Source organism: Engraulis encrasicolus, chromosome 14 (assembly GCF_034702125.1).
Source record: "Engraulis encrasicolus isolate BLACKSEA-1 chromosome 14, IST_EnEncr_1.0, whole genome shotgun sequence".
NCBI classification, from domain to species: domain Eukaryota; kingdom Metazoa; phylum Chordata; class Actinopteri; order Clupeiformes; family Engraulidae; genus Engraulis; species Engraulis encrasicolus.
The window spans coordinates 15187427-15259515 of record NC_085870.1 but is presented as its reverse complement, the minus strand read 5'-3'; the positions used below and the strand labels follow the sequence as shown (position 1 = coordinate 15259515).

Here is a 72089-nt window from a genome sequence, read left to right as displayed (position 1 = left end):
CGTGCCGCAGGAGGTACGGCATGCATTAAGGGGTTAAAAGCTGGTGAAACTAGGTAAGGCTGCAGTGAAGTGGATGATCTGCAGTTGTGCTGCCTGGGCAGGTTGAAGGGATCTGTCCTTGGTGCTGAAAGGTGATGGTCAGATGACTCTGTCCGTGGTACTGAAGGTGTTGACATGAGTCACTGGATGCACAGTAAAACTGCCAGTGTTAATATAACGCCTGAAGAGTTCAAACTAGCTCCATTCAGATAACACTAACATTAACACTGTAAAATGTATTGAGTACATAGTTTGAATTCACACATTTAAGGTTCTGACACACATCTAATGTATAGACAAATCATGAAATGTGCAATGACACAACCTTGATTTTGTGTTTGTGTCTTTACAGGGAGATAGTGGTCTACCTGGGAGATCTGGAACTATTGGAAGGAAAGGAGAACAGGTGGGGGCACAAACACACACACACACACACACACACACACACGCACGCACGCACACACGCACGCACGGACGCACGCACGCACACACACACACACACACACACACACACACACACACACACACACACACACACACACACACACACACACACACACACACACACACACAGCCCTAACAAATGTACATACTAAGAGACAAGTCTGGACATTACCTTACATTGTACATTACACACAGGACATACTGTAAGAACAGAAACACTCTCACAGACTTACACCCACCTCTGTTCTCTGTGTTCCTCCGCAGGGAGAAGTAGGCCCCCCAGGAGTAGCAGGAGCGTCAGGAAAAGAGGGAATCGTCGGCCCCAAGGTGAGGATTACATTACATTACTTTGCATTACATTGCTTTACATTACATTACTTTGCATTGCTTTACATTACTTTACCTCATATTACATTACACTAAACTACTACGTTGAACTAAATTCCATTACATTACACTGGATTACATTGCATTACACTCAATTCCATCATGCTACAGTATACTACATTATTTGACATTGCATTACAATACATTGCCCTATTTCTATTATGAATTGCATTACATTTCAACACATTTAAGTACTTTACAATTGGCAGACGGTGTTATCCACAGCGACTTCCTCAGCCCAACATACAAGTTTGTACATTATTTAAACAGGAAGTGGATGAGCACTATGATTTACATCCATTGTTTGTCTGTCTGTGTGCGTGTGTGTGTGTGTGTGTGTGTGTGTGTGTGTGTGTGTGTGTGTGTGTGTGTGTGTGTGCGCGTGTGTGTGCGCGTGTGTGTGTGTGTGCGTGTGCGTGTGCGTGTGTGTGTGTGTGTGTGTGACTGTGCCTGTGTGTGTCTGTGTCTGTGTCTGTGTCTGTGTCTGTGTCTGTGCGTTTCTTCACACTTAAGGGTGACAGAGGAATTGACGGTGTGTTGGGACCGAGGGGTGGCCAAGGAGATAAGGGAGAGAGGGTAAGTTGAACAAAACAATTGTGTGTGAAGCCTTCGACATCCGCAGACATCTGCGCCGGTGTGCGGGGTTGTATTGAAAACAGTGGAATCAACCGTTGGCAGAGCAGGGCGCCGCACTTTGGCGGAACCAGTGTGCGAACTGTGGAGGCCCTTAAACTCCATTCTTTTTGTATTATTCCTACTTATTATTCCTACTATTACAGGTAAATGGGTATGCCACTATTTTGGGGCTTAATACAGTTAAAATCGTTGGCTGGGGTTTATAAAGGTGGTAAAGTGTCTTATTTTTCATGTTAAGCGTTGTCTTGCTTTAAGACAAGTTAAAAGAGGGAATATGTCGCTAAGCTTGTGAAAGTCAATGTATCCGTGTAGCATGCTACAATGCTACATGGATCCATTGACTTTCACTAGCTTAGCGACATATTCCCTCTTTTAACTTGTCTTAAAGCAAGGCAACGGCTTACATGAAAAATAAGACACTTTACCACCTGTATAAACCCCAGTCAACGATTTTAACTGTATTAAGCCCCAAAATAGGGGCATACCCCTTTAATATTTACTTTTACACTTTTCACGTGACATTGTGTGGCATTTTAACATGGTACAGTTACTGTAGCACAGGTTCTACATAGCAGATTAGTGAATAATACCCCTCCTTCTCTGGTTGTTCCTCAGGGGACTCCTGGCATCCCGGGCCCCCCAGGCGGGAGAGGGGTGGACGGCCCTTCAGGACTTACTGGACCCGCGGGGGTCGCAGGAGAAAGGGGGGCAGAAGGATTACAAGGACAGAAGGTGTGTGTATATTCTGTGTGTGTGTTCTCTGTGTGTGTGTGTACTCTGTGTGTGTGTGTACTCTGTGTGTGTGTGTACTCTGTGTGTGTGTGTGTGTGTGTGTGTGTGTGTGTGTGTGTGTGTGTGTGTGTGTGTGTGTGTGTGTGTGTGTGTGTGTGTGTGTGTGTGTGTGTGTGTGTGTGTGTGTGTGTGTGTGTGTGTGTGCAACGCAGTCTCACCCCAAGTAGTCAATTTCTGACTACCTTGGACCAGACGGCAATTTTTGACGTCTTGGGTATTCCTTCCACGTCACATTTTGACTATGTGGCCTAACCCTAAACCTATTCCTAAACCTAATCTCAATGACGTTATGCTGCCACAAGGGTGCGCCTTTGAGGACATAGTCAAAATGTGACGTGGAAGGAATACCCAAGACGTCAAAAATTGCAGTCTGGTCAAAGGCACTCAGATATTGACTACTTGGGGTGAGACTGTGTAGGTGTGTGTGTGTGTGTGTGTGTGTGTGTGTGTGTGTGTGTGTGTGTGTGTGTGTGTGTGTGTGTGTGTGTGTGTGTGTGTGTGTGTGTGTGTGTGTGTGTACTCTGTGTGTGTGTGTGTGTGTGTGTGTGTTTGTGTCTGTGTGTCTGTGTGTACTCTGTGTGTTTACTCTGTGTGGGTGTGTGTACTCGTGTGTGTTTGTGTGTGTGCAGGGGTGATCCTGAAAAAATGCAGTTAACATGCAAGAACTTCTAATACCATTTTAATATTGTGTGTATGTGTGTGTCTGTGTCTGTGTATGTTTGCATGCGTGTGTGTGTGTGTGTGTGTGTGTGTGTGTGTGTGTGTGTGTGTGTGTGTGTGCCTGTGTGTGTGTGTGTAGGGTGAGCGAGGTCCCCCAGGTCCTTCCATGGTGGGCCCCAGGGGTACTCCAGGCATCCCAGGAGAGAGAGGATTGCAGGTAATGTCACACCTGTGGAGAACAAGACACAACACCAGGCCTCCCATGCATTCCACTTCTACTCTATATGCCACTATAGCAGTTCCCAGGCATCCTGGGGGAGCAGGGGCGTAGCAGCAAATTGTGCCCCCCCCCCCAGCCATATATCTACAGTGCACACAACAGTAGGAAGCTGAATTTCACCAAAAGAAACACTAGTGGACTGAGAGGACTGAGTTTGGTTCACTTAAAGAGGTCTAGGTGTGAAAATGCCCTTTAAGTGGACCAGAAAGTGAACCAACAGTAAAAGGACTCAGTTCTCTTTTTGTTCATATTGTGAGTGTATTACAAAAAGAATCTTTCTGGTCCTGTTAGGCTTTATGGTGTGTCAGTCCTCTTTGTGATCACACCTGGTCCTCTAGAGCCCTTGTCACAAGTGTAACGTGTCAGAACTCATAAGCGAACCGTACTGAGACCACGTCAATAAAAGGTCTCAGTACGGTTCACTTACACTTTGAACCATTCACATACACTTTGAACCACGGTTCACTTACACTTTGAACCATTCACATATAATGAAAAATACTGAGTCACAGGTCTGAGTTCACTTAAATGGCTGAAAGGGACCAGGTGTGAAAAGGTGTGCATTAGTTAAGAAACCAGACGTGTTTGTATTTCATGTGAACTCCTGGAGAGTTGGAGTCATCACGTCCACAACACCAGGGGTCCCATTCATTTCATTTTGAGTGCATGGGCCTACAACATTTGAGACTTGTGTCCTTGTGGCTTTCATCAAGCCCGAAATGCCAAAATAAACAAAAAAGAATCGATATTGGCCTGAAATGTCAAAATTGAAAAATAATTACTTCCTTTCTTGCTTTATTTTGGCTCACGCCTAGGCGTGTTTTGTTTGTTCCGCGGACCTGTGACCGCGGGCCTCACTAATAATAAAGAGTATTACATTTCATTATTTTATTATTATTGTTATTCATCTGTATGTGTTTATATCCTTTAGGGAGAGCATGGGCATACTGGACCCAAGGGAGACCAAGGAGAGCCGGGTTTAACGGTGAGTAGAATAGATGCATTAAATGAGAGCAGATAGACACACACACACACACACACACACACACACACACACACACACACACACACACACACACACACACACACACACACACACACACACACACACACACACACACACACACACACACACACACACACACATACACAGTAGAAATCATGGTTGTGCTTTCGTAACTGTAGGCCAGTTAGCAACTTGGGTAGTTGCCAATGGGAAATTGCATTGCAAACAACGAAGTAACTAACAAAGTTCTCACATCCTCTTCACAGGAGGATGAGATCCGTACTTATGTTCGCACTGAGATGAACCAGCACTGTGGTGAGTTAACTGGATGATATCTATAAATGTAAATTAATACAATAGTATTATATTACTAAGGTGTGATTGGTATGGGGGATGGAGGGATTGTCCCCCTTTTTGGTTTCGATATCTCCACTTCTTTTACAGGATTTGATTCTCAGTTTAATGTAATTTGGATATTGCCATTGATATTGCTCAAGAGTATTATCTGAGAAGTATTCACCCTTCTGTTATTTTTGGAAAATTGTACCTTACTTATTATTATATATGAGGACTTATTATTATATTATCAAATTAAATATGTGTAATAATAGCTAACCCTGATTGCACAAATGCCTCCGAACCATCAGTCTTTGAATGGTGTGCTGTTTAAAGTAAAATTCACAGATATTATACATGTAAAATGTACGGTATGTCTGTTATAAATATCTTATGCAAATGATAAAATCATCTAACAAATGTTATTTTTTATGTTGCTTATTGCTTTCCAGCTTGTGGAGGTAAGTGCTACTTTCCATCTCCTACTATGCAAGTTTTACTTTACATCAACACATTTGATTAAAGTACATAGAATTTGAATTAACACAACGTAAAGGACAATTCTGTTGTAAAATGTAGTTGGGGTCTTTTCAAGCATTATAACCTTTGATTGCCAATCTCGATTCATTAGTTAAAATCCATTGCCACATATTCCAAATGACCTAGTTTTACCTGTGCAATTCAGCTGGGTAATTGTCTAGTTGAATGGTCACCTGGTTGAAATGGACAGGTCCTAGGTCATTTGGAATATGTGGCACTGGATTCTAACTAGTGAATCCAGTTGTCGATCATTGATTATGATTATATCAAGCAATACAACTAGGCAAGTCACAGTGCATGCAGTGCTGCTCTGGTGGATTTAATGTAACCAAGTCCTTGGCATTCAGAATAAGACACTTGTGTTCTCAATGTCTGCTTTTGAATGTCAAGGCACTGAATTACATTACAAAATATGTCCAGAGCAACTTTAAGCTTTTGAATAGTTTAAAAGCACAAAGAAGCAGACATGCTATGATTGAAGTTACCCATGTCAGGGTGACTTCTCTCAAGGGGCTGACTGGGATTATGACTGCTCGCAGTGCTGTTAATTGTGGCACAATAAATGCTTTATAGACATAGCTATTTGCTCCATGACTCCATAATTTTACAACAAGGTTGTCCTTAAAATAACACAGCCAGTGCATCACTCAAGGAGTCTATGTAAATGTTTGGTCACAATGTATCTGAGACATTGTGTTGGTGTGACTTCCGAAGCTGCGTCTGCGCTGTCACACCACTGTGCATGCATGATACATGAAGATACACAGGGGAGTGATGTACAATGGTACCTGACCAGTCACATGGAAGCTGCCCACATGTAGTCCCAGGAACTTATTGAGTCTGCAAGTGCAAAATTCTAAGCTTTACAATGATCCCATTCACATCAAAATCTGGTAATATACTATGAAGAATGTGTGGCCTTTTCTTATGTTTCTTATGTAGAAAACACAGAATTCAACTCTGAATCTTTCTCTTGCCCAGAAAATACATAACGTTAGTAATTTCAAAGACAAACTTTATGTTTTCAGACAAAACCAATACCGTTTTCTGACCTCAACTTGCTCATTCTGCAAAATAAAATTAAAATCTCAAAAACTGAAAAATGTTCCCAGTTCCGCTGTGAGGGTCTTGCGGCCTGGTTTTTATGTGACTGGCACATTTTGTACGCTTGTACCCTCACCTGAGGTGTGTTACCCTTACTAATGACTAATGAATTTTCCCTATTAATGTCAAGGCTTTTTTTCCCTTGAGTTGATGTAATAGTGTACGCCGACTGCATGTTTGTTTGGTTTGAAGGGGGCACACAGTAAACAATAGGTGGCAATGTTTCAGTAAATGTATATAAAATCAGTGTGGAGTATTTACAGCACTGTAGGGAGTCAATTTACTCATAAGTCGGTGGAAAATTAAGCAGGTGGCCAGTGTAATCCCCACACTAAAGTTCATAATGTTGAATTAACTCCGACAATTTTACACTGACCAAAGATTAAACATTATAATTTTAGTCCAAATGTTATCTGACACTGAGTTCGTTTCAACTCTCTAAGAGTAATGAACTCTGGCATTTTTACTGTGTACGTGGGCATATGGGGTGTGGATTGGGATGGATGCTGTGTGTCACCATGATCATTTGTGAAGTGTAAGGGGTGTCTGTAAGGATGAGTGCTGTGTGTTTTTCAAGGCTCAAGCATACCCAACTATGTAGGTATTTCTGTGCATATATTTTAACTGTCAACACCTTCATACCTCCATCCATTTTTGAGGTGTGGCACGTTTCATCCCATTGTTGTCCCATCTGTTTCATATGTAACTGAAACTCCTCAATTTCATATACATTTGCACAAACACATTGGTTATCACTAAAACACTCCACTGTCCATAACCGTCTCATACGTTGGATATGAATGGGCCTTTAACAGAGTGTGAAGTTTAGGGTTGTCTACTGTGTGAGTACTCCAAAAGCAACCAGCTTGGGACATTAGAAAATATAAAACATTATTTTCGGTGAACCACGTCATTGCTCATTAGCTGCATAACTGACTTTTAACTTCTGAAATTCACTGTGGTCACACAGTTCGTCGACCCATAATGTACGCCGTTCCACCACCAATGGAACACTGTAATAATCGCTGAAAAGTTATCTTCTATAGCAGTGGTTCCCAGCCTTTTTCTTCAGGGACCCATATTTTTGCCATTGTAAGCTTTGGTGACCCAATCACGCGAGTGTCCGCACGAGAGGGAGTCACATGATACCCTCTGTTTCCTGCAAAAACTCATTTTTGTCATTTTATTCCTCAATTCGTCTTTGGTCAAATATAGAATAAATGTTTAATAGCACTAACATTTCGTTGCTTCTATGCATTATATTAGTTAAATGCTTTGTCATTTATTCAACATGGGTTATATATGATATTTAAAATTAAACCCCTTAAAATCAAGAGGGCTTCGCGACCCCCCCGTGGATCTTTGGCGACCCACAGGTTGGGTCCCGACCCATAGGTTGGGAACCACTGTTCTATAGTACTACACTACTCTGGCATAGCACAGCACCTTCAGTTACGCAATATGACTGGGCCATTGCCATTCTGGTAACAGCAAATTTATAACGCTGTGTCTTAACAAGTAAGTACTAGAGAAATAAGGACTTCTGACACTCTGGTTACTCTGGTCGCTTTTCGTGTACACACATACGGTAAGAGCTGGGTTGTGTTTAGGTTTACGTGAGTCGGATGTTGAGGCCAGTGTCCCTGGTCAGTATGAGGGCCGTGTCTATGAGGGCCGTGTCTATGAGGGCCGTCGTACTGTGCCAGCTGCGCCTTATCGTACCCGTCCCGGTGCGCAACGCTCCTCTTCGCAGTCGGGCACAGGGGGTGAGTTCTCGCCATGTTCCTCACCATGTTCCTCTTGTCTTCATTTTTATGTCTCCTTATCTCATATCGTAACACAACGGCTTATGTCACTCTTTGACTCCTTTCGTCAACATTTCATAACACCACGCCTTGTGTCGTAACTGTTAATGTCTCCTTCTCTCATGTCGTAACACAACGGCTTATTGCTATAACTCTTTGACTCCTTTTGTCAACATGTCATAACGCCACACCTCTCTTATGTCTCCTTATGTCATAAAGTCATAACATAACGCCGTATATGGTAACTTTTTATGTGTCCGTATGTCATATGTCATATGTCGTATGTGTTGTGACTCTTAATGTCTCCTTATATCATGTCGTAGCATGCCTGCCCCTGGTTATAACACCACCCGTTGCACACCTATATAATATTAATAGTTCTTGAACTGTTAACTATGTTAAGCTAAAACTGTAGGCCTACACATGCTACTACTTCTGTTGGACTGCCTTTAGAGAACATGGGAAGGATTCACACTTGTATATGTTCATGTAGCTTTATGCAATTTGATTGGATTTGTTTAGCCTGTGTTTGCTTGCATGTCTGTATTTGCGTTCCTGTATTATATATCTATGTATGTGTGTGCCTGCATTTGCGTGTGCGTTTGGGGGAAAGGTCGCGACCTGCGGGTAGTGATGAACTCTAACGATCCAGACTATGAGCACATCTACTCCTACGAGAGCTACGACGACCCCGATGCAGTGCCCCCAATTGTAGACCTACCACCTCTGGCCAATAAGAGCAAAGGTAGGCCACATATCAGCCAATCACAATGTCGGATTACTGGGCTAACCCAATCACAGCTTTCTTTTACTGTTCTAACCCAATCAAAATGTTGCTTTACTGACCTAACCCAATCACAATGTCCGATTACTGGATTAACCCAATCACATTGTTCTTTCACTGACGTAAACCAAACACTATATTCTTTATTTTCTATCCTCAATCATTCATAATGCGCTTTTACAGCCTAAAAACAGTGTGTTGTTTGCCAAGTTGATATCTAACCCTGTGTGTGTGTGTGTGTGTGTGTGTGTGTGTGTGTGTGTGTGTGTGTGTGTGTGTGTGTGTGTGTGTGTGTGTGTGTGTGTGTGTGTGTGTGTGTGTGTGTGTGTGTGTGTGTGTGTGTGTGTGTGTAGATGAAATAACAACTTCTGGTGCCTTGAAAGTTGAGAGACAAAAAAGAGATGCTGAAGGTGAATATTTCGGGTTTTCGGGTGATGCACACACACACACACACACACACACACACACACACACACACACACACACACACACACACACACACACACACACACACACACACACACACACACACACACACACACACACACACACACACACACACACACACACAAGCACAATGTTCACCTCTTTTACCTCTGATGATTTCCTTCATATTTAGAAGTTGATTCAGGAAAGTTGTATGTTCAAATCAGCTCGTTTTCAAACTCTTGCCATTCTTTTACTTTCAGGTGTGAGTGTTTGCTCTCATGTTTCTGTGTGCATGAGCGTGTGATGCATGTGAACATATGAATAATTTTGTGTGGACATAGGCCTACAATCGACTTAAATGACTTTGTGTGTGTGTGTGTGTCTGTGTGTGTGCGCATGTTTGTTCATGCATGTTTGTGTGTGTGCATGCGTGCGTGTCTGAATGCGAGTCTGAATGCGTGCTTGTGCACGCATCTGTGCGTACATACGGACATACTATGTTTGTATACAGTGGCGGCTGGTAGTCTGTCAAACAGGGGAGGCTGTTCAATTACAATATGTCCAGAACGCAAAATAAAGGGGGGGTGTCAATTTTGACACACATCTTACATTGGTCCAGAGCCACATATGGCCTCACACACTAAAGGACTCTCGTTGAAACAAATTTGTTAATCATTAATCATTATCCCCCTTGTAGGCTATAGGGAAATGTTTTATTATTATTATTATTATTATTATTATTATTATTATCATTAGGCCTACCTCCGCCACATAATGATGTGATTGAGTTTGCCTTCGTTGTCTTTTTTCATTACTGGGTGCACGGCTTAACTTACCACTAGAGGTCGCAAAATCTTTAATTATTTACCAGACATTGCCAACACAGTAGGAAACAAGGACTCGCCACTCACGGGACTTGGCAGTTAACCAGTTGATCAGACACCACGAAAGCTCAAAAGAAACGGTTGTTCTTCCCTACCTTTTTCACCAAGTCAATATTAGGCAGTGCTCTGCTCTGCTCCTTGATATTCATTTTCTCCTCATAAGCACGACTGGAATTCGCCAGAATTTAATCCACAATGCTTGGCATGTTGCATAGCTCTCTAGCTTTCTTGCAAGCTAGCCCTAAAGAAAAGTAGGCAACCTCAACTTTTGAATTGGGAGATTAAAAAGGATAAGGACAAGGACGTGCCACTATTAAGACTTTATTCGCAACACTAGGTTTACAAGAATATGTACACAAAACTGTAGTACACCGCAATGAATAGCTTCCCCACTGGTTACCACGACGAAACTTCTCAGTCAAATTAATAACATATCCGCATTTCGAAATGAAATCAACTACTGTACTGTACTGACACGGGGTTCACCCAATCACAAGTCGGAGCTCCAGTCTCCGGTCCCTCCCCCCTCCTCTCTCTTCTCCATTCACTCCCAGTGAGGCTCAGTCTCAAAATCAAAAACATTTCACGGCAATAGCCAATGACCGTTTAGCATTTTGCCATTGAAAAAGCGTAATATCCCACATGCCATTGAAGTCCATTGAGACTCGACTCGCTTGCGTTGTCATGAGCGGAAAAAAAACTCGTGCTAGCCACGGGATCTTATGACAGATCGGTTTCATCTCTAAGTTGAGCACATGCATTTTCTATGGAGCTGGGTCTGAAATAGCAATGTTATTAAGTCGTGTAAAGCATTAGTTTACATACTATTCTCCGTGATTTGGACAGGAGGCGGCGCCTCCCTTGTACTCAAAGAGGAATCGCCTCTGATGCGCACACTTGTGTGTGTGTGTGTGTGTGTGTGTGTGTGTGGTGTGTACGTGTGTGTCCATCTGTTTGTCTGTGTGTGTGCGTGTGTGTGTGTGTGTGTGTGTGTGTGTGTGTGTGTGTGTGTGTGTGTGTGTGTGAGTGTGCATGTCCATCCATTAATGTGTGTGTGTGTGTGCGCGCCACCACAGATCCCTGTCTGCTGCCGATGGAGGAGGGCAGCTGTTCCCGCTTCACGCTGCGCTGGTACTTCAACAGTGTGGCGCGCGCCTGCAGACCCTTCGTCTACAGCGGCTGCGAGGGCAACGCCAACCGCTTCACAGAGATGGAGGACTGCGAACAACACTGTCTCTGATGAGGTAAACACACACAAACACACACACACACACAAACACGCACACACACACACGTGCACGCGCACACACACACACACAAACACGCACACACACACACGCGTGCATGCACACACCACTTCACAGAGATGGAGGACTGTGAATAACACTGTATTTTATGAGGTAAACAGACACAAACACACACACGCACACACACACACACACACACACACACACACATAATTCACAAAGCTGGAGAACTGTAAACAACACTGTCTCTGATGAGGTAAACACACACAAACACACACACACACACACACACACACACGCACACGAGCATGCACACACCACTTCACACAGATGGAGGACTGCGAACAACACTGTCTCTGATGAGGTAAACAGACACAAACACACACACGCACACACACACACACACACACACACACACACACACACACACACACACACACACACACACACACACACGATTCACAAAGCTGGAGAACTGTAAACAACACCGTCTCTTATGAGGTAAACACGCACACACACACACACACACACACACACACACACACACACACACACACACACACACACACACACACACACACACACACACACACACACACACACACACACACACACACACACACACCAACCGCTTGACCGAGCTGTAGCACTGTGAACAGCACTGTCTCTTATGAGGTAAACACACACACACACACACACACACACACACACACACACACACACACACACACACACACACACACACACACACAGTAGCATCACACACACTTGAATTAATTAGAGCTTATTATGTCGGCCCTACCATGGCTCTAGCAATAAGGCACTGGGGCTGCTACGCCAGCGGTCCGGGTTTGGTTGCGGCCCGGGTCCTATGCTGATCCTTCCCCACATCTCTCTCCCCATTGGCTCGTAAATGTGCGTTACGCCCCTTTATGGGGGAAATCAAACCAAATGTCTCATTAACTTACATGCTACATTGGCTAGCCTAAAAATGAACACAGTCCATGCTTCAACCATGGCTGTTTGGCTGTATTATTTGAACAGCCGGTAACACAGCACGTTTTCGGCATGTTGAGCGTGGACAACGCTAGTCTACAGGTCCTTGTATTTCGTCTATTCTTTCCCAACACCACCAATTGACTTGCATTGGCTGTTTTCCCCCACAAAAGGGTGTGACGCACGTGGAAAACGTCACGCCGGACATGAGTATATCTTTCCACTAGAAAATCTCTAAGGCTATAGCTCTGCCCATGTAGTTTCACCCTATGGCCTGGAGGGGGCACAGGGGAGCGTCACACCTTGGTCAGATAAGGTCAGCCTACCATCAATATGGAATGTGCTGTGCTGTGCTGTGTTTTGATGTGATGTGATGTGTGACGTCAGTTAGTACCGTATTATTAATGTTTTATTACATGCGATATCAGATAATACTATATTATTTATTATGGTAATTTATGTACTGTACCTTTTATGATATTACATGCCGTTTAATGTAAGTAACTGTTGTATTCTGTATGTTCTCTTGCAGTTGTTACAAGCATCTGGATATGGCTGGCCGTGGGTTGTGTGTACATTGAGTGCTACATTCTAATATTGGTGCTATGGAGACTGAAGGAGTGTGCAAATTACAGCACTCAGAGAGTCCCCCAAGAACTTGTTTCGTTATTTATTTTTTTATGTCTTTTTTTTTTTTTTTTTTAAATAAAAATAAGCCGATCATCCAGAAAATGATGAATAAACGTAGAGGGTCATAAAGAGCGACACAGGTGTGGAAGGCCCCTAAATGTATGGGATCTGCAGAGTTTTAACTTGATAGTCAGTCCCCCTTCCCTGGTAGGCTACTGTGTATGGTTTTGCTGGGAATGAAACTGCCTACAGTGTTCCTAATCAGCCATATAGCCTGTTCAGAAGAGGACACGTGGAAGGGATAGAAGTGAAGTGAAGAGAGGTAAAATTCAGTGTTTCCATTCTGACAGCTCAACGGTCAAGTGGTTGTAGTCGTAGCGGCACATCAAATCGAAACATCAAAACATTTATGTTGTCTATTTGATTGGCCGCCACAGGCGAAATTCACTCCCCATTGGCATAATAGTAATCTTGGCTCAATATTTACGCTTCGTTTGCCTCTGTTTGCTTGCCTTCGCCCCACTTCACAGTCTCCTCATAGGAATGAATGGCAAATTTCACTTCGCTTTCCCAAATTCGCTTGCATGTGTCTCTAGTATTACAGATATTGAACCAAACCATGTGTCGAGTAAGCCAAAGCACATATGAAACAAAATACTTTTTATTTTTATTTGTGTGTATAGAGCTGATCTGTGTTGTACATAGTGATGATCCAAAGATATTTTCATGGTGTCTAGAAATATTTTGAAAGGAAAAAAGAGTAACAGGTGCATGTTGAAAAAGAAATGTAATAATGTTAAACCGCACAGTTTTGTTTTTGTCAGATGTTGTTGATGCTGAAATGTCTTATGGTCCAAATTCTTTGGCAGTTGTAACAAGATACAAATGTTGACTGGTGGTGTAGAAAACTTGTTGGGTGTGTGTGTTATTAGTGTAGGCTATCATTTCATTCCATTGTCCAAAATATATAAATATATGATGAGAGATTGTGCTGTATGTATTAATTGTCAGCTGTGGCAGCTGTGGGCCAATGACTGGACAGGATGATCTCAGGTGTGTCCCCGTACAGGTAGATAAGCTTGTGGGCGGAGGAGGGAATGGACTGGTTTACATGGGACATTTAATTCCACATTGACTCCATATTCTGAATAAAACTTAATTCTGCTTTGAAAATATCATGTAAACATTTCACAATTCCGAAAAAATTATTCAGAGTTTAACTTATCGTATTCTGAATAAAGTGGGTGGTTTATTCCTCTATATGTTGATTCCTCTTTAAAAACAATTCTGGTTGTTCCACGCACGCTCGCTGCTACACCCAAACCCAGTGCCAAAAACCCATCCAATCAAGATGCTTTGGTCCACAAACATTTATTCACAATTAAATGAAATTGCTTCATGTAAACTCAACGGAGAATAATTCTGGATTGTTTTATTCTGAATTATTAATTGGGAATTAAAAACATGTAAACGTGGCCAATAACCAGCACACTCCTGTGGCGAAGGGGACTAGATTTGCCCTGCTGGTATTCGAACTTGGGCATTTTGGGGTACCAAACTGGGACTGGGACCGCTACACAAAAGTTAGGCTTCGAATGATGACCGCTCCATCACACTCCTACACCCTCATCTATGGCTAAGGTGTCCTTGAGCACACCAAATAACCTCCCCATGGTGCCCCAAGGTTGACTGTCTACGTACCTAATAAAAGTCTCTCAGGATAACATGCAATGTCATATAATGTAATTTGTGCTGTATATCCGTTTTCAATCATCACATCTGCCCAATACAATTAACATTAAAAGTACTACAGGGATGATATTGAAGGCACTGCCTGGTTTAGTATCTAAGCTACAAAGGCTGTCAGTATATATACAGTACATTGCACATATGGTACGTTTCTGTATCTCACCGACATCAATGCAAAGTTGCGTGGATGAAATGAATAAATAAAAAATGGTGCTGAAATCTAAATGACATGTTCCTGTGTGAGTCATTATGAATTATATATAAGATATATCATTATTATATTATATAGTTATATACAGTACAGTATATTATGTATTTGTCCATGACAGTACTGCTACACTACACAGGAAAGTAATGGGAGAGAGCGGTGGGGTCAGGCTGGGAAGTGACAAAGTGTTTCTTTGGTGTATTCTTTTAACTAGATATGCATTTTTGGCCATGCAAAGTTGTGGGCCTATATTTACACATTGGGCACCTTTTAATTGTATTATCAAATTCTTGTATTTTTATTTATTTTAATCCTTTTTGTTTTTAGCTTAACACCAATTCCTGTCCAGGGACTGCAGATGAAAATTAGCCGTGTGGCTATAATCTGGCTCAATTGTATATTGTGCACTGTCCCTGCTAAATAAACAATAAATTAAATGACACAGGCCGGACTCGAACCCGGGTTCTCATGTACGTATATGGTTCAGGTGGTCCATGTCATGCACCCCTAAGGACGTTCTCTTTTGCACATGTCAGCTTTCAAGCCATTTGTTTCGACTTATCTTATTTTGTTCATTTGTTTTGACTAAGACTTATCTTAACCATTTACTGTGACATTTAGGCCTTTTAACACTGAACAGTCACTGCAAATATGAAGTATTGTTCTCGGTCCATTCTCTAGTAGTTGGAGCTATTTAGTAGCATCAGACAGAGTCTTCCTCAGACTTGGATGCAGACGTCCTCGAACCAGCAGTAATTGAAAAATACGAGACATTTATAGTATAACATAGTAAACCAAGTCTCTGGTATACGTTGCTACGTACCGGTATATTTCAATTTTCACTTCTAAGGCTGAGAAGAATACATGTGAGAAATGAAAACACCTCAACTTGTCAACTTGTAGCCAAATGAATTGAACATGAATTTTAATGGGTCACCACCACAATAAAATGCATCTGTTTCGTGCGTTTAAAAAAAAAAAAAAAAGTCAAATTTGGCTCTTCACAGTCTTTCACAGGACCTCTGATGCAGTGGTGTGGTATCTTCTGTGTGTTTATGGGGTGGGGTGGGGTTTGGGGGGGAGGGGGGGTGTTCAGTCCTCCTCCACCAGTCCATCCTTCAGTTCCTCCAGGGCATCATTTAAACTGGAACACAAAGTCACTCATGTCATGTAGGCGATCACTGATAGATTATAGATTATACATGATGGATTATACTGTGTCATAGATTCTAGATGGCACATATCGCTGCTGTACGTTGTCATGTAACATTTATGAAAGTGTGTATGTGTGTGTGTGTGTGTGTGTGTGTGTGTGTGTGTGTGTGTGTGTGTGTGTGTGTGTGTGTGTGTGTGTGTGTGTGTGTGTGTGTGTGTGTGTGTGTGTGTGTGTGTGTGTGTGTGTGTGTGTGTGTGTGTGTGTGTGTGTGTACCATTTATGAAAGTGTGTATGTGTGTGTGTTTCAATAATGTTCACTAGAAAACAAGCAGAAGAGCCTGAAAATAAGTAAAAGATAAAAGGATGTGAGCTTGGTTAGTGTGGTGACTTACTTGAACTTGGTCTTGGGCTGTTTAGGCTGGCTGGGAGGCTGCTGAGGCTGAGAGGGGTGCGATGGCTGATAGGGTGCGGTGCTCTCTCCCTCCAGCAGGCGGCGATATGTGCTGATCTCAGCCTCCAGCCTGAAACGCACACACATTGACATCCAGGTCAGTTCAGTTTATTGGGAGGTGAAAACGTATTAGCTTTTCAGAACAGTTTCATGTGGAGGAGGGCGGGCGGAATACATTCCATGCACACAGACTTATGCACACTCATGCACTCAAGTCCACTGAGAGCTTTGGCTGTGCCCAGGACAAAGTCATCTAAATACACACACACACACACACACTCACACACACACACACACACACACACACACACACACACACACACACACACACACACACACACACACACACACACACACACACAAACACGCCTACTGACCTGAGCTTCATGTTGAGAAGCGCGTCATACTCCTGGCCCTGCTGCGTGACCTTCATCCTCAGGTTGGTTAGCTCCGCCTCCAGCTGCCGGATGATGTCGTTGTACTTCTCCATCTCCATGTTGGTGCGCAGCTCCGTGTTGCGCAGCGTGTCGTCGAGCGACGCTTTCTACAGTTACACAACAGCCAGAAGGAGGGTCATATGATTACTCAGTGGCGGAGAAATTGTACATATGGGGGGCGCTGTGGCCCCTGACATTTGGCCCATGGGGACCCCGGTTCAAGTCCAGCCGGGGTCATTTCCCAAGCCTGCCGTCTCTATCTCCCAATCATCCCCCCCAAAAAAAATTGTACATACAGCCTGCCAAGGTCACTAGAGGCCCCCTCATTAATAAGAGAGGGAGGGCCCTGGGCCCAGGGGCAAATGCCCTGCATCACACCACCCTCGGACAGATTGTGAAACACACTTAAATCGTCCAGCAACGCTTCCTAGTTACGAAACAACAGAAACAACAAACATACGATCAGCATCTCACTAACTGATTCCGCAGAATGTCGTTACGTACCGAAATGCCGAATGACAGTTACTGTATGAAATACAGAATGACAATCATATGAGTAGTGTGATATGGACGGATGGCGGAATACACTTAAATTGCACTGTCAAATAAGTACAAAAGTCAGTCCCCAAATCTGACAAGAAAAAACATTTGAGTCCTTCACCCCACTGTAAGGCCATCTTCATTTGCCTTTTCTTGATAGCCGATATTCAGCATATACTATGCATAATGTGTGCTTCTTTTGCCTACTGTTCATAGAAATTCAAATACATTTTCCTCAACACTGTTGACAAATAAACAGTTAATTTTACACATCTTCTTTATGAAGTAGGCCTATTACTACTTCAAAAAAAAAACATAAAAAGTGGTAAGCCAGCCCATAGGCTCGAGCCAACAAAACATGTTACGTGACGTTATGCGTTCGTGCTGAAATTAATGGGATCATATTTCAGCTCTAGATTGAGAAATTACTCAATTACTAAGACCACACATTCAACAAACCAGTGTCATGTAACACATCTGACATATACAGTACTTTCTGCAAACCAAATAGGTAATCTTAGACCAAATCGTGGTGATCAAATTGCCATCATTGTGAATAGGTGTGTGTGTGTGTGTATGTGTGTGCGCGTGCGCATGCGTGCATGCTTGTGTGCGTGCGTCCGTGCATCCATGTGTGTGAGTGAGTGTGTGTGAGTGTGTGTGTGTGTGTGTGTGTGTGTGTGTGTGTGCGCGCGCGCATGCGCATGCGCATGCGCACACGCATGCGTGCTTGCTTGTGTGCGTGCGTCCGTGCATCCATGTGTGTGTGTGTGTGTGTGTGTGTATGTGCGTCCATGTGTGCGCATCCGTGTGTGTGTGAGAGAGAGAGATTGGGTGGGAACGCCTGTTGTTTGTTGTCCAGACCCAGGAGGGTTTTATTTCTCTCCCGATCCTCTTTTTGAGCAGTACCTTCCCTGTTCTATTGTTATGCCATACAGTGTATGCCAATCATAACCACTGGCACAAGAACAAGTGTGTGTGCATGTATAACAGACTGTGTGAACAAGCATGTGTGTGTGTATAAATGTGTGTCTTAGTGAGGGGATGAGTGCGTGTCAAGACCGAGTTTTTTAAGGGTTGAGTGCAAGTCGCGACCAAGTCCACTGATTTTCAAGTACAGTCAAGTCAAATTTAATGTCAGCAGGGCTCTAAATGAACGTCTTTCGTCAGTAGCCAAAATGGCTAGTAGATGTTACTCTTACTAGCCAATCACACACTCATTAATGGGTCAAAGTGGCAAGTAAGTTGGTCTTTTCTACATATCAGTCAAACTGAAATTTCACCAGCATTTGGCCAGTTGGCAGGTGTTGATTTGGAGTTCTGAATGTCACTGAAGTTAATAATCACCACAGGAGTGATGATTGTTAACAGACAAGACCGCAGCCTAATGGTTAGGGAGGTGGTCTTAAGATCAGAGGGTTGCAGCTTTGAAATCCCACCCTTAGCGCTCCCTACATCTCCATCCATGGCTGAAGTGGCCTTGAGCAAGGCACCTAACTCCACATTGCTCCAGGGACAGCAAACAAGACCTTGTAAATAAGTTGCCTGGGATAAAAGTGTCAGCTAGGCCTAAGTGTATTGTAATACAGTCCCAAGAAAAAGTTTGTACACCCTTTGAAATGTCTTACTTTTCAGTCAAAATAGATCATAAAACATGGTCTGATCTTCCCGGAAATCTCAATAAGGAACAATCAGAGTCTGCTTTAACTAATTCCACACAAACAATTACATGTTTTCATATTTTTATTGGCCATAAGGCTATAACATTCACAGGAGAGCAAGGCATAAGTAAGTACACCCTTGCATTAAATAGGTTTTAACCCTCAGTTAGTTGCAATATCTCAACCAGACTTGTCCTGTAGTTGCAGATCAGATTAACAAAACAATCTGGATGTATCTTGTCTCCCTCTTCTTTAGAGAACTGCCTCTCGTCATCAAGGTTTCTGGGATGTCTGGAGTGCATAGCTTTATTGACTTCATGCCATATAATCTCAATTGTTTTTAGTCAGGGCTTTGTCTGGGCTATTCCAGAATGTGTACTTCATTGTTATGAAGCCATTCTAATGTCGATTTGCTTCTTAAGTATGGGTTGTTGTCACATTTCAGCACCCATCCTCTTGTGTGCTTCAACTGTGTGACAGACTTCCTCACATTTTTTCTGTAAAATATCACAATAAACTTGAGTTCATTGCTCCACTGATAGTAGCAAACTTTCAAGGGCCTGAGGCAGCAAGGTAGCCGCATATAATGATGCTCCCGCCACCATACTCAGATGTGGAGATGTAACCAAGAAAAGCTAAAAATGGGGTTCATTCTGCCAATCTAAAATTATTGGGGTTTCTGTCCAAAAAAATATTGCTGCAACTTTGAGGTTTGCGAAAAAGCATTTATATGCTTCATAAAATTACTGCTAAATATTCAGTAGACCAACGTTGAAACTAAAGTTGAATTTTTCAGGGGAACACATAGTATCATGTTTGGAGGAGAACTGGAGAACCACACCTTCACCAAAACATCATCTCCACTTTTCAGTATGGTGGCGGCAGCATCATTATATGCGGCTACCTTGGTGCCTCAGGCCCTTGTCAGTTAGCTATTATCAGTGGAACAATGGACTCAGAAGTTTATTGAGATATTTTACAGAAAGAATGTGAGGTAGTCTGTCACACAGTTGAGGCACACAAGAGGATGGGTGCTGAAATGGGACAACTACCCATATTTTAGAGGCAATTGACATTTGAATTGCTTCATAAGAATGAAATACACATTCTGGAATAGCCCAGTCAAAGCTCTGACAAAAACATTTCAGATGATATGGCATGAAGTCAAGAAAGCTATTCACTAAAGATATCCCAGAAACCTTGCTGAAGAAGGGCAGTTTTCTAAAGAAGAGGGAGACAAGATACATCCAGATTGTTTTGTTAATCTGATCTGCAACTACAGGAAACATCTGGTTGAGGTTATTGCGACTAACTTAAGGTTAAAACCTATTGAATGCAAGGGTGTACTTACTTATGCCTTGCTGTCCTGTGAATGTTTACATCTTATGGCCAATGAAAATATGAAAACTTGTAAATGTTTGGGTTGAATTAGTTAAAGCAGACTCTGGTTGTTCCTTCTTGTGATTTCTGGAAAGATCAGACTATGTTTTATGACCAATTTTGACAGAAATGTAAGAAATGTCAAAGGGTGTACAAACTTTTTCCTGGGACTGTATACTGTAAAGACGGCACCTCTGACGACCCAGTCAAGACCATTTTCTTTCAGGGGTGAAATTCAAGATTCAGGACAGATTCAAGTGTGTGTGTGTGTGTGTGTGTGTGTGTGTGTGTGTGTGTGTGTGTGTGTGTGTGTGTGTGTGTGTGTGTGTGTGTGTGTGTGTGTGTGTGTGTGTGTGTGTGTGTGTCTGTGTGTGTCTGTGTGTGTGTGTGTGCGTACCAGGCTCTGTTGTGATGATAGTTCTATCTCTGTATCTGTCTGTGTGTCTGCGTGTGTGTGTATACCAGGCTCTGTTGTGATGCCAGTATCTGTGTGTGTGTGTGTGTGTGTGTGTGTGTGTGTGTGTGTGTGTGTGTGTGTGTGTGTGTGTGTGTGTGTGTGTGTGTGTGTGTGTGTGTGTGTGTGTGTGTGTGTGTGTGTGTGTGTGTGTGTGTGTGTGTGTGCACTGCGCACAGGTGCATACGTGCATGTGTGCGTGTATACCAGGCTCTGTTGTGATGCTAATTCTATCTCCAGCATCTGTATCTGTGTGTGTTTGTGCGTATGTGTATACCAGGCTCTGTTGCGATGCCAGTTCTATCTCCAGTGTCTGTATTTGTCTTCTCAGGTCGTTCTTCTCCACCTGGGCTCCCTGTAGCGCCTCTGTGTTCTGGGACACCTGCACCTGCACCTCCGACATCTGAGAAAAGACACACACACACACACACACACACACACACACACACACACACACACACACACACACACACACACACACACACACACACACACACACACACACACACACACACACAGTCTTGAGTACCACAAACACATCATGGACAGGTGAGGCAACACAAGAGAATGGGTTCACAGGCACAGAGGAACACCGCGCTGCTATTATCCATTGTTAAAACGAAATCAATCCAGTGCTGAAAAGACAGAGGGCGTGTGCGTGAGAAAGAGAGAGGGAGAGAGAGAGAGGGAGGGAGAGGAAGAGAGAGAGAGAGAGAGAGAGAGAGGGAGGGAGAGGAAGAGAGAGAGAGAGAGAGAGAGAGAGAGAGAGAGAGAGTCTGATTGTGTCTGTGTGTGTATGCGTGCATGTGTGTGTGTTTGTGTGTGTGAGTGTGTGAGTGTGTGTGTGTGTGTGTGTGTGTGTGTGTGTGTGTGTGTGTGTGTGTGTGTGTGTGTGTGTACATGCGTGTGTACATGCGTGTGTGTGTGTGTGTGTGTGTGTGTGTGTGTGTGTGTGTGTGTGTGTGTGTGTGTGTGTGTGTTGTATATACCTGGTTCTCGTGCCACATCTTGAGATCCTCTGCGTTCTTGACGGCCATCTTCTCGTAGTTGGCCCGTATGTCCTCCATGACCTGCGAGAGGTCCTGGCCCTTGGGCGCGTCTACGTCCACCTGCACCCCCGAGTGCGAGATCTGACGCATCAGGTCAGACACTTCCTGTATGGGGGTCAGACACACCAGAGAAGGTCTAAGCCAGGGCTATTCAAATAGAAATTCATCTGGGCCACATTTCGAAACCAAGAACTGCAGTCGGGCCGCACATTTTCAGACATCACGACCACTGAAATGACACTTAAAATCAGTAGTCCACAAACAAATTTTAAACATGTTCCTCTAACCCAGTGGTTCTTAACCTGGGGTGCGGGCACCCCCTGGGGGTGCGCCAGAGATTTCAGGGGGTGCACGGAATTGTGTTTGTGTTGAGGTTGTGACCAAAATTCTGTTAGCAAACATTATCATTAGGCCAAGTCAAACCCAAATTTAAACCGGTTTTGGTCCCCATGTCAAGTCATTAAGGTATTGATTAATGTCTCAAGCAAGAATCATTGTAATTAATCACTTAAATCATTTTTTAGTGCGTATACACGTGTAGAAGTTTGGGTTGGGGGTGCGTGGCTTGTCTTGGGCACAGGTAAGGGGGTGCGTTAAGAAAAAAAGGTTAAGAACCACTGGTCTAACCTAAAACTTAACCACATTGAATGTGAATGTATAAGACAAGCAGAAGATTCACAAGCAAATAATGTGTTGTACTGCAGTAACAAAACTGAAATGTATACTGCTTCAGTTGGGGGCCATGCATGGGCCGCACGTGGACTGCATCTGGGCCGCATGTGGCCCTCGGGCCTCCAATTGAATAGCCCTGGTCTAAGCAATGACCAGTACAAAAAGTTGAAGTCTGCACATTGTAGCTCCGCTTTGAAAATATATTCAGGTCATACAACATTTCAACTCAACAGGGTCTTCATCAGGCATGTTATGTAAGCAATGACCAGGGCAGAAGATTTCGACCTGCACTTGCTAGCATTCTGCTAATGTATGCATCCACCTGCAACCCCCACCTTTGTGAAAAACACCCACTATCGTCCAGGCTACACTGGTGTGTGACCCCAGCGCAATAGGTTAGACACACAGGAAATAGGAAGTCATGGAGCTGTTGTAATGACTGACATTTCCCTTCCTCCCTCCCTGAACCGAATCAACCTCTAACATTTAGTTGAACCATTGGTGTTCACTCTAAAGCTCCTTCACATAGTGTTGAAAGGACTAATCCCTGCAGAAATGCAATATGTCTCTATGCAGTTGGATATGTCTGCGCTGCTGCATGTGAAAATCTCCCCCTACCTCCATTGCCTGCATTAGACATCGACAGATAAAACATGCCGAAACGAACAAGCTAGAACGCCCTCACTACAACCTCAGTGTTGGGGTTTCAACGCACTGGATTTAAAGGTGCACAGTGTAGAATGGTGGCCAAAGTTAGTATTGCAACTATGCTACTCATTCGAACGGTGCTGCCAATTGTCAAATTTGATCTTTTCATTGATATTTACAAAGTAATAAACTAATATTTATTAGTATGACCAAAGTACAGTAACATTTTCAGCTAAAAATGTCTATTTCTGGAAATTCAAAATGGCGGACCATGGAGAAGATCCCCCTCCTCATGTATGAAAATTGGCATTTTCCCAGTCATAATGAATACCGGTAGCCCTACTTAGAATTTAATGGTCATGGTAAGTATTCATGAAAAAGGTAACATTTGTGAATGGGCAGCATACATTCTGGAAATAAACTACTGAAAATATTACACAGTGCATCTTTAACTATTGAGCTGAGGAGCAGATACAAGATTGAAAGCTAAAAGCAAGTCCTCCAATGACACTGCAGAGCGTCCTAATCAGATAAAGTCGCTCTGTAAGGCCCTAGTGACTCACATCCTCGTGGCTCTGCGGAAGGAAGGCCAGTTCCTCCATAATTAGTAACCAAAAATCCAAAAGGGACGTTTTGCATACCTTGCCTTCCACACACCAAGGCTTGTATAGGGTGGCAGCCATACTCATGTTAATATGCTTCTCCTGGAGACTCGCTTCCTGGTAGCTCACGTTCTCCTGGTTCTAGAGACTCACACTCTCAAGGTTCTAGAATGACTCACATTCTCATGGTTCTAGACCCAGATTCTCATTCTGTTGTCAAATTCTCTGTCATGAGGCATTCTTATTGTGACTCACATTATCATGATAGTGACTCACAATCTCAGGGTTACCCATGTTCTCATGACTCATGGTTCTCGAGACTCATGCTCTGAAGATTCTGTAATGACTCACATTCTCAAACTAGTTCTAGTAACTCATGCTCTCATGATGGTGAGTGACATGTTCTTGTGGTTCTAGAGACTTACGCAGGGCCGGACCAAGCCTTTATGGGGCCCTAAGCAAAATTTCATTCATCCCCCCCCCCCCCCCACCATGACAAAGAAATATATGACTACGGAAAATGGTGGACAGTTCATAAGCCATATGAGCCTAAGCCCTAAGGGCCCTAAGCCATTGCATAGATCGCTTATGCCTTGGGCCGACCCAGGACTTACGTTGTCGTGGTTCTTCTGAAGGAAGGCCAACTCCTCCCTCACGGACTCGATCTCGCTCTCGATGTTCATGCGGCCCATGTTGGTGTCGTCGATCACCCTCTTCAGGCCGGCGATGTCTCCCTCCACAGACTGGCGGATGCCCAGCTCTGACTCAAACCTGATGTGCACAGATGTTGGTATAATATGCTATAATAGGCCTACACAAAATATACACTGATATATAATATACGTACAGTATAGCACACAAAACACTTACTATGTCTCCCTGATATACATATAGCACACAATAGAGCCATGCAGTGCCTACATGTCCTGCTGGAACATGCGGTTCACACACAAGTATTATACATTACATGTGTGTGTGTAAGAGATATGTAAGTCTGTATTTTTGGAGGACAGTACTCAAAAAAGACACATCTTGTTATCATGACAGTTACGTCAGTGTGACATGAATTCAACACTACCATAGCTCAAAGACACATGACTTCATTTCATTTTAATAGAACTGGTTATGCAGGATATGGGGGCAGTGAGTGTCCATGCATGGTGTAGTAACTGATTGCATGGACATACAGAAAGGCAAAGCATGCAAATGATGAACATGACAAACTCACTTGACTCTGAAGTCGTCTGCAGCGAGTCTGGCATTGTCAATCTGCAGCACCAGCCGAGAATTATCCAGAGTCATGTCAAAAACCTGCAAACATTCATGAAATCTTTATATGAGCATCCAATACACAAATATATGATGAGCTCTTTTCCAGAATGCTAGAAAACCATGTAAATACAATTTTCGTGAATATTTTATAATATCTGATTTTATTGGAACCGGGGTTAATTATTAGATATTTCCATAACAAATTCAGACATTAAAACACTAATCTCAACAAATATTAACAGAGAAAGACAAAAACAACAGTTAATTTTTGAATAATTTTTGGGAATAAATATACTGTATATATGGTTTTGAAGAAGAGCTATTCATGTGTAAATATGAATAGGCCTACATATTTCTGCTGGTGTTACACTGAAATTTTACTTCTTCATAATTGTACTCAAAGATGAACTTAATTACATTTTCAAAAAATGATTCGTTTGTACACCTTGAGTATGCATATGTAGGCCTAGCTGTTCCAAATTACAGCTTCAGATTTGTTTTCCTGCATGTGTCTGCAAAAACAAAATTACTTTTTGGGAACGGAACGTCTGTAATTACCTCACATCATATTTGATTGATCTTGGTCTGGTATGACAAAACTACGAACACGGATATTCTGCAATTACATCCTTGATCTATTTGAAGTCCTCCCCTACAGCTGTAAGTCATCTCCAAAACCCACTCAAGAAGAGTTAACACATGCAGTAATAAATTGCATAAGTTCAGTATACGCCAAAAACTGTTTTCCTGACGTTCCTCTAAGAAGATCATATGACGATCCAAAGCTGTGTGTGTTTGTGTGTGCGTGCGTGTGTGTGTGTGCGCGTGTGTGTGTGTGCGTGCGCGCGCGCGCGCGCGTGTGTGTGTGTGTGTGTGTGTGTGTGTGTGTGTGTGTGTGTGTGTGTGTGTGTGTGTGTGTGTGTGTGTGTGTGTGTGTGTGTGTGTGTGTGTGCGTTTCACATCTGTTTGGCATTAGGCGTCTTCAGTCAGTACTTCTGCATTAAAACAGACCTGGCAACGACGCAAATGTTTGGAGGAGAAATTCAGGAACAACAACTGTGTCTATTTATCTTGGTCTCCATGGACACCCACACAAGAGAACCTGAGAGAACTGACCAATTTCCAACAAAAAAAGTGAAAAGAGGTAGCAGAGAGTTGAATGAAAAAGGAGAGAGAGAGAGAGAGAGAGAGAGAGAGAGAGAGAGAGAGAGAGAGAGAGAGAGAGAGAGAGAGAGAGAAAAGGGGGAGGAGTGCGAAAAGGGGGAAATGGACAAAGCATGAGCCATGCCCGCCACACCCTGCATTGAGCAGAGAGGAAATGTGATAGTTTGCTGCAACTTTGTCCTTTGGCCTCGGGGAAATAAAACATTTCATGCCATGCCAGTCTCATGAGACATGCACACTTTATTCTTCTCTCGGCCCAGAATCAACCAGACCTACATTCACCACCATAATTAACACTGAAGACTTTGTAAACAACTTGCAGACTGTACTCATTAAGTTTCAAACGGTCCTGTGCATAGGCTGTTGGGCAGACACTGTTTTTCAGGCATTTCAAAGAAATGTGATGAATTCCAGCTGCATGACTCTCTTTGGAACTATGTAAGTTGGGTGGTTTTTGGATATGTTAAAAGGAGAGTTGGTACTCTGTAGTAAACCATGGGCTTTTCCTCCCAATTCTGCTTGAGAGCTCTCTCCTCCCTCCTCATTCAGTAGACACTGGATATGAACAGGGAGTACTCAGATTGAAATTATGCACATTCACAATCCCATAAAATGTGAAGTGGTTATATTTTAACAGCGATATTTACATGTAAATACAGGACATTTATATGCAGGACAGAAATACAGACAGACAGACAGACAGACAGACAGACAGACAGACAGACAGACAGACAGACAGACAGACACACACACACACACACACACACACACACACACACACACACACACACACACACACACACACACACACACACACACACACACACACACACACACACACACACACACACAGAGATCCCCTACACACAAACAGACAGATTGAAAGACACATACACTCACCCACACCCACACCCACACCCACACCCACACACACACATGAACACACATCACCCCCAGCCCCCTCACCTGTTTCCTGAGGTCGTCCAGGATGGCGTTGTACTTGCTGTAGTCCCTCATCTCGGGCCCGCTCCTCTCCAGCGCCTCTCTGATCTGGGCCTCCAACTTGGCGTTGGCCTCCTCCAGGCTCCTCACCTTGTCCAGGTAGGACGCCAGGCGCTCGTTCAGGTTCTGCATCTGCCCCTTCTCGTTGCCCATGGTGTGCCCCCCGCCCATGCCCATGCCTCCAGCCTGGAAGGACGCCGCCGCTCCCGCTCCCCCACCTCCCATCGAGCTGCGCTGGGTGAAGGCCGAGGAGGCCTTGATGCCGCCACCGCCGCCGGGGGGCATGGAGCGCAGGCTGGAGGAGGACGAGGAAGAGATGCGGGCGCCGTACCCGCCCGCGCCCCCGTAGATGCTGGCCGCGCCGTAGGACGGGGTGGCACGCACGGACATGCTGGAAGGACCGGATCTAAAGTAGCTCATGCTGGCAGTGTGGTGTGGAGGAGGTGGTGAAGTCAAAGTTAGAGAGAGCAGAGAGGAGGGCAGAGGAGGTGGCTCTAAACTGGACGGCAGTCAGAGTAAAGAGCGCCACAGGACCAACACATGGGCTTTATACTGGAGCCTGCCCTCCCACAGCTGCACACATCATCACACACCACCCACTTCCCTTGCATTCTCTCTCAGTCTCGGCCTTTTCCTCAGTCTCCTCCCCTCTGGCTCTCTCTCTCCCTCCCTCTCTCTGTCCCCTATAAGTTTCCCTTTCTCTCTCTCTCTCTCTCTCTCTCTCTCTCTCTCTCTCTCTCTCTCTCTCTCTCTCTCTCTCTCTCTGTCTCTCTCTCCTCCTCCTCAAAATACATACAAACTGCCTGGTTGCTAAGAAACCGACTGCCTGCAGGCTCAGGGTTTTGGGGGGGTCTTTCCCTCCTCTCCTCTCCTCTCCTTGTTCCCATGTGAGGGTCGGGTCGGGGGCTCCTTAAATTTTTATCCCAGTCAGCCTTGGCTCGCCAGGACCCCCTGGAAGGGGCTACTGACTGTTGCGCAACTCTACACAGGGAAGACAACAGTTGGTGGGGACAAAGGGATCAGTGGTCCCGGGAGAGTGGAGGCCACAGAATCGGGTCCTCATTACATCTTATGTGTGAGTGGCGCGGCCCTTTCAGATGACTTTGTCCCGGGGCCCGGTCCAAGCTGTCAGCAGCCCTGACTCTTTGGCCAAACAGCTACAGCTAACTTACAGCTCAGAGACGTGACTATTCACCACTTTGGGAAAACAATGTCTGCTTCACAGCCATGAGAACAGAGGGGAACAGAAGAGACTCACAGTCTCTGCGTCAATTATGAATAAATTTAAAGTCCCTGCAACACATTAACCACTAGTGTGCTTTTCCTAAGGGGTGAGGCTTGTAAATAGTCTACAGAAGCTGCAGTAGTCTTGGTCGTGCCTTAGTTAGGTATAGCAGAAGAGAAATTCACCATTATTCACATTCACATTCATTATTCTCACATTATTATGTTTTTCTTGAATGCTACCACTTTTACAAGTGGTTTATAGAACTCAGCTTCTCTCTTTCTGTTTCCTTACTGAGCATGATTGTAACACCAAGGCTTGAGCTTAAAAGATTTGTTGATAATATAAGAGTATGTACTTTGTAAATGTGCCACCCTGACAAAGACAGTAAAGGTCAAAACGCATCGGTCAGTCCTCTTGTTGGCTTGAAAATAGTTAAAATAGTGAAACCGGAGAGCCACCGTTTCCTCCTTCTTTTCTGAAGTCTGTAGATGTATCATGGTGTCTGTGCATCAAGCCATCTGGAACATTTCTGGCACCGAGCCACTGTCCGTTTTTCCAGAGGGAGAATAGGGGCAGTTATTTGCTTATACTGTACACACACATGCAAAACAACCCCCACCCATTCACACACACACACACGCACACACACACACACACACACACACACACACACACACACACACACACACACACACACACACACACACACACACACACACACACACACACACACACACACACACACACACACACACTATGGTCCGTGTCTCTTGTGTATATATTTGTTCCCTTAGTGAAATCCACACTCCACACCATATCATAAAACCCCATTTAGGTCTCTCAAAGGCCAGGTAATTTTGCATGACACAGATAACTCACAAACAACATCAAACACACAGTTCATTGCGTGCACGCATGCGCGTACACACACACGCACACACACGCACACACACACACACTGTTTTCAAGTCAATAAAGCACCGCACATAGCACCTCATATCATTTCCTTCCCAAAATGCCAGTCTACACAATGATCTGTAAATGGACACCTACACACACACACACACACACACACGCACACGCACACGCACGCACGCACGCACACACACACACACACACACACACACACACACACACACACACACACACACACACACACACACACACACACACACACACACACACACACACATGCAACTTCCCTAACAACACCCACACACACACACATCACTAGCACACAAAGAAGCCCTCATCTAGGCCTCTCCTTATTTGCTTTTCATTGGAGAAATCATCTGCGGCTGTACGTGGCTTCCTGTGTCTCAGGCAGACCTCCACTGCTGTGTGTTATAAAGTGCTGTACAGAACCCACTGCTGTTGGACATTAATGTGCTGTACAGACTCTGTTCAGCAGAGGTGATTCTAGTGTCAATGGGGGCCCCAAGCAAAAAGCCAAAAGAATGAACATTCGAAACAAATTGACACTATTATAGTTTGAAGTTGAGCTGTTTTTCTACCATCTAGTGTGCTGGGGGCCCCAAGCGGCTGCCTGACTTGCCTGGTGACAAGATGCGCCTCTGCTGTTCAGGCAAGAGCGATGCATTTGGTAGGGAAAATCCCAAATCCCAGCTCATTCTAGAGTGGATGAATGGACATTATAGATAAAGTGTGCAGACATTGAGCGCCTTTACATGCATGGACTGGAATGATTTCAAACACAATATTCTCAGTATTTGGTTTAAAACCAATTTTGGATTGGACTATACATGTGTCTGAAGCAGCGTTCTGCAATCGGAATATTCCTGAAACACAGCCACATTGGAATTGGATAAAGTGTTTGGATGGCTCATGCACAATCTGCATATTGGAACCATTTCTAAATAGTCTTTGAAGTTAACTGCTCAATGTGTAGTCGTTTAGAACCAACTGTAAATGTAGCACTGCCAATCTGAGGTCTGAAAAATAGTCTGGATTCAGTTGTCAGGGCAACAAGCACATATCATGTTGTGTTTGTCTAGGTACAAAAGGTGGTCATAAGTAAATATTGGTTATATGAGATGTATTTGCCCCATGTGAGTTTGGTTTGCACAGGTTGCATGACTGCAATCTCCCCTTGTGGATCAATGAAGTAAATATTTCTGTCTGTCTGTCTGTCTGTCTGTCTGTCTGTCTGTCTGTCTGTCTGTCTGTCTGTCTGTCTGTCTGTCTGTCTGTCTGCAAATTGTGTCCTATACAACCACTAACATAGTCCAACATGCTGTGAACATCCTTTCTTATCAATTACATTATAAAATGAATAGTTTTCATACAACACCACAGATAGTTGAACAGAGGCGTAGTTTTTGAGTCCCAGAACTCCTCCCACATGTTTAACGACCTCAACATCCTGACTTTACCCCCTCCCACTGTCACCCACCACCCCCACCCCTTTGCCATGGCAACATAAAACAGTTATCTCCATATACAACAATCAGCTGGCTATGACAGAGCTGGCGGGGTAGTTGACCATATCGCAACTTTTACCAAAAATACATTTGTGCCCCTATAAGGACAATTGTACGAGCAGAGTGAAACACACAGCATTGTATGAGGTGGGCTAATAATGATATTATGCAATAAAAACTTGTGCCATTATTATTATTACAGCGTTCCACTTGGGTTTTTACACAGGGATATGCAGAACAAGACAGCACAAAAGACTGCTAAGAGGCCTGATAGGGGTTAGGAGAGAGAGAGAGAGAGAGAGAGAGAGAGAGAGAGAGAGAGAGGGAGAGAGAGACAGAGAGAGAGACAGAGAGAGACAGAGAGAGAGAGAGAGAGAGAGAGAGAGAGAGAGAGAGAGAGAGAGAGAGAGAACAGAACAGAGAGGGGAAACAGAGAGGACTGCATGGGCACAAAGAGTGATTTTTCCATCCACACCACAGGAATTCCAGCTTCCCTCCCCCACTTCAGCATCAGTGCATCAGCGTGACGACCAAGACTGATGTCAGCTGAAGAATTTGCCGTTACTTTGGGTCTCCCCTATCTTGAGAAGATATGTGTGATAGAACACTGATAAAGAGATTATATGGAAAACATACGCGATATACACGACACAACTGTCTTCATTCTTTGCAATAGTACAGGGCCAATTATGGGCAGCAGACTTTTTTTAGCGAGTAAGATACTGTTTAATGTGCGTGTTTTCACAAGACAGCAAGGTTAGAACAAGTTCATTATTCCCTGAGGAATTAATGCAGTGCAGTCAGTGGAATGACTTGCTGCATTTTCTATAAACTCATAAAGAGAGCCTTCATTGCTTTTTCCTATAGCTTTTGTGTTGTTCAAGTGTGAGTGTGAGACAAAACAATGGAACACAAATTAAGAACTGTCTTTAAAACTACACGGCCAAATCATGTGGGGTAATTTGGGGGTGTATGGTTAGATATTTCAGTTACAACTGGCCTCCTCTCAATGTCGTGTGTGCAAAGGATGAGAGGGGAAATTACCATAAAACTGAGAAAAAAAACTTGCTACATGAGTCACATCCCTTTTTGAGTTTTCCCTCCCTAGTCGTGAACATTCCTGTCGTTCAACTTGATGAGTCCCTTGTGACTACACAACATCTCCTGCAACCATGAGGAAAAAGAGGAAGAAAAGCTGACTGTTCTTCAAAGTTTGTCGTGCAGCTGGCGTTGTCAGTGTCACAGGGGTGAAGTTGAAAAGTGTGAAAGGGCCGACGTGAATTGCCTCCCTGATTTACTACAGTCAGGGACAGGGGATTTCATGGCATGGAGAGAGGGAGAGAGAGAGAGAGAGAGAGAGAGAGAGAGAGAGAGAGAGAGAGAGAGAGAGAGAGAGAGAGAGAGAGAGAGAGAGAGAGAAATGCACATGCCCACAGTCTTCATTTTGTAGTGTGACATATACACTTTTAGTGCTTATATCACAATGTCAAAAATAAGACAGGACCTGACTTTATGGCAAGGCTTTGTCAACTGAAGTGACCATGCGGGTGTGAGTGAATGACAAAACCAGGGTGTGGCTGCAGTAGCCTAGGGACAGGAAACAAGTGACAGTGCAGGAAAATGAGTTGAGAGCTGTCAGAGGACTTGCAAGGAGAAGAGTTTGAACACATAGGCCTAAGCCTTTATTTTTAAATTGCAGAAAAATCTTTTACCATTCGTTTTTGGCATTTCTTAGAAATGAATATGCATTTTTATGGACATGTTTGATATAGGCCTAGCCTGTTACATATTAAAATAGACCTTGCATAATGAAAATCAGCACATTATATTTCAACAATGTGCCAACTTGTGCAGTTATTACCCACTCCTGTAGGTGGCGCGTTACTTTAACAACCAGCAGTCAACCGGAAGTTTTTAATTTATGTTCCTGTGACGCAGGCTTGTCACGCTAGTTTACCAATTTAGCAAGCCGACAACGACCAAGCAAAAAGGTAAGTGCTTCAACATATTTGGTTCAGGTTATTCTTTCTTATCCCTTTTTTAAATATTTCAGGCGTTGCAAGTGGCGAATGTAACTTTCGAACAGTCGTCCTACGGATGTGGTTAGTAGGTTTATCTTAGCTGGCCTAGACGTTTACCGGTATCTTTAACTAGCATTGTTCAATGCGTACGAAAGTGGTTGGGTTATTATTCTGTTGTGTGATCAACACTGGTGTTTGTGACCTTAGTAAGCAATATGCATGTGCAATTGCTCATTTAAACATTTTATTTGTCAAGTAATCACAAATAAACGCCGTTGTTCGCTTGCATGCAGTCGGTGCTTTCGTTTTGTAAATGTTTAGCCGCCCAAGAGGAGCGACAACAATAGCCTAAAAATATGCATGTAGCTAACTGCACAGGTACCCACTGTTCCCAGGATGTAGCGAATGACTCTAGCAAGGGAGTTACGCTTGCTAAACTTTGTTTGCGTGTATGAAGATAAAAAATGCGCACTGTAATAAGTCAATTCGAGATGTCGCCTCAACACCAAGAACAGCAACCCAGCCCCCCTACCCCGTGTAGACAAATTGATGAATAATTTCGGTTGCTGCCATCTATTCTGCTTTTTCTACGGGTGGTGTTTATCTTGTCCATTCTGTGCAATGTTACTGAAGTAACCAGGGCCCTAAAGTAACGTTTTTTCATCACCAGCTAAAATGGCTGGTAGATGTTAATCTCACTACCCAAACACAAACTCTAGGCTAGTGACAACAAAATTGGTGTTTTCTACCAGCCAAGCTGAAATTTCACCAGCATTTGGCCGGTTGGCTGATGTTAATTTAGAGCCCTGAACATAACACATCGCTTGGATTAACTCCCTTCTGTCCCTTTCCAAGCATGGAGACAAAGGAGACTAAAGGAAACGCGCCTAAGAAGTTCAAGAACGCCTCTGGTGCTCCAGTCAAGGTAAGACCCAATTTGTTACACTTGCTCCATCAGCTCTCCCAGATATGGACTTTCGCATCCTAAATAAGACTTGGGTCGTCCTGTAGCTTACTGTAGCACAGGCATGCCTAATTTAACGATTGACCAATGCTAAAACACAGTTTTCTTTAACTGGTTTGAACATACTGTGGTGAGTGACACAGTAGCTTGTCACACAGACTGAAATTAATGTTCACCATTCTCCAGTGCACAGCTGTGAGATCTTTGATGTGTTGTAGTTGCAGCAAAACTGTGTTCAAACAGTTGCTGGTTAGCGTTTTGCAGGATCAAGCAGGCCTTGAGTCTTAAGTCCAGTTCAGCTCTCTTAGTGTCTGTAAGTTGCTATTCAGCGTTCACGGAATTTCCATGCGAAAGAAGAGTTTTGACAGGTCCATGTTGCTACAGGCTGTTCTCACAATGGCTGTTTGCAGTGAGTGGCAATGGCCAGCCAACAACAGCTCTGTAGAGTGCATGGACAGTGACTCTGTGTATAGTAGCATAATACACCTGCTTTCTCCTGTATGGTTTGTGCCTTTTGGCACAGCACACTAATTAACGGTAAGAAGTTTGAGCCAGTGAAGGGCATTGTGTCACATGTTTTGCATCATTAACTCCTCAGATGTCTTCTAAATCCTTTCAAAATATATATGACTTGTCTCTGCACAGACCATTGGTGGTTTGAGGTACCAACTGGTCTATGCAAGAGCATAGCTCCCTCTCTCAGAAGGAGGAAACCGGCAGAGAGAGAATGAACCAAAGGAGATGACAAGATTCTTGTCCCCCAGCCTCACTGACTGTATGTCTAATGCCAATGTGTGTATCTGTGTGTCTCTTTCTGGCCTTTTTTTGGGGATGACTCACTTGACAGAAACGAGGGCAGCGCTTCGGCTCGGACATAGGTAAGTCATGCCCAGTCTGTGGGCCACGGTGTCTGTGACGCTTGTAACAGGCAACCTAACTGGCCCCTCTGGTGTGGCCCTTCATCACACCAACCTCTCCCAACCCTGAACACCCACTTACCCCACCCCCACATGGCTATCCTTGGTGGCTGCTGTGGCAGGCTGGAGGTATTGTACCTCAGGGTGCCTGGTACTGGGTGCTGGCAGGCGGCCTGGGTGGAGTTGGGAATGTATGGTGTCTGACAAGACTCATGCCATGCCATGTGTGCGTTACGATGTTGCCTGTGTTGGTGTCTAATCCTTGCCAGCCTCTGTGTGAGGTTCTGGACAAGGACACTGGGACATGGGCGTCCTGTGTATACCTTACCCTTAAAGCAAAGTTCTGCTCACCTCTGCCCTTATGGTATTAGTCTGGCCTTCTAGTCAGGTATCTATTTATGAATCTGATCAGTAGGCTCATCATCAAAATTCATCATGTCTCAGACTGGGCATCAAACATATTGCTAATGAAAATGGATGGAAGTCAAAGCAGAAATTCTGATGCCTCCACCACTGTCATCTTGAAAGTGTCTGCCTCTAAAAGTTCATGTGCCCTCTGTAAAGGTTGGGGCTAGCGCACATGATTTGGTCAAATCCGTCCCCCCTTTAAAAGGTTTTTGACAAACTGCAATCTGTGACATACAGACACATGAACAGACTTTCGTGTGGCTGGACGATTTGAGAACCGGATGCCTTCATAACTTTTGGATGGATGCACAATTTGGCCATTTTGGCCAATTCATGTACATGTACTCTCCATGTTTGTTAACATGCACTGTCTAAAACAAAAACAACCATGCCAACTGAACAGTTATTTTCCGCTTGTTCACAGGGGCACACTAATAATCACTCATTTTTTTGCATTGGGTAAGGAGAGCCCTGTACGGCTTACCCATCCTGTGCACCTGCAAATCAGCAAAAAGAGCACTATGTTGAGAAGGGGTTTCTCCTTCAAAATGGGAATGAAAACTAAACTAGAGTAAACAAAGTGTTTCCCTCTAACCCTGTTAGTGGTCATGTTGAGAGGTTTTGAGTGTTGAGCAACGTGTTTGCCCTATACTGCTCAAACCAGATGGTATAAATTAATTATTACTCCCCTTTTGCATCCAGGCAAGATAAGGGGGTTCCCTGCATTTTAGCTCCAGCTACAAAATATGAAGGAATTGCACTGCACTCACAATCAAAAACGTGCCAGGCATGCTACATCTGAAATGCTGTCTGCACATTTCAGACTTTTAAGCAAGTTGACTCTTTGCCCAGCTTGTGGCCAGGCGACCATTGTCTGGGCACGCTCGAATAGCCTTATGGGCAGCTATAGCTCTAATACTTCAGTCAGGCCATCCTTTCTAGGAAGAGTAGAACTATGTCATGCAAGACTAAGGGGTTAATATCACCCCTGCATTTCAGTTTATAGTGTAAAAAAAAACTAAAACTCCCACTGTGCCCTCCTAATGAAGCAACACTTTCAGCATTGCAACTAGTCAGGTCAAGAGCAATGCAAGTACTTTCTGAGTTCCCGCAAATACCATGCCGTTTGGGAAACGTTAATTGTTATGCTCTTTGTCGGACCAAGTCTCGCAGAGATTTGGACGTCTGATAATCAGGCTAGGAAAGAGATGGCCTTCTCAGTTCAATGCTCGTAGTCTGACTGTGTTTTCTGCTGCCATTTGCTGCCTCCAGTGTTCACTGGCAGGAATGGCGCCATCCAGACCATGCCATCCCTGCAGAAGAAAGTGGCAGAGTCTACGGAATGCCTTGTTGGTGAGTTCCATGTTTTTTGCGCATCGAAAATGGTCTTTGCCTTCTGTGAAGATATTGGCAATTTACAGTATGCGTTGCTTCAATAAAAGCATCTTGGAAGTAGTAAATGTTGGTGAGGTGAGGAATTTCTGTCTTTTTGGTGTGTCTGTGTGTGTGTGTCAGTGTGTGTGTCAGTGTGTGTGTGTGGCCAGTCGACATTACACAGTAAACAAGAGGATTTTTATGATGTATTTATTTCTTTATTTTATCTCAACCATTAGTGTCTGCGTACATTTGCGTCTGTCTAGGCCCCAGTAAGTCAGTGGCTCACCACTACAATCAGTAACTCTAAAGTGTGTGTGTGTGTGTGTGTGTGTGTAGGTCTGCAGTATGTGTGGGAGTATCGCAGCCCCAGTAAGGCGGTGCCGCCCCACTACCAGTGTCGCCTGTGCAAGGTGGCCAAACTCCAGAATGAGATCCTGCCGCACATCAAGGGCTGGAAGCACGCCTTCAGATACCTGGTGAGCTACCTCAACATATGCACACACCATTGCAGTGTTGTGACCGTATCAGTACGAAATTGAAAATGTCATCAGATACCGTATTAGCCCGAATATAAGACGATCCTGATTATAAGACGACCCCCCATTTTCAGGCTCATGTTTTGGTGAAAAAAGTTTTTTGAAGACTTAATTTTGTTTCACATTGGAAACTTTTCTCAGAATGCAGTTTTTAATTTGTTGTAAAATCTGAGGCTTTTTACAAAGAACAAATGTCACAATAATCTTCATGGAATTTCCATGATATAAGACCACAGATGGCTACTCATATCCTTTTCCTTTCTTTACTCACTTCACCTGTCAAGCGCCAATAGGCACCTACAGGCTACAGCCGCCTGGGCCCGCCTGTTTAAAGTGCGACGCAACATAGCCTACACTCAGAGCATTGAGGTCCGAGGTCTCGTCGCGAGCCACATTTGAAATTGCGCGATTACTTTCACTACATTGTAAGCACTGCAGTCATTATTAAGCAATGTTGCTTTCTATCCCGGTTAGCTAGGTATTTTCACACAAATTGCAAAGGCAATGCACTGGTATCATTATTTGACATACCCAGTCTGTTTTCTCGAGCAGAAAATGCAAGCATGTAAAGACAGTTGATTCTGCCGATGTGTGTTTACATTCGGTGGAGGAACGGTAGTAAAACCACAGGCATTGTGCCACGAGTGTTCAACTGATGCATTGTTTGTTATTTAGCTTGTAGCTTTGTGTATTTACACACATTTACACACAAGGCATTACTATAGTTTTTAACAGAATCCAGCTCTGCTCTCGCAAACTACTGGCATTGCGCTGCCACAAGAACAGAACAAGGAAGTAGCGAGACGACCAATCATAGCGCCTTTTTGTCTGCGTACTCCGCGTCCGTCCGACGGATAGTTAGAATTTTTTCGAGGCGCTCGACGACGGGCGCAGAGCCTCTGCCAGGGGGGGGTGGACTCGCACAGACAGAAAACGGACGGACGCAGAGGCTATACGTCCGAAGCATAAATCTAGCTTAAGTCTGCGCCAGCCAGGCAACCAGTAGAGATAGGCAATCTATTGTGCAATGCACAGATTTAGCAAAATGCTTAGTTGACCGCAATATCTAACCAGCAGTCGTCTCGCCAAATCGCCGTTCATTTTATGCATCCAAAGTTTTCCGTTGGACTGTAAAAACCGAACGTGACCAAAGGCAGATTGACGCATTGCACTTGAGCCCGATGCGCTGCCTATCAGAACCACGTTGACATTAGAAGTCCGATGGATATTAATTTCGTACTAAGGGTAAAACTCCTAGTGATTTTATATGAACAAGACAATCTCTTGCCCTAACCATTATTCTGTGTTGCTGCATCGTTGCGAGGCATATAGTCAAAGGCACCGCTTGTCAAAGGCGCCGCTTTCTCGCGCACATACAGATGACCATTGATTGGCTGATGACTGCATCCAAAACTTATGCCGTGTACAGACCAAGAGCGAACGGAGCGAACGAAGCGACGGAAGTCATTATTTCTCTATGGAGGGCACGCGACCTGCGCTACCAAAGCGAATTCGCCAGGAGCGAAGCTTCTTGCGCTACCAGAGCGAATTTTGAAGATTAAACTAAATCTAATCGCAGGCGAATTCGCTCTGACGCTGTTCGGCGGCAACCAATCGGAACGTTCATATCTCCGAATGTCCCAGGCTGTCAAGCCAGAGCCGTTATGTGATTAGCTGCATCAAACATGTCAATGCTGCGTCTCGAGCGAATACAGCGTATTCAAGGCGAAACTTCTTCTGCTACCCACGCTACCAGGCAGCGTAGTTCGCTCTTGGTCTGGACACGGCATTAGCCTACAGGTTGTTCGTCAAATCACCCTTCATTTCTTTATTTCTAGTGGTGTTGTCGGCTTACCAGAGAGAACGACCAAAGCTTTCCTGATGAGACTATAAAACCAAACACAAATAAAAGCAGAGTAACGAGCCGCGATTGACTTGTGTTTTTCCCCTTGCACTGTCGTCCGCATCGCGTTGACATTGACAGTTGATAGAGTGCAACAGTCATAACGAAACAAGCATCTGCAAATTTGATATGGACAAAACAATCTCTTAACCCATCCATTATTGAGTTTTGTGGCATTGTTGTGAAGCATAGACTAATGGCCGCATTCAGGTTAAGTGAAAAAAAAAAATATATATATATATATATATTTTTTTTTACTTTTTTCTCTAGCGCGCGGAAATAAGACGACCCCCCCTTTTTAGAGTACTATTTTTATAACAAAAACCACGTCTTATATTCGGGCCAACACGGTACATGCTAAGCCACAGCAGTGCTATAGTAGATGTCATAATTCTGGCCTTGGGTATGGAGAGTTGTGTACAAGACCGACAGTTACATCCACATGGCATGCATATGTTGAAAGTGTTCCAGTTTTAAGTAATAGAGGCAACACCATGATTATTGTAATTTGAAGTGTCCTGCGTTTTTGCTAATTAATCAGGGTCCCCGCGGTGCATTAAAAAGTATTAAAAAGCATTAAATTTGGAACATGTGATTTAAGGCCGTGAAAAGCATTAAATTTAGCTAGTTTTTGAGGTGTGGCATTAAATATGAAAAAGCCTGGCATTAAATTTCACCCAGACACAATGTATTAAAATATAGATGCCTGCACAGTCTTCCGTAAAAACATTGTTTCATAATAACTATAAGGCGGCAACAAGGTTTCGAGACTGTCAGTCATGCCTGGGGTAAACAATGCACTCGATAGTGACAGGCCCGCCGGGGTAGCAGACCCTATCGTTCGGATCCCCCTACTGGATGATGGCGATGGCTGACTTATTTAGTAGGCTAAATCCCATCCACCACAGTGCGTGTGACTGACCGCAGTTCAGTCAGAGACGGTCTTATACGAGACGAATCACTCATGAAACCTTCCATAGGAATGAACGAGAGCATTTGGCTACGCGAACATGGCGTTTGCCGGTGTCACTCCCACCTGTCCGGTAACGAGAGCCAATTGCTTGCTGAGCTGCGCTGTCACTTATCCAATCGTCTCGACGCCTCGACGCAAGTGCAAACGTAAACCTTTACGACTGCTCGTACCTAATCGGTTTGTTTGCTGGCGGCCATGTGGTTTGTTTGCCGTCCGTGGAAACTTCATTGTGAATTGGGCAGAGAGCGCAACTCGACCATTAATCACCTTTCTGCGCCCATACAAAATGCAGGTGCAAGACAAAGGGACAGATATAATCACGGAAACAAAAACGGCCGTGTGCATACATGTGCACACCCGTTGTGGTTTTTCTTATGGTTGAAAACAAATAAGTAAGAAAAAGCAAAACGGGAGCAAGTCTGCAAGACATTCAACTTTGATCAGTTTAGCTTTTTTTTCTTATATTTTTCACCGTTGGTCATAGCTATTATCAGTTTGGGCAACAACATGATATCACAGTTTAAAACACCAATTTTGAGGCAGGCTAGCCTACATCATTAATTTATTCAATAGCCTATTTTTTATTTTTTTTTTTACTGATGAGCAGGGACGACCATTGTGCTTACTGCTTTGGCTATCAGAAAATAAATCCAGTGTCTTTTCTGTACGATGACCGGAGAATGGATGCCCGTTTGACAGCCGGCCGGAAGAGGTGAAGTCCACGCAACTTGCTCCCACCTGCCGCAAAACAGAACGTTGTCGTGGAATGTGGCGCATGCGCAGATCAAAATAGCATAAAGAAAAATGCTGTTTTAAAGTGTTACTTTCATGTTTCGGTCATTCTAAGACTGCCATTAAACCCAGTTTTTCATTGTGATTCCAACCATATGAGTTGTGTATCGCTGTGTTGTCCCACTGTCACACAACATTATTTCCCCCATTCATTCTTATATACCCCATCACTGACTAATCTCAAATAGTCAGTTTGAGGCGTAGCCAAGATGGCCGCCGAGTGATGGGACTTATGGGAACAGACTTTGGTACAGTTCAAAGTGAAACTTGTTAAATTTCATCAACCAATCTGCAGCGTGGAAGCTATATCTGTAGTGCCGTCGAAAGCGTAAGTCTTAAAATGACTGCATTGTTTTCAAACTTTGTATCTCGTCATCTAGCCTGCTCGTGCTCTATAATGCTCCCTCTCTAATGTTAGCCATGCCCCCTCGTTTAGGTTTGTGTTTGCTAACGCACAATTTCATGAATGCACGATGAATGCATTCATACAATTGGCTACTTCAAAGTGTCCTCGAGCTTCGTGGCGTATTATTTGATGCTGTCAGATGCTAATGCAATCCGAAGTGAGCACGAGTGTTGTGAAGTTGCGGTGGAAATGCGTTTCACATGTAACATAAATCGGGCGAGTAACGGAGTGTTTTCTACGAGGCTAAATGTCGCAATGAGGATATGCGAGGATGTCAAAATCGGTAAGCGCGTGGTGTTTGCATCGCTATTCCAGTCCCCGCGTGTCCGCGGTTAGGGAAATGTTTGTGGAATTCATATCAAGTTCCACTGCTGCTGTTTCTTTGCTCCCACTCTGAAGAACGACTTGCTACCGTAAACTGAAAGTAGAACGCCTACTACTGTCTTTATGATGGAGCAGGGGGGAACAAACAGGAGGAGCAGTCCAGAGCTGAGCAGTCGTTCTTTTTTAACCCTTTTGACGCCACAGGTGTTATCTCTCCTAGACTAAGGTGCACTGCACTCCAATATTTATCCATTAGAAAAGATGAATTGTTGGTCCATTTTTTATTTTTTTTATTGAAGGTATTTCATGAAATGTCATTAAACTTTCAAAATATACACAATTTTGAAATTGTTTCAGTTTTGGATGACTTTTTGGTTAATGTTTTAATCTAATGGGTAGTGTGTGTGCGCACCACCTCACTCTTTTTTGTTGTCATCTCTATGGTTAAATTAAGCACAAAAATGACTAGGGTATTAGAGTTTGGGCCCACCTATGCAGCAGCCAGATCAACTGAAATAATATTTTAGCACATGGAGTTACACAGATGCTGGCTACTTGATTTGAAATTATAATGAATTATCTAAGGAAGGGGCCGATTTCATGACAACTCCCGCATCATACAGAAACCTCTTTGACAAGTCATGACAAACATCTGGTGCAGAAAGTGACTAGGGAGCAGGCAATGAGAATAAAATAACACAGTGAGCAGTGTGAATGTATGTATTACATTACATTATAGCAATGTAATAACAATAGCAATATTATACCATGTAACACACACACAAGCACACCCGTGTAGTGGTATTAATTTTACTGTTGGAGGTATTAAAAATGGTATTAAAAAGCATTAAATTGGGTGATGAAAAATGTGCAGATACCCTGTTATTACTGTACAGTGTGTTTGTCTTGATTTGACTGTTCTGCTTGCCTTGGTTCTTACACGTGTGCGTGCGTGCGTGCGTGTGTGCGTGTGTTTTTGTGTGGTCCTTGCAGAAGCAGCACCATGCAGACAAGTTGACGTGTGAGGAGGAGGAGGCCATTAAAGATCTGGCCGTGAGGAAGACGGTCAGAGAGGTGGCCAAGGAGGTGGAGAAGGCCGAGGGACAGGGCAAAATTAGGGTAACGCACCTCTAAAGTCACGTGTTTTAATAACATGCAAAAGTTTTCAATTTGACGGTGCTCCTCTGCTTAGATAATCAGTTTTCTGAAATGAAAGTCTTTTTTTTGTGAATTGCATCTCTTGAAGAACTTCAGAAGATTGTTCACATTAATGTTGCAATGACTTGACCAACCACCTGTAATAACTTGACAGTTGTAAAAGTGGTTTGGTTTTGCAGAGTATGCATTCTTAGATTAAATGATTTCACTCAATTTCTTTCTTTCTTTCTTTCTTTCTTTCTGTCTTTCTTTCTTTCTTTCTTTCTTTCTTTCTTTCTTTCTTTCTTTCAGGTTATGCTGAAGGAACCTAGTGAGGTGGCGGCCTTTCAGGGCATGAGTAAGTCATTCAATAAGCTTTTTTTGGGGGGGGGGGGGGGGGGCATACATGCCCATTCATTGTCCACATACACGGACAATGTGACTACACTTGCATGTACTCAGTATTGAGGTTAGAGATGTAACGAGTGTGTTTCTCTGCTGCAGATTCTGCCAAAGCCAAGCCAATCATGAACCCAGGAGGAGGAGGCGGCGGCAGCCTTCCATTAGGCCCTGGAGTTGGCGCCCGGTCTGGTATGGATCATTCAGCTTCCATTATAGATGTTATTTACACTGTTTGCAAAGAGTTAGGGTTGTTTAGCTTTGGAGAAAAATGCCTGGATGAACCTGAAAAATGGTTTCATACAAATCAAGCATGGCCACGATATGAGACGCAAGAGTGGAGCATAGATGTACAAAATTGTAACTTTTACGGCATCCAAGCCATGCCTTGTGGTATATGTGTGGCAGCCATATATAATAATTTGTATTTGTTGACAGGACTGGCATAGTACTAAAACCAAGACAAGCTCAGAATAAATACATTGAGAAAAATATACTTTTTGTGAATTATGAGGCTTTGCACATATTTATGCGTATTTTTGCTAACTGCAAATCCCTTTGCAAGGTTCATTGTACATAATTTGGCATTGTCTGTTTATTTCTTGTGCTAGTATGTTTGAACTTTTTTGTGCTCATCATCTATGTCTGTTTCTATCAGGTCTGTTTGGCTATGGGGAGTTCCCCTCAGGTGGCGGCATGTCCGATTTCGGCATGCGCGATCTGCGCGACATGCGTGACCTGCGCGACATGCGTGACATGCGCGATGGCCGCGGTGGCATGATGCGTGACCTCCCCATGAGTCCCCCGCGTGGCGCCGACCTGGGGGGCATGCGGCACTTCTCAGATGGGGGGCCCTCTCCGTACCGCGGCTCAGACGGGTTCGGCTTGGGGGGCGATGGGATGGGCAGGCCTTACATGGATGACTTCCGCAGGGGGGGTGACCTCCGTGACTTCAACGACAGCATGAGGAGTGGGGACATGCCCGGTATCGAGGGGAACAGCATCCCTGCTACACTGCTGAAGTACCTGGTATGGACAAAACACACACACACCCTCTCAGCCCCTTCTGTTTCACCATAATTGCAGTAATTAAAGAAGTTCTTGGACATTCATTAAATATTTGTTTGAATTAGTTCAATCTCTTGTTGCATTACCTACGTACACCAGCAGAGAGCACTGCAGTCTTCTGAGGACACTTTCAGCTATTATACATCTAACTCTTACACTTTAAATCATGGGTGCAAGTTTTTTTAAAATATGATGTCTAACATTTTGATAACATTTGGCAATCTACGAAGTCAAATGTTTGGCTGTCAAAGTGTGAAAATTATCCAAAATTATCACAGTTTTTAGTACTATTGCTGCATATTTTTTTCTGTGTTTATTAGAAGTATGTTGAACATGTTTAGACGGCACTGACAGCACTATTAGTCCAATACAACGAATATAATTTCATTTTTAAGTCCTACACAACTGAAATAATTTCAAAATGATCAACATTTGGTATGGGCCATTTCAAAAATACAGATTAAGCTTTATGAAATCCCTCAATTATAGAATGTCCTGTTTGAACGTATGTTTTTATATGAGCCAGAAACATCTGTTTTGTTCCCTCTAGGTGGAGCTTATCAAACTGTTCACACATGATGGCAATACCATTAATTAATTGGCTGTATTTTGCAGGACTCCTTCCGTATTGAGAACGAGAACGATGCCCAGATCGTGCTGAAGATCACTCAGAAGCTGACGGATGCCCTCATGGAGTACCGCCTTCGAAACTTCTCACCGGTAAGGAACCAGTTTGTCTATGGGCACATCCACGAAAGCACGCAAGACACACGCGCACGTGGGCATCTTTCCGTCACGTTGTGGGGTATTCCAAGAACCTGGCTCAAGAATAAACCAGGTTATTAGTAATAGAGTAGAGTAATTTTATTAATCCCATTTATCTGCAAGGTATGTATTAGGTTAAGTTAGCTGCAAGTTATCTATTAACAGGTCTACCACTTGTTATAGGTTTATCACTTGACTATGTTCTTGGAATTGCCCCCACTTCATCATGTTCTGCAAAACAGATTTTCTTTTGGGTTCACATCAGTGATGTACATTCCTACTAAGCTGGCTGCGCACTATGTCTATCAGTGGATGTTTTAGACCTTAAATCATCAAGTAGCAAATTACAACATGTGCTATTCTTAAGTAGGATGACGGAACGATCTTTGGTCTGTGTAAGTTGTAAGATGCCAGTTTGTTCAAATGTGCCAGAGAACAAGGTTAAAGAACTGCAAGACGTGGAGATGTTACACCAAGGAAACATGCAGGTGTTTATGTGCATTTTCTTTCTGTGGCCTCCATGTGTGCAACGCTATATCCTTGCACTTAAACTGTTTGTTTTCAATGACTGTGAGCAATACTTGAGACAAGGGCTGCACAATATATCGAAAATGTATCGAAATCGCGATATCAAGAGTGGTGATATGCGTATCGCGAAAATGACTTGATTATCGCTAACAAGTTAAGCATTTCTGTGCAGTCCAATCACTAGCTGAATATCAACAAATGCGCAAGAAGCTCGCCATGACCAAAGCCATGTCCCCCACACAGACCGACAAATTAGTGACAAGAACAACAGTCGGCTATATTTCTAAATATCGTTATTGCGGTATTGCATGCCGTTATCGCGTATCAATATTTTTTCTGATATCGTGCAGCCCTACTTGAGACCACAGTACTCAGACCACAGCCTGTCTCTCCAGCTTCATTACGAACCGGACTACGCTCAGTCAGACTACGGAGACGAGGAGTTAGCTGGACTGCACCGTCGCGGCCCCTCACCAGACGAGCTTGCAGTGCGCCGCCTCTCCGCTTCGCCGTACAAACCGGGCAGGCATCAGCGCTCACCGTCTCCATCCCAGACGGCCTTTCCGCTGGATGACCATGCTCCCAGCCCGCCTCATGAGACATCGAGGCCTGCGCTTGTAGGATACCACCGCGCTCTTTCTCCATGTGGGGACTATGAGCTCGAAAGTGCCTCTCTTGGCCCGACTCTGAGGCAGCAGCTGGAGCGTGAGCTGCTGCGACGGCAAGAGCACCGCTCTCCTTCGCCATACGAGCATGGCCGGTGCCGTCGCACTCCATCTCCACATGGGAAGGCCTTTCCCCTGGAAGACGGGCTTGGCTGCGTGTCTCCCAGCCGCGGCAGAGCTCAAAGACGTAGTGTCTCCCGACATCGCAGCCTCTCACCAGAGAAGCGTGCCAGGAGCCATCACCCTCCATCTCCACATGGGAAGGCCTTTCCGCTGTCCGATGAGCGCAGCAATTCTCCCCGTCGCCATCGAGCTCGGCACCGTCGTGTGTCCCGGCATCGCAGTCGCTCACCAGAGGAGCGTGCCAGATGCAGTAATCTATCCACATCTCCACATGGCAAGACCCATCCCATGGATGACTGGCTCGACTCTGCTGTGTCTCCCAGCCACGGCCGAGCTCCAAGCCCTTTTCATGAGGGGCCTCATGAGCTTGAGTTACTTGGACAGCGTTGTAGCCCCTCACCACATGACCATGCCGGGTACCGTCATCTCACTCCTCCTCCACATGGGAAGGCTGTACCCCCTGGTGGTGATGGGCGCTGTGACTCTCCTGGTCGTTCTCAGCGCCCACATCAAGAGGTGATGAGACATGAACTGGCACAGCGTCGGCGCTCTCCATCCCCATATGGGAAGGCCTTCCCCCTGGATGAGTACGCTCCCAGCCAGCTTCAGGAGACGTTTGGGTGTGAGGCTGACCAATGCCATCGCTCTCCTGTGCCGTACAAAACTACCCGGAACCACCGCCCTCCATCTCCATATGCCAAGGCCTTTCCCCAACATGGTCGACCATATGTATATCCTGATCGTGCCCCAAAATTGCCCGATGGGGCATTGAGGCATGAGCTAGTTGAGGATGGCGAGCGTGATCGTTCCCGGTCTCTGCATGGGAAGGCCATTCCCATGGACGTTGAGACCTGTGTGCAACCTGACCATGCTCCTAAGCCACCCGTTGAAGCGTTGGGACATGGTGCTCCTTCGGCGTATGAAGCAGGCCAATGTAGTCCCTCCCCGTCTCCAGACGCAAAGTCCTCTTCCCCAAGCGATGGGCCCTGCCTATCCCCTGACCGTCCCCTGAGCCCGTTTGATGAGACATTGAGGCGCAAGCTTGACGAACTGCGTCGCTGCCATTCGCAGCATGAGCCTTGTAGAGCAGAGTCCCGTCGCTCACCTTCCCCGCATGTGACGCCCCTTCCTTCTCGTCATGATGGACTCCATACGTCTTCTGACTGTGCTTCACAGCCATTTGACAATGAGCTACAGCTGGACAGTACAGTCAGCAGTGCAATCAGCCAACTGGAACGTGAGCTTCAGAGACGGGCCCGTGTGACAAAGGCACATAAGTTGATGGCACGTAAGGCGATGGCGCGTGTCCCCTCCCAGGACATACCCAGTGCGCACGGCCGGAGAGTTGAGAAACCTGCTTCCTCAGTCAGTGTCTCCAGGAGTCTGAGCCACACAACAGCGAGCAACATGGAGTTGAATTTCAGCAAGAAAGTAGATGGTGGCCTGAATGATCCTTATGTCAATGCGCAAGCTGAAGATCTGAACCAGTTGCCGAAGCGACAGTCCCACCACCACCCTAATGCACAGCCGGTAGACCCTCGAATAAGGCGTGACTCGCGGATGAATCCTCCTCATACGGATGCTGTGCTGGATGAAGGTGATGATTGCAGCACACTCAGGGATGGAATTATGGAGCACTCTAAGGAGGAGATTTGGTTTCATGGAAAACAGTCCCACAAGCTCCCTAATTCTCAGAGGGGAGATCCTCGGACAAGCCGCAACACTCAGATCAAACGTCCTCGTACAGATGATGTCTTCGATGAGTGGGATGATGCCGCCACATTCATGAATGAAAATGTGGACCAACCTCCGCAGCAACAGTCTCATAAACTCCCAAATGGACAGCAGGACTCTAGGAGAAGGCATCGCTCCCGGGCCAAACGTCATCAAACGGAGAAGGGGGCTGTGACTCCGACCAGAACCGCCCCAAACAGTAGTTCTCAGAGGGGAAGATCTGAAAGCCGCGCCCCTCGGAGTAGAACCACCAAGTCCAAAGCATCTAAGAACAGACAGCACCGGAACAAGCCGACCCGGCCCGCCCTTGCCCCACGCCCCCCTTCCCCTCAGCCTCTACCCGGTCGCACTCGCACCATCGAAGGGCCTGGCTGGTCCCTGGACTTCTAACCTCATGACAGTAGGAAGCTACCAGCTCTACCTGCTAGCATTTTTCTCATCATGCCAGCCACGAGGTTGCTGGCATTTACCATGCAAGCGGGACAAAGTGCCCTCACGCCCTTGCCCTAATAATTGCGGTTTCACCCTTGTGCCGAAAGATTCCCGCAAGTAGTGTACCGTCTGCTTGGGCTAGCCCCATGCACCCAAACGGTAGTTTTCAGAGTGGAAGATCCACAAGCCATCCCCCTTGGAGTAGGACCACCAAGTCCAAAGCATCTAAGAACAGACAGCACCGGAACAAGCCGACCCGGCCCGCCCTTGCCCCACGACCCCCTTCACCTCTACACCCCTTCGCCTCTACCCGGTCGCACTCGCACCATCGAAGGGTCCGGCTGGTCCCTGGACTTCTAAGCTCATGATGGTAGGAAGCTACCAGCTCTACCTTCTAGTATTTTTCTCCTCATGCCATGCGGTCCCTACCATTTACCATGCAAGCACGCAAAGCACTGTGCAAGCGGGACAAAGTGGAAGATCCACAAGCCATCCCCCTCCGAACAGAACCACCAAGTCAAGAGTCTAAGAACAGACAGCACCGGAACAACCCAATGACCGTAGGAGGCTCGGTAGATGTGTTCACTACTCTCCTGTAGGCCAGTAGTCCATGTAGTTTATACACACACAGGGTGCGTTCCAATATGCGACCTTGCGTCCTCCACTTGTGCTTGTGGCCTCGTACCAGGAAGTAATATGTCATGATGGCATCACTGACAACAGCATTATATTTCAATATCTCACAAAAGCTCAATTCTAATGTCATTTTCTCCTTTGCAATTGGGATGGTGAATGAAGAAAAGTCTACAAAAAGTTGTTGTGGCTAGGCTGACTGCTGGGAAACTTTATTGTTTTCTCCACGGATGCGGGGCCAGGAGGCAGGGTGAGGCCACAAGCACAAGTGGAGGACGGGAGTGTACATATTGGAATGCACCCACAGTTTCGAGGGGCATCTGAGGATGTTGGTACTTATAGTTTTATCTCACTTTGAGAACAAAATTAAAGTAGAATAGTGGTTCTCAACCGTTTTTGAACAAATGCCCCCTTGACCTCATTATAAGCCTCCCAATTCCCCCTTGACCATATCCTAAGCCTGTCAATTTCCCCCTAAGTGTTAAAAAAATGGACTAATGCCCCCCAATGACAATTGAGTAACCCACCTCTCAGCTGTGTATCCATCCCTAACAGCCCCTTGGGTGCTTGAGCAGTAGCCCTGTTGAAAAACATTAAAGGACCAGATCAGTCAATTTCAACATGCAGTTGTAATGCTCACACTACCCTGAACTTGTCAGTACCTGAGATTTTTTTTTTCTTCAGCCTTTTCCGAGATCCTGGTCATTGTAATGGGGGCAGCGCTTTTTTTACATTTCAAAAACATCCAAAAGGTTAGACAACATCAGCAGACTGATGTAAACAAATGCTGCCCCCATTAGAATAGCTCATATATCGGAAAGGGCTGAGCTGGAAAAGGTGGCATCACCGGGTACTGACAAGTCAAGGGTAGTGTGAGCAATACAACAGCATATTGCAATTGCCTGAACTGGTCCTTTAAGTCAGAAGGGCGCTTTTATGCACATTTCAGCTATTGAACCAAAACCATGTCTTTTGTTAGGTCGCACCCTCTTTGAAGTTCTATTTTGAGTTTTTGTCATTTGTCAGGGTGATGTTTTCGACTGCAGGGTTTTTTGTTTCACTCAAAAGTTTTCCCTTGCCTAGTGACTCTCCACAAATCATACAGCTGCTGTTTTCAGAGTTCTGTTTACACGTTATTATTAGCTATTTTTTCTGCAGAACAGTCTATGAAACCATACAAATATATCTTACCATGTCATTGTACATAAGCATGACCTCTCAAGCTATCTCTTATCCTGCTGTTCACGATTCTCCAAACACTTGTTTGACCAAACATGGTAGTTTTTTTTTTTTTAAACGTTCTTCTGTTATTTCTTAGAATGGTAGACTCTACTAATGCATCATATTCGAGTACCAATATATTTTTTTAGATGTACAATTTTTTATATAAACTTGGCCTATTAAGGTAATTACATTAGTAGTGCATTAAACTGTGATGTAGCACAGTCTACAGAGTGAAGTTTACTACAGTAGAGTATATCCTTGTGTACCAGAAGATGTATGTTTTGTGAGGGAATATAAAATATGTTGGAAAATGTTAATTCCAAATGTTATTATTTTTCTGCATTTGTTTTTTTTGCTTGTCCAAGATGACCGATTAAAGGTTCTAGTTTCGCATTCTGCACACTTTGTTGTTACAGTACCTGTAAATTTCACTTGGCCCATTTAAAGACAATGACGCTTTGTCAGTGTTCTAAATTACATTACATTACTCTTAGCTGACTCTGGAGCAGTGTGGGGCTAGGTGCCTTGCTCAAGGGCCTGATCTTAAGTCCATGTCCATGATCACTAGGCCATGACTGCTCTGTGCAGTAGCTAATGGTAATAAAGTACAAACTAAATTAATCCATAAACATACAATTTGAGGGATATTTATATATATATATATATATATATATATATATATATATATATATATATATATATATATATATATATATATATATATATATATATATAATTGTAATGGTAATCCTAACATCCCATATATTCAGAGAGAATGTTTTCTTGAATGATGACTTGAAACATTTTGGGATTTGAATGTCTTAGTAAATCAGGATACACTTAGCAATTCAGAAACTACAGTGAGAGTAATAAATATTTAATCCTTTGCTGATTTCGTTGCTTTACGTACTAATAAAGACATTATCAGACTATAATTTTAATGGTATGTGTATTCTAACATGGATAGCCAGAATATCATAAGAAAACTTCAAAGGTGCACTGTGCAGGAAATGTTCCAAAAAGGTACTGCAACTATGCCGCAACTGGGTTGCCTAATGCCAAATTGTATCTTTTCATGAAAGTTCACCCAGTATTAAACTAATATTTTCTAGTATGGCCCAAGTACAGTCATTTTTGCAGCTAAAATGTCTTTCTGGAAATTAAAAATGGCGGACCATGGAGAAGATCCCCCTTTTCATGTATGAAAAGTGCAATTTTCCCTGTCATAATGAATACTTTGAATTTGATGGTGGTGGTGGTAAGTATTCATGAAAAAGGTAACATTAGTGAATGGGTAGCATGAATCTGGATATAAACAACTAAAAATATGAATGATTCTCGAGTAAAGTCTTCATTAATTGCACATTGCACCAGTAAGAGCAGTGTGTGAAGGTTCAATTAACAGGGTAAGAGCACTGTTCTGCTCAAAATATTGCAATGCACACATTATGGGTGACATATCAGAGATGAAAAAAAGAAATTCTTGGTGCCCGTGTTGCTGGTGCATTTTTGACCGAGACGGCAAGTCTTTGTGATGTATCAGGAGCCACGATATCCTATTTAATCTCTGCATACCACCAAGAAGGATGAACCACATCCAACAGGATTAACTGTGGACGCAAGAGGATCAACATCACTGCTAAGGAAACCCACTTCATGTACATGTGTGCTTGGGCTACACTCAGGCCTTCAACGCCTGCAGAGGTAGTCCTTGCAAAGCATGTTGGGCGCAGAAACCCTAGCACTCGTTGACGACGCCTTGCATTCATGGAACACATGGTGAGACTTAATTCCCCTCACAGATGACGAATGGGATACTCTGCTAGCAGCGGAGGCAGTGGCAGTTAGCCTGGGCGAAAGCGACTGTTGACTCCGTCGACCATGTGGCAAAAGCCAAGAGGAATCCGTCTCCGTGGAGGGTGGGAGATGGTCTGATCTTAATCTGCAATTTAAATTCATTGGATTTCAAAATTCAAATTGATACCCATATTGTGCTTTATTAGCATGACTGTCACGATATAGCGTCGCAAAAGCATACAAATAACAAAACAAGTGTGAATATACTTACTTTAACCAATCAGTAACGGACATCGCGGGTGAGTTCCACGTCACCACTCTCAACTGTTTGCGGATTGGCTAAACAGTGAGCGAACCAAGCTGGGAGACTTTTGCCAGACTAGGTGCGGAGCCAAAATCTTTGGGTGGAGAACATAGGATGGCGTCGCCAGGCTAAGTGGCAGTGTGCAAGTTCATCCTATTTTAGGTGACACAGGCCCATGACTTCAAGGTGCCTTTGAAGTGTGGGACGGGGAAGAGGCATATCCCAATTTCTGAATCGTCTCGCCCAGTGAAATAAGTAATACTGATTCTGATTCTTTTTCTTTTTCTCCTTTCCAGAACAAGAGTAGTTCTCTCGGGCCCATGAACTTCAGCAACAGCAACAGTGACCGCTACTCAGGAAATATGGGCGGTAAGACTTGCACGAAGCACCTGCTCTCGCTCTCTCTCTCTCTCTCTCTCTCTCTCTCTCTCTCTCTCTCTCTCTCTCGCTCTCTCTCTCTCTCTCTCATATATCCACACATACACGCACCCCTGCTGCCAAATATTAGAACTTTCAGAGACGGACGTTACTTGTTATCGCCCAACCAACTGCAGTGCCACCACAGACGAGTGAAAAATGTAATGGCTGTCAATTGAGCTGCCTGCAGTAATAGTTTTTTTCATTGTATAAAAACTCATTTGATTTTTTTTTGGCACCACTAAATTATTATATACTGAGTCAGCTGAATTTGAGGCCTAATCCATGTACTTTAGCAGAATGCTGGCCAGCACAGATAGAAATATTCTGCGTTAGTGAAAAAACTAAGCACACAAAAAACTTGACAATACAGCCTCTTATATAATACCAGCCATCGTTCTTAACAGGATTTTTTTTATTTATGAGATGTATGACTGGAAATTGGAGTGGAATATATTTTACAATTTAGCCCTATTGACTCCCATTCATTTTTCACTTTCCAGCGTTCACCTGCATGCTTATTGGCTACAATAAAAGCTTTCTCGTCTATTCTACTTTATCAGACCTAGCTATCAGCTGGTTGCTACTCTTGGATACACACACAGCGGGGGGAGAGGGAACCAGTCAGTAATATAACACCTCATTTTCGTGTCGCAGACATGCGAAAAAAAACCTCCACTTCCTTTTTTTTTTTTTAAACAAAAGCGACACAGTGTACCGTATTTTCCGGACCATAAGACGCATATAAAATCATAAAATATTGTCAAAAACTGCCAGAGCGTCTAATAAGCCAGTGCGTCCAATGTGTGAAAAAAATCATGGCCGCGAGACTCTGTCGATATTTTAGAACGACTCTGGGGGGAATCGGGTCTGCACGTTATGAAAAAATAGGCTTCTTCTGGGTAGCCTATACCAGTAATCAAGAGCGTCGCGGGGCAGGCTGTGTACAGTAGCCAGGTTACAATGGCACCTGTTCAGAATGACGCCTCTCTCTCTCTCTCTCTCTCTCTCTCTCTCTCTCTCTCTCTCTCTCTCGTGCGCGCATTGCAAGCTGTTGCATATTATTTGCTCGATGCAGAGTTATGATGGCGTACGCGCTCTCGTTGACATAGTTGACATAGTTCGCAAGACGTTATTGCAGTAAAGCATGTGAAAAGCGTGGAAGGGCCGTTGACTGGTATTTCAGTGTCCTTGACTGAAACAAGTTGCAAGACTCTACACTTCAACATCCTTTGCGATCGGCACACCAGTGATTCTTATCAGAAAGCTACTGTGCCTACGCACAGACCCTATAGTTAAATTTCAAACATTAGCGAACATTGAAAAAAGATCAGACAACAACCGTCGGGTAGGTTTATGAAAGCGGAGTTCAGAGTTCCGCGAAAATGCATCGTCACGTCAGAGAAAGATGTTTGCTATTGTGCGACAACACTACCACTATTTCATGACTGCCTAAGTGTCTTCGTCATGGATGAATGGGCAACAATGTTTTTTCCAGCCAGGATTGCACTGAAAAGTAGGCTACTCCTGTTAAAAAAGGGCACGGGTGGCCGACGCTGTGCCTGCGCGTGTGTGTGTGGGAGGGAGGGAGGGGAGGGAGAGACACGGAGCAGATCTCGAGGAGAGATGAGGGTCGCGACTCCTGAAATACCAGGCGATTCTTTTTCAATGTTCTATGAATCTTTTGCTGAATAGCCTACATTAAATGTGTTTAAACATTTGTTTTCTTTCAAAGAACATGCGTACAATTTAATGTTGGCTTCATGTCATACTTTAAGAAACTGCTCGAAAACGCTAGTGATATTCGGCAACGTTTGATATTGCGTGTATTCGGCCACGCATGTTATTTTTTGTGCATTCCTAACAACAACAGCATTAGTTATGAAATTATGACATTAGTTATGAAGTGCGTCCTATGACGCAGTGCGTCTTGTCTGTGAAAAAAGTCATGGTCCTTGGTGGTGCGTCTTTTAACCCAGTGCGTCTTTTGGTCCCGAAAATACGGTATTCAAAAATAATGGTGAACACAGCAATGCTAATGAAATAACGATGGAAGTAGAAGTAGTTAATAACACAGAATTATGTGTTTGCATTGCAAGATTGTATGGTGAAATACGCCCACATGCATGCCAGGCAGTCAACTATGCTCATTTTTAATTCACAATTTGTATACAACACATTGCTACTGTCAGAACAGCTGTTTGTCCGAACAGTTAATGACGGAGTAGATTTTATACAGTTTTTTTTCTCACTGTTCTTCCAAACATGCATTGTTATTGTTGTTCTTATTAATATTGTATTGAAATGTATAGTTTTCTGTCTTCTCTCTTCTTTCTGAAGGTGCTTCAAGGTATTACAAGTAAGACGCACCTGGCGCATGAAGCTCCAGTTAGTCCCTCCTCTCAGCCACTAGGAGAGCTCCAGAGTTTTTCTTCAGCCAATGGGAGAGCTCCATTAGTCCCACGCTGGAGGAGGCCCTGGCTGTTGGACCAATCAAGGAGCTGTTGATGCTTTTATTGTACATGTACGTGTCAGGAAATATTACCACAGCTTAACTCAACTGCAGAATGTGTGTCTGTGCGTATGTATGAGTTTGTGCGCGCCGTGCGTGTATTGAGATTTTAGCTCAAATTGAAGGATTTTTTTGCGTTTAGAAAAATCATTGTCATGAAAAAGTGTTTTGTGTTTGCATGTTCAGTTTTATACACTGCAGAATAAAGACGTTAAGCTATCCTTTTAATTGGTCTCCCTGGTGTTTTGAATGCACACACCTTCCTCATGAAGGTAGTTTGGGGGGCTCCTGAACATGCAATGAAATGTTCATGTTTAATGTAAATAAATGGCAAAAAGTTAATTGTGAGTTGTTTAACATGCACACCGTTTCCCTGCACACTGAATGGAGTCATTTCTTAAAAGCAAAAGGACTTATTATTATTATCGAAATGTTCAGGGTCCTTTATCAGCAGAGGAGGCAACCCTTACAGTCAATCCGGAAAGTATTCACAGCCCTTCACTTTTTCACATTTTATTATCTTACAGCCTTATTCCAAATGCTAAAAATGAATCTCTGTTGTCAAAATCCTACACAAATTATTCCATTATGACCATGTGAAAAACAAGTTGTCTTGACAGTTTTGAAAATGTATAAAAATAAAAAACAAAGCAATCATATTTACAAAAGTATTCACAGCCTTTGCTAAATACTTTGTAGAACCAACTTTGGCAGCAATTACATTCATTTTTTCATTTCGAAATGAAAAGGGATTAAAAGGGAGGTCATCGGTGTGTGTTTCAACCTTTCGGTACATTGAAATTGTACATTTTGAGTCTGCACCTGGCTAAATTAGATGGGTGTGAGTTTTGAATGAAATCCTATGGAGAGTATCATGATCTGCTTCTGTAGTCACAGTGCATGTTGACATGCATGCTTCTTTAGGTGTAATTCAGATTTCCAATGTTGACGCCATCCATACATCGCCAAACCATGTCAGTCCCACAACCATGCTTGACTAGCCAGATGATGCACTTTTTGTGTAAAGCTCACTTGTATACCACCACGCTTGCTTGACGCCATCTAAAGCAAATTTGTTTATCTTGGTCTCAAGAAAGATATACAGACCAAGGATATGGATCACTGGAACCATGTCGTGTGGTCTGATGAGACCAAGATAAACAAATTTGCTTTAGATGGTGTTAAGCATGTGTGGTGTGGAGTGTGGCGCCTTCCTTTTCTATCTCAACGCAAAATGCCACGGTTTCATAAAGCTTGTCATTTTGTTTCAGCATCCAGTATATGCGCACATTCAACCCATAGCAAAGTTCTAGCCGAAGAACTGTTAAAAACTGAGAGCTTCAACGTTTGCTTCTTGTTACAGTATCATGTTGCCGACTGCCGTAGTAGAGCTGGCTGGCTGTCAGAATGAGCGTCGCAGAAAGATGACGTGGCACACCTCAGTCAATACAGATTTTTAATTCGTTCACTGAACCCGGGAGATTTAAAGATTGAAATGAGGCGGCAACGTAATTGTATCATCCCAATGACCCTAAACAAAATAAGAAGATACTGTTTATGCGTGTACGACGGATTTAAAGTCTGTGCCCCGTTGACTCCCGTTGCATGGTGGTTTGTGGATATCACGCAAACCCAAAATCTCACGGAAGGAAGGCTTCAAATCAAACAAAAGTGACACAGGTGGGTAGCTCAGTGTATGATACACCATAATTAAGGTCCCAAATGCAAAATACCGACCTATTCCTTTAATTACATTTGAACCTGCCTTGAGTACTGAGTAAATTCTGATGGGTAGAGAAAAATGACATTAAGGAAAACATCTGCCACCTGTGCGTATTTATCATTTCACACAGTAAATGATCTATTTTGGACTAATCCATTGCATGATTATCCAGCGCCCATCGGTATCATGTCACTGGTTTGACAGCCCAATAGTCGGCAATGGGCAGACCCTGGGCCTGCTTATTATTTTGATTCTGCTCAAAATTCCATGACCAAGTCAGTCTGGCAAACATGGGTATTTGAAGTTCATATCCGTCTCATTTTTTAAGACAATAAAAGTTTAGTATTTAAATTTCCCCACTGCAAAATAAGGCAGAGGCAAGAGTGGCCTGATTGGTCGTTTCAGCCATAACGAGGCATTTGATACACGTAGATGCATGTTGTGAAGGCCCTCTGAGAATACAGTGCTCAGGGCCAGGTCCACGCTCGCAGGGTTTTGTAGTCACGATAGCCAGGTTATTGGAAGATGACTGGTGCAGAAATAGACAGAGGTCACGGATGGCGCTATTCAAGAAGAAAAGTCGAATTCCTCGATAGAAAAGCTAACTGAAAGCAACTAAGTAACTTTTACTCAAATTACATTTTGAAAGAAGTAATTTTGTACTTTTACTCAAATAGATTTTCAAAGAGGTAATTTTACTTTTACTCTGAGTAGATTTCAAAACAAGTTATGATACTTTTACTCAATTATTTTTTTTCTGTAGGCCTACTCTTTCCACCTCTGCTGGTCTCCAGCGCTACACACGCGCACCGTCAGTGAGAACCAAAGAGGCTTGAGACAAGAGGGCTTACTCACGTCATAACAGCGTAGTACGAAATGATGGCGAGGGGAGTACGGAAATGTTATTCACTGTGGAACAGGTCATAGGACAGCGTGAATGTCTGTCAGCTGTCCTTAATTAAGCGGGTTTGCGGAGCAAGGACCATGCAGAGCATGGCCTTTGCAGAGCAAGGCCCGATTATAGTAATCTCTAATAGGCAGCGGGCCAGAAATCCTATCTTACAGGTTCGTCGGAGTGATCAGGTGGCAACTTGGTTTTTGCTGATATAAGTACTTGATAGTACATAAATCAATATTCCAGGTGTTGCCATCGTCAAAAGTTGCACATTGATTTAAAATACAAAGGTTGAAATAGCGACATTTGGTAATGTGGGAATTTAATTAAAATTGTCCATTCAACAGGAAATGTGTCACCAACTCCTTTTGGAGTGCTTCACAAGTGTGAAACTTCCCAGATTACTGTGTATTATGCCTACCAACATTTCTCTGTGTGTGAAATGGCAGTTAGGCATAGCGCCACCATGTGGTAGGTGAATGAACTGCTTGAAATCACTGTAGCTACTGTGTATTTCATATTATGAAAAAAGGATGAAGTTAATGTGTATATTCTATTAAACATACTTTGTGAAAAGTTATTTGATGTTGTAAAATAAGAAGATGGCATGGCAACAAAAGTACCACAGGTTAACAATTAATTTGAACTCAACATACATTGCTTGACATTACTGATAATTAGCCCTCTACTGCACACAATATGGCTATGCATGATTTTTTTTTTGTTCATTTTGAGACATTTTATTGATAAAATATATATATATATATTTATTATTATTTATCCTGTAGGCCCAATATTCTTATTTTTATTCAGTTTAAAATTGAACAAAACACGCAATTACCTCACGTAAACAGAGGTGCACAGTAGGGGTCGACCGATACAGGTTTTTTAATGGCCGATGCGATACCGATATTTTTTCCATCACCCTTGGCCGATACCCGATTTCCGATACCCGATACGCCGATGCCGATATTGTTAAAAAGTGTTAAAAATGACAAAAATCAGTACTGTATCATTTAAAAAAAAAAAAAATCCTATCCCATCACCTTTTCATCACACCATAACATGAATAACAGGAAAATAACTGTCATGTACAAAGCACACTGAGCAACTAGCTTTTCCAACTTTTTCATTATAGCCTCCTAAAAAGTACATAAGGCATTAAAAATTCAAAGGACTGTGGCTTGACAGTGGTACAATAGCATAGAGCTTGACTGTAAATTTGAAAAATGTTGGGGATGACCCCAAGATTATTATGGGTTTAAATAATGCCTATTTTTTCACCTGTATAGGTGTACTTGATTTATGGCCTTTCACAAAACAAATCAAATCAACTAACAAACAAAAGCCCAGAATAACAAACCAAAGAAATGCAAACAAAACACATAGACAAGTAAAACCATGTTCTTATTTTCATATTATAAAATACATAGCAAATAATCCCACCAGTAAAAACACCCCTGTTCAAAATGGTTTGGTGCGCCAAACGGCGGACACCCCTATATTTTACACATGTTGGAACATTCACTTGTTGCTGAACAAGGAAGTGGCAGCATGCCGGTGACCTGGTCAGTTAAATGTTACAGAACTGTTTTACACAGTATTTCTAACCAAATAAACTGAATTGAAATAGCCAGTTTGCAAGTGATGTTTGTTACTCATTGGAGATCGCTAAACAGATGGAAGTTGATAAATGAATGACGCTACGAAATGCGCGTTTTGAATCGCGGTGGAAATGTACACTGAAACATGCTGGAAGGCACTCGTTACAACGCTACACTAGAGATTGTTTCTAAAGGAGCAACAGTATCTCTGGCTACACTAGGTAAGGGTTATGGCAACTGGGGGTGATAAATGACCGAACAATGAGCCAGGGAAATAAAAACAGTAGGCCTAGGCTAGTTAACCAACGCTGGTTGGTTAAATGCTACAGAAATAGTTTACAATATTTTAATTTAGCCAGTTTGCAAGTGGTGTTTGCTACCTATTAGATGTCGCTAAAACAGATTGAAGTTGATGAATGAATGACGGTATGAAATGCGCATTTTGAAAGGCTGTGGAAATTAGACACTGAAACATATGCCGGTAGACAGTTACAACGGTAGGTAAAAGATGGCGAATGGTGGTGATTATTGACTGGACAATGAACCAGGGAATTAAAATCAGTACAGAAAATGGATGGAGCTGAAACATTCTCCCTTTAGGCCTATTACATGCACATGCCATGTCATTCAGTGTCCACATTAAAATATTATGCGTCTGAAAGTCTAAAACTTTGTGGCAGCCTGCAAGGCTGTTTACTGTACTCAATGAGAGGGGGAGGGGTGACGCAGCAGCGTGCATTGCGGGTCTGCCATCAACACAGAGCTGCCCGTCTGTAGTCAAACTCTCGGGGTGGGCGTATCGGCCAAAACCGCCTGCGTATCGGCCGATACCGATACACTTGATAAACGCAAATATCGGCCCGATAATCGGTCGATCCTTAGTGCACAGTGATGGAATGATCATTACTAGGTTTGTGTGTGTGTGTGTCCTAAATGTCATGTTAATGAGACTGGCTGCTTGGTGTGGTGGTCATATTGCACATTTGGCACCCCGAGGGCCTGAGTTTGAAGCTGGACAAGCAAAGTTATCCCCATTTGCTGGTGTCAGAAGTGGGCCATTGGAGACACCCACTGCATGTGAGCCATAATTCCGTGCAAGTGACTACAAGGATAGGCTAATCTGTAGGACTCAGGCAGGGCTGGCCCGAGGCATAAGCAAACTATGCAGTGGCTTAGGGCCCCGTCACCAGCCCACCCTGGGCAGCAAAGTTCCAGGAAGAAATGAACTCTATACTATATTCCCTAGTCCAAAATTTCTTTCTGAGCCTCGATGGAAACGGGAGCAATTATGCTGTATATCGGGGGACACCTCAATGATGGTGGATACAACATCCTTTTTCATGTACCACATTTAATTGTACAAACCCTACAATAAATGCAGAATATAACTAAAAGTAATAGTTTTGAAGTGAAACTAAGATATTCCTTTGTGATAAATGGCTTTCTGGGAAATTTTGCTCCAAATGGGCACATGATCTACAGACAGCCTGCCTACTGTATGTCCTCAGCTCCTAACCCTCACTTGTGCAAGTAGCAGTAGTTATGCTTATTATTCCTCTAAATATGGGGGAGAATTGCTGTATCCAGCTTCAAGCTCAGACCACCTGGGTACTACAATAGTGGTACTGGGTAGGAGCCTACCTAAAGAATCAGACTAATTGATAAAGTCAAAGCACACTAACTGTTGTCTCATATATTATAGTCTCTTTCTACAGGATGTTATACCATTACTCCCTCTCTTCTACATTTAGATGTTCATCACTGGCATTGCTGACCTACAGTACCTAACTTCAGATGAAATTTCTCTAGCATGCAGATCCTGATGCGCTCATCCATAAAGCATTATTACATTCATTTTGTTTGTCAAAATGTGTATACATTATAAAATATCAGATATGTATACGATATTTTCAATTTTAAAAAGTACTTCAGAACATTTAGTTGTTGTCTTTACTGCATAAAATATATGTGATGATGTGGTTACACAACCACACACAAACAAAACAATAATAACAAAGTCACCCAAAAAAGTACCCCTTTATCGAACAACATTGCCTTGAGGCAACGCAAAGACAAAGTGTTCCAAACAATCACAAAGGGAAACCCTTTTTAAAACCTGATAAGAGTCTTCTATACAGCCTTGTGCGCATAAAATTATTTTTTATTTCATGATTTTATCATGTTTAGTTACACTAATAATGCAAAAGATCTTGTGTCCTTCGCACCCCAAGAGGAAGTCCCGCCTTCAAATACTACAACATAGTGTCATCCAAACCACTCTAAATTGTTCCTTCATGTCTTTTCTAACATTCTGATTGGTTTTGATAATGTAAAGAGACACACACTGGACATGAGGCTTTAAAAAACATTGTGTTGCCAGAGGGCAATGTTGTGCAGTGGAGGGTTAGAAGATTATGGCTTGTCATAACTATGAGCACAAAACAAGTAATCACCACGTCAGTTATTGCATGTTGTCTTTACGTGACCCTTTGACACAAGAATGATAGACACAAGGTGGAATATCCAGTAATAGTGCGCCAACTATGGGTCAAAGGTCAATTTTGGTATCAATAGGCCTGCATACTGTAATAATTGTATCAATGTGTCATCATTATTCCATGCAGAGCCCATTTTACCAATAATCTTATAGCCATGGTCTTTTTATTATAATGATTATTTATAATTATTCAATTGAGAAAATAGTAATTCAGATCTCTGCAGCAGTACAAGGGGCAACAGCAACTACTGTACGTCTACTACTGTGTCGGAACTCAAAGAAATTATAAGGATTAAACAAAAAACTTGGAAGTCACTTCTCTCAGTTGCACAGTTTGATCAGCTGAGTTATTTTTTCCTTTGTAGGGGAGTAGTACAATAGTTCTAACTAAGAATGTGTGGATGCGTGTGTGAAATGTTTGAATATGAATATAGGGTTTGTGACTCTAATGTGTGCATCCATATGCTAGATTACAAGGCATGAACACATTGCAAACGTGTAAACTTTCACGTAGCAGTTAATAAAGTCCATAGGCCTAATTAATACTGGCAAGGGATATGAAAGTTTCAAAGAGGGCATGGCGTTCCACATGTTCAATGGCGCCCGCATAGGGAGCCATGATGACGCGCACAGAATATCCTGCAAAATAGTCATATTTTAGTATTTTCTTCCATCTTGAGTCTAGATTGTAATGTATATGCAACACATGTTGTTCTATAATTCAACCAATCAACTGTCATGTTTGGAGAAAAACATGGTTTGAAGTAAAGAAATGGTCCAAAACTTCATGGAAAATGTTGTTACAAAGCAATCTGTAAAATGTTATTACTGAACAGGAAGGAAAACTTTAAAACTCTGTTTCTACCCATAAATAAGCAAAAATTAATATAGCGCCCCTTGTGGTGGCCAAATGTGCAGGCTGACGCCGTGGCAACAGGCAGATTTGGATTCAGCACCCCCAAATTGATCAAGAAAACATGTTTTTAAGTTGCCACTAAACGGTCACAACGAAACTCATTTTCTAGATGAGCTATGATTCCTGGCCCACTGCCTAGAAGTCCTGTTTAATTAAGCGGGCTTGCGGAGCAAGGCCCTCGCAGAGCAAGGCCCGATTATAGTAATCCTTAAGTCCTGTTTAATTATTATTTAAGCGGGCTTGCGGAACAAGGACCATGCAGAGCATGGCCCTTGCAGAGCAAGGCCCGATTATAGTAATCTCTAAGTCCTGTTTCTTATTATTAAGCGGGCTTGCGGAGCAAGGACCATGCAGAGCATGGCCCTTGCAGAGCAAGGCCCGTTTATAGTAATCTCTAAGTCCTGTTTCTTATTATTGGTCTTGTGCAGGGCAGCAGTAAAATAGAAAATGGATCTCCTCCTAGGCCTTTCGAGATAGAGACACCGTTCAAACACTAAAACGACCGGCTCGGCTTGGAGATCGCGTATAGTTATAGGCTTCTCCGTGTCTCTTGTCGTTTTCCCGTTTTTGGCGATTTAGTGAAAGCCTGGGTCCCCATTCAAAACCATGGTGGAACCTTCATGAACGACAGTTCCGCCACTCTACAGATTAGAGTGTAGGAGGCTTTTTCGGTCATAAAACATCAACACTTTCACCTAGAAGTTTAGTTGACGCGTTGTTAGCGAGCTCTATGGGATGTCTCCAAATTGTCAAAGTTTCATCTCCCAACTCCCAATACTTTTTAAATGGCAGGTTTGTAAAAAAAACAGGCCTGGCTCTATGGAGAATCCCAGTCTTTCGAAAAGTGCATTTTTCAAGAGATCAGCGCATGTCCCACACGGAGGTCCATTTGTGCCTGAAAAATTTAACCTATAAACTTCATTCGAAGACTGTTAGAGAGATCACAAGCATGACTCCGATCTGTGAAAAGGACACGTGCCAACTCCTTTTAGTTTTTTTACAACGATGTTGTAAAGACAAATACTCATTCTCATTTTCTCCCCAGTTTAGAGCTCAATACTAACTGTCTTTCAGTCAATCACAACAGGTGCAGCCAGTGAAGGGTTCCATTTCAACTGTCACTGTCTCAAGATTCCATTCTTAACGAGCAGGTGCGAGCAAGCATTCTAGAAGTCTATTGTTCAGCTCTGCAATGCAATGTAATATAGTCTTGCTGGACTATGTATGACAATTAGCTGCTTGGCTTAGTGGTAATGCATGCCGCTGCATTAGAGATATGGAGGTTGAGGGTTCGAAACCCACCCGAAGCCATGTTGATTTTCTAAATTATATCATATGCAGCGTTCCTTGGCCGACTTAAAATGCCATGTATATCATTTAGTAAGGATGGCAAATGTGCTGAATTACAGATATTGAGGTTGGGGGTTCGAAACCCAATCAAAGCCATGTTGATTTTCAAAATTACATCATATGCAGTGTTCCTTGGCCAACTTAAAATGCCATGTATGTCATTTAGTATGCATGGCAAATGTGCTGGATTACAGATATGGAGGTTGGGGGTTCGAATCCCAGTCAAAGCCATGTTGATTTTCAAAATTATATCATATGCAGTGTTCCTTGGCCAACTTAAAATGCCATGTATGTCATTTAGTATGAATGGCAAATGTGCTGAATTAGGGATATGGGGGTTGGAGGTTCGAACCCCAGTCGAAGCCATGTTGATTTTCAAAATGATATCATATGCAGTGTTCCTTAGCCAACATCAAATATCATGTATTGTATGTCATTTAATATCAATGGCAAAGGGGTTGGATTACAGATATGGAGGTTGTGAGTTCTAATCCCGCTCGAAGCCATGTTGATTTTCAAAATTATATCATATGCAGTGTTCCTTAGCCAACTTAAAATACCATGTATGCCATTTAGTATATCCCCAAAACGCAGAGCTACAACACTTTCAAGATGGCTGAATCCAAGATGGCTGAATTGTTTGGCCCATAACTTCTGACTGGGTGGATGGAGTTTTTCCAAGATTTATTTTAGCTTTGTTTTCTCAATAGTACTTTGTTTCATCTCTGCCCCAAAAGGCAAGCCCGCTTCCAGCATTTTCTGTGAGAATGCATTTCTAGTTATAGCTTGGTCTTGTGCAGGGGCAGTAAAAATAGAAAATGGATCTCCTCCTAGGCCTTTCGAGATAGAGACACCGTTCAAACACTAAAACGACCGGCTCGGCTTGGAGATCGCGTATATTAATAGGCTTTTCCGTGTCTCTTGTCGTTTTCCCGTTTTTGGCGATTTTGTGAAAGCTTGGGTCCCCATTGAAAACAATGGTGGAACCTTCATGAACCAAGGTTCCGCCACTCTAGAGATTAGAGTGTAGGAGGCTTTTTCGGTCATAAAACATCAACACTTTCACCTAGAAGTTTAGTTGACGCGTTGTTAGCGAGCTCTATGGGATGTCTCCAAATTGTCAAAGTTTCATCTCCCAACTCCCAATACTTTTTAAATGGCAGGTTTGTAAAAAAAACAGGCCTGGGTCTATGGAGAATCCCAGTCTATCAAAAAATGCATTTTTCAAGAGATCAGCGCATGTCCCACACGGAGGTCCATTTGTGCCTGAACCATTTAACCTATAAACTTCATTCAAAGACTGTTAGAGAGATCACAAGCATGACTCTGATCTGTGAAAAGGACACGTGCCAACTCCTTTTAGTTTTTTTACAACGATGTTGTAAAGACAAAAAACTCATTCTCATTCTCTCCCCTGTTTACAGCACAATACTAACTGTCATTCAGAACAGGTGCAGTCAATGAAGGGTTCCATTTCAACTGTCACTGTCTCAAGATTCTATTCTTAACGAGCAGGTGCGAGCAACCATTCTAGAAGTCTATTGTTCAGCTCTGCAATGCAATGTAATATAGTCTTGCTGGACTGTGCATGACAGCTAGCTGCTTGGCTTAGTGGTAAAGCATGCTGCTGTATTAGAGATATGGAGGTTGAGGGTTCGAACCCCAGTCAAAGCCATGTTGATTTTCAAAATTATATCATATGCAGTGTTCCTTGGCCAACTTAGAATGCCATGTATGTCATTTATTATCAATGGCAAATGTGCTGGATTACAGATATGGAGGTTGGGGGTTCGAACCCCAGTCGAAGCCATGTTGATTTTCAAAATTATATCATATGCAGCGTTCCTTGGCCAACTTAAAATGCCATGTATGTCATTTAGTATGAATGGCAAATGTGCTGAATTACAGATATGGAGGTTGGGGGTTCGAACCCCAGTCGAAGCCATGTTGATTTTCAAAATTATATCATATGCAGTGTTCCTTGGCCAACTTAAAATGCCATGTATGTCATTTATCATCAATGGCAAATGTGCTGAATTACAGATATGGAGGTTGGGGGTTCGAACCCCAGTCAAAGCCATGTTGATTTTCAAAATGATATCATATGCAGTGTTCCTTAGCCAACTTCAAATATCATGTATTGTATGTCATTTAATATCATTGGCAAAGGGGCTGGATTACAGATATGGAGGTTGTGAGTTCGAATCCCGCTCAAAGCCATGTTGATTTTCAAAATTATATCATATGCAGTGTTCCTTAGCCAACTTAAAATACCATGTATGTCATTTAGTATATCCCCAAAACGCAGAGCTACAACACTTTCAAGATGGCTGAATCCAAGATGGCTGAATTGTTTGGCCCATAACTTCTGACTGGGTGGATGGAGTTTTTGCAAGATTTCTTTTAGCTTTGTTTTCTCAATAGTACTTTGTTTCATCTCTGCCCCAAAAGGCAAGCCCGCTTCCAGCATTTTCTGTGAGAATGCAATCTAGTTATTATTGGTTCTCTTGTGTCGGGCAGTAAAATAGAAAATGGATCTCCTCCTAGGCCTTTCGAGATAGAGACACCGTTCAAACACTAAAACGACCGGCTCGGCTTGGAGATCATTTCTATCAATAGGCTTTTCCGTGTCTCTTGTCGTTTTCCCGTTTTTGGCGATTTTGTGAAAGCTTGGGTCCCCATTGAAAACAATGGTGGAACCTTCATGAACCAAGGTTCCGCCACTCTAAAGATTAGAGTGTAGGAGGCTTTTTCGGTCATAAAACATCAACACTTTCACCTAGAAGTTTAGTTGACGCGTTGTTAGCGAGCTCTATGGGATGTCTCCAAATTGTCAAAGTTTCATCTCCCAACTCCCAATACTTTTTAAATGGCAGGTTTGTAAAAAAAACAGGCCTGGGTCTATGGAGAATCCCAGTCTTTCCAAAAGTGCATTTTTCAAGAGATCAGCGCATGTCCCACACGGAGGTCCATTTGTGCCTGAACCCAGGGCCGGTTCTGGCTTATTTGGTGCCCTAGGCGAGTTTGATTTCTGGCGCCCCCCCCCCCCACCTTTGAAAGAAAAAAAAAATCTTTCTTATACCTCACAGAACACAAGACTAATATCCTTAGTAAGCTTAACTAAATAGCATCAAGAACAATAACCGTTTTTCATCATTTGTGGTTCTTTTTGACAGGCGACCAACACATCAGATTGAGTCGCATGAAAGTAGCTTCACTGTGTGGTGTGTTGGATGTGATGGTGGTGGGGCCCCCAACCCCAGATGAGAGGGAGGTTATCAATGTGTTTGAATTGTAATGTGAAATTGAAATGCCAGGAGAGTGATACAGTAGGCCTACATTTGCATGTAAAATGCATGTGTAGACAATAAGCCTACCAAGGAGGTCTGCATTGATCTACACTATCTACAGCATCACAAAGCATGGCAGCATAACAATTTTAATAAGCTACACATTTGTGCTGTCTTCCAAACCAATTTAATTTCTGGACTGGAAATAGTGGTGCATTTGTGAGTAGGAGAATGAGAAGGGGGCTATCTATGTGTTTGGAGGGACAGGGTGAGAGAAAGGGAGAAGAGCTGTCACGCTATTGAATTTCATAATATACAAAATATAGTAAATAGCCTCACTTGTCTGCTGTGCATGGTTCTGTTACATGATTAATGTAGGCTATGTCATTCTGGTCTGGAAATTAATGTTTTTTTAAGCTTACAACAAGCAGGTAATTCATGTGGATGGAAGGAGATATGGCAGCTAAAATTGTTTTAAACATTGCACCAGTCTTACTTTACATTGCTTGTCAACCTAAGCAAGTATTATGATATCAGGTGGGTGTTAGTGAGTAGTGAGTAGGCTACTAACAGCTACTTTACTGGATTTCATTGCTTGGCATACTTGGCTAATGTTAGCATGCTAACTAGCGATTTCTCTGATCAAAAACAAAGCTCTTTTTCTCTCTAATTCCAAATAGTAACCTCATAACAATTAGGCTTTCCATAATCACAAACGGTTGCTGATTAAATCACATAGTTCCAAAACACCCTCTGAAACTCCTGCATCATGCAATGAGTGGTTTAATGAGAACATAATAATCTCCATCCAGCAGAGCAGCACTACTGTTTGCGCTTGCCCCCTCTGTCTCTCGAGTGAGTCTCCAAATTCAAAATAGACCACACGCTGTCACTCGTCCCGCCCCCTTTCTCAGAACTGTCTGTTTATTGGTTCACAGACTTCCCAGAGACAGTTGGAAGAGATATTACTATTGGCTGAGGGGCGCTTTGCCGTGAGGAGCGCTTTCGCCACTCTTTGTTGATTGCGACTTCATAAAAAAACTTCATATCGCAAAATTACGCATAGGAGAGCGCCATTTCGGCGCCCCTTCTTCACATGGCGCTCTAGGCGACCGCCTAGCCGGCCTATGCTAAAAACCGGCCCTGCCTGAACCATTTAACCTATAAACTTCATTCAAAGACTGTTAGAGAGATCACAAGCATGACTCTGATCTGTGAAAAGGACACGTGCCAACTCCTTTTAGTTTTTTTACAACGATGTTGTAAAGACAAAAAACTCATTCTCATTCTCTCCCCTGTTTACAGCACAATACTAACTGTCATTCAGAACAGGTGCAGTCAATGAAGGGTTCCATTTCAACTGTCACTGTCTCAAGATTCTATTCTTAACGAGCAGGTGCGAGCAACCATTCTAGAAGTCTATTGTTCAGCTCTGCAATGCAATGTAATATAGTCTTGCTGGACTGTGCATGACAGCTAGCTGCTTGGCTTAGTGGTAAAGCATGCTGCTGAATTAGAGATATGGAGGTTGAGGGTTTGAACCCCACCCGAAGCCATGTTGATTTTCAAAATTATATCATATGCAGTGTTCCTTGGCCAACTTAGAATGCCATGTATGTCATTTATTATCAATGGCAAATGTGCTGGATTACAGATATGGAGGTTGGGGGTTCGAACCCCAGTCGAAGCCATGTTGATTTTCAAAATTATATCATATGCAGCGTTCCTTGGCCAACTTAAAATGCCATGTATGTCATTTAGTATGAATGGCAAATGTGCTGAATTACAGATATGGAGGTTGGGGGTTCGAACCCCAGTCGAAGCCATGTTGATTTTCAAAATTATATCATATGCAGTGTTCCTTGGCCAACTTAAAATGCCATGTATGTCATTTATCATCAATGGCAAATGTGCTGAATTACAGATATGGAGGTTGGGGGTTCGAACCCCAGTCAAAGCCATGTTGATTTTCAAAATGATATCATATGCAGTGTTCCTTAGCCAACTTCAAATATCATGTATTGTATGTCATTTAATATCATTGGCAAAGGGGCTGGATTACAGATATGGAGGTTGTGAGTTCGAATCCCGCTCAAAGCCATGTTGATTTTCAAAATTATATCATATGCAGTGTTCCTTAGCCAACTTAAAATACCATGTATGTCATTTAGTATATCCCCAAAACGCAGAGCTACAACACTTTCAAGATGGCTGAATCCAAGATGATCCAAATTATCCATCATGGTGTCGCCCCCACTGACCATGTGCAAGGGAGTACGAAAATTGTATCCATCGCACCCACTGACCAATGACCATGCGCAAGGGAGTTAATTTTCCATCCACTCGTGCTCAGGCAACGCCCCCGTACTACACCGTGGACAATGCATTTCCCCCCGAGAGATTGTTCTTCTGTTGAGTTTCTTTGGTGAGAACCAGGCTGACTTCTGATAGCCATATAGGAAAATAATAGTGCTTGGTGCGACATGTTTGTTTTTTTTGTTCGCCGGCGAAGTTTTGGTTTGGTTTGTTGCCTAACGCCGCCGTGTTTATTCACGGGGATGCCGACGCAACAGCGGGGTAGAACTAATTTTAAATTATAAGAATGAGGAGACTGAACAGCAACAGAAAAGAGGATCCAACTGCGAGAGTTTGCCAAGAACACCGAGGCCCACAGCTGCCGTGAGAACTCCGCATGACTTGCAGGTAGGAATATAGGATGCATTTTTCTGTGGGTCTGAGTGCCAGCCATCGTTTGGTTTTCCTCTCAAAACACTGGATTAACCTTAACCGCGCGACCCCAGGTTCGGAAAGCAAGTGGGAAAGCATAGGCTTGAGGGGGGCACACACACACAGTTCCTGTAGACGTTCCTTTAGGAGACCTGACTTCACACTCATTTGAATTGATGACGCAAGCTATGTTTCATCTTGCTATAACATTTTACTTGATTCCATCACAAGGAACTCCTTCAGAAAGGTTCAGGCACCCCAGACGATTCTATGGAGATTAGGCTGCACAGATAAAGCACCTGCCCCTTTGCCCGCCAAGACTACTGGACAAAAAATGCGCTCTTTTTGTGGTCTTTTACGACTCCATTGATGATAGGACAGTTTGACAGGTGGACATGAAGCGAATGAGGCATTGGTGTAGTAGAGCGCAATGCAGGTAGCCTAGGCCTATACGCAGTACAGGCCTACCCACTTCAAAATTTCAGGAATTTCAGTATAGCCTACCCACCTCAAATTGATTGATCCATTATTCAGAATAGCACAAATATATACAGTATACTCATCTAAAAAATACTGAAATACACAGTATACCCACCACAAAAACGTAGACTACTCCACTGGAATGGGGAGGGGTCGGCAAAGGACCTGGGGCGGGAATCGAACCCGGTCGGTCATATGGCAGGGCCAAAAAAGGGCTCTTTTGAAAGTTTTTGTCTCAATGTACTGTGGTCCATGTTGACATGACACAGCAATCTACAAATGCTTCACGATCAGAAGCATGTGACACTAATACCCCAATATGATATCTAGCCAGAAGTTCCACATGCCTCCACCCCCCTTCAGCACCTGCCCCCCAAAATGTCTGTGCATGCCACTGCAGTAGAACTTCAGTGAAGTCAATCTTGTTTTAATCAGCAGTTTGTTGTTTATTACAACCGAAACATCACAAGTAGGATTGAGAGGGGAAAAATATATCCTTATTTCTGCTCTTCCAGTTTTCACTTCAGATCCAGCAGGGGTCACCCTAAAGCTGTGTTAAATTAGTTTGGCTTACTGTATCCCACGCATATGCCTGTGTGGAAAACACTCGTGAACTGCGTGTTTAATGTGCAATGAAAACAATGTTTGAGAGAAAAGAGTTTGATCAGATCTGTTCTGTTCATATTATGTCACTAATATCTAAAATGATAATTAATCTTATCTTAGAGCCTTCTGTGCAGATTGTATTTAATATGAATAGGATAATTACCACTCACTGGTTTGTGTGTTTTCTTCCAGAACTATGTGACAATATTTAGTTGTCTTTAGAGACTCTTTCAGTGCAATCTGTTGGCCATGGCTTTGACCAAAGGTGGGTTGTGCATTGACTGGGTAATGAAAACTTAATTTTCATATGCATGCATGAAGCTGAGCTGCATTGTTTGCATTTCAAAATAGTCCCTTATCACAAAACTCGAACTCATGTATATTGTTGTTTCGTTTAAAAATAAAGTTTTCTTCTCAGTTTTACTGTTATTGTGCTCGTCCTGCTGACACCAATGACTCCTTACTGCCAATGGAAGATTGTACCATTGTCCTCTAGGTCTATTCAAATGTCGACCTGAGGGACATATGT

At 43.4% G+C, this 72089-nt stretch overlaps 3 protein-coding genes across 4 annotated transcripts in view; 2 read left to right on the top strand and 1 right to left on the bottom strand.

Moving 5' to 3' along the window:
- Nucleotides 1-13069, top strand: part of col7a1 (collagen, type VII, alpha 1) — a 119956-nt gene extending 106887 nt beyond the window's left edge. Inside the window, exons 105-118 of the mRNA XM_063216245.1 lie at nucleotides 392-445; nucleotides 748-810; nucleotides 1384-1446; nucleotides 2122-2238; nucleotides 3098-3175; nucleotides 4170-4223; nucleotides 4511-4559; nucleotides 5033-5073; nucleotides 5835-5838; nucleotides 7763-7990; nucleotides 8643-8774; nucleotides 9167-9223; nucleotides 11203-11370; nucleotides 12902-13069. Coding sequence (XP_063072315.1) covers nucleotides 392-445; nucleotides 748-810; nucleotides 1384-1446; nucleotides 2122-2238; nucleotides 3098-3175; nucleotides 4170-4223; nucleotides 4511-4559; nucleotides 5033-5073; nucleotides 5835-5838; nucleotides 7763-7990; nucleotides 8643-8774; nucleotides 9167-9223; nucleotides 11203-11366 — 1104 coding nt within the window. The 3' untranslated portion in view covers nucleotides 11367-11370; nucleotides 12902-13069. The remainder of the gene's footprint in view (nucleotides 1-391; nucleotides 446-747; nucleotides 811-1383; nucleotides 1447-2121; nucleotides 2239-3097; nucleotides 3176-4169; nucleotides 4224-4510; nucleotides 4560-5032; nucleotides 5074-5834; nucleotides 5839-7762; nucleotides 7991-8642; nucleotides 8775-9166; nucleotides 9224-11202; nucleotides 11371-12901) is intronic.
- A 2776-nt stretch (nucleotides 13070-15845) lies between these two features.
- Nucleotides 15846-27991, bottom strand: krt18b (keratin 18b). The gene is made up of 8 exons (XM_063215052.1): nucleotides 27409-27991; nucleotides 25235-25317; nucleotides 24621-24777; nucleotides 22025-22189; nucleotides 21313-21438; nucleotides 16941-17107; nucleotides 16505-16633; nucleotides 15846-16100 (listed from the first exon to the last, which is right to left on the bottom strand). Exons 1-8 carry the CDS (start codon nucleotides 27862-27864, stop codon nucleotides 16049-16051), a joined length of 1335 nt encoding a protein of 444 aa, XP_063071122.1. The 5' UTR covers nucleotides 27865-27991; the 3' UTR covers nucleotides 15846-16048.
- Nucleotides 27992-33020: 5029 nt separating this feature from the next.
- Nucleotides 33021-55700, top strand: si:ch211-197h24.6 (uncharacterized). Of its 2 annotated transcripts, XM_063215050.1 has the most exons (12): nucleotides 33021-33104; nucleotides 33990-34059; nucleotides 34946-34976; nucleotides 36696-36776; nucleotides 37137-37276; nucleotides 42728-42853; nucleotides 43184-43229; nucleotides 43376-43462; nucleotides 43929-44299; nucleotides 44954-45058; nucleotides 52840-52912; nucleotides 55301-55700. In XM_063215050.1, the coding sequence occupies exons 2-12, from the start codon at nucleotides 33991-33993 to the stop codon at nucleotides 55321-55323; spliced, it is 1152 nt and encodes a 383-aa protein (XP_063071120.1). In that variant the 5' UTR covers nucleotides 33021-33104; nucleotide 33990; the 3' UTR covers nucleotides 55324-55700. The 2 variants fall into 2 exon arrangements, with proteins under 2 accessions (XP_063071120.1, XP_063071121.1); XM_063215051.1 differs by lacking the exons at nucleotides 33021-33104; nucleotides 34946-34976.
- Nucleotides 55701-72089: the final 16389 nt, after the last annotated feature.

Bases quoted from the DNA above. Each gene is read 5' to 3' on its own strand.
- si:ch211-197h24.6 (XM_063215050.1), top strand. From the start codon at position 33,991: ATGGAGACAAAGGAGACTAAAGGAAACGCGCCTAAGAAGTTCAAGAAC. The intron at 34,977-36,695 runs GTAAGTCATGCC...TGCTGCCTCCAG, and splicing joins GCGCTTCGGCTCGGACATAG to TGTTCACTGGCAGGAATGGC. The intron at 52,913-55,300 runs GTAAGACTTGCA...TTCTTTCTGAAG, and splicing joins CTACTCAGGAAATATGGGCG to GTGCTTCAAGGTATTACAAG.
- krt18b (XM_063215052.1), bottom strand. From the start codon at position 27,864: ATGAGCTACTTTAGATCCGGTCCTTCCAGCATGTCCGTGCGTGCCACC. The intron at 21,439-22,024 runs GTATATACAACA...GTCTTTTCTCAG, and splicing joins AGATGTGGCACGAGAACCAG to ATGTCGGAGGTGCAGGTGCA. The intron at 16,101-16,504 runs GTAAGTCACCAC...TTTGTGTTCCAG, and splicing joins CAGCCCAAGACCAAGTTCAA to TTTAAATGATGCCCTGGAGG.